This window comes from Camellia sinensis, chromosome 3, assembly GCF_055761805.1.
Source record: "Camellia sinensis isolate YWXY chromosome 3, ASM5576180v1, whole genome shotgun sequence".
In the NCBI taxonomy this organism is placed as follows: Eukaryota; Viridiplantae; Streptophyta; class Magnoliopsida; order Ericales; family Theaceae; genus Camellia; species Camellia sinensis.
The window spans coordinates 114,959,306-115,031,394 of NC_138963.1; the positions used below are offsets into that span (position 1 = coordinate 114,959,306).

The following is a 72,089-nucleotide window of genomic DNA, read 5'->3' on the forward strand; positions in this document are numbered from 1 at the left end:
ACTTGCAGACACCAGCGTAGGGATTACCAGTGTCGTATTTACCGTCCCTACTGATTAAAATTGGAAGTTTGAAATATGTTGAGATGGCAAGCTTTTATTGGAAAAATTGAGATTGCTAATTTTTATTGAAATGGGAATTTTATGAAGAGCATGAAATGAAATTTCTTTAAAAGAGCATAGCATGGCATTGACATTTGCATCTTTATTGAGAATTGCATAACTGTATGTACTTTGTTAGAATTCTTTACTGAGCTTTATGCTCACCCCTATAGGACTTTGTTGTAGGTAAGGACGTGGTGATCTCGCCAAGTTGAGGGCGCAGATAATTGTAAAGAGTACATTGCTCTTATTTTTGTTGTGATCTTTTTGTAAGCCAAGGGCTAATGTGTTTGGGTTCGAGAAACCATTTTGGGCAACCAGGCTATTGCCTTGGAAGATGTAAGCCTTTAAGGGCATTTTATTTTTGTTGAGACTAGATGCTTCACATGTTATAGATTCATGTATCCTTGAATGTAAAAAATCGCATGTGGAACTTTTGTATAAACATTGTTGGTATATGATGTAAAGGTTGGTGTTATGACATTAATTATTCGGTGAATGTTGATTAATGAGGGTGGTTCATGTGGTATTATTTCGGGCCGTTACAACATAGGTGCTAGTTTACAATTTCCTACGGACGAAATTTTCGTGAAAGGTTATATTTGTTTTGAAATCCCCAGAGTGTGATTTACGCCCTGTTTTTTATTGTAAAGGAAATGATTTATGAGTTGTGTTGTAACCTAGCATTGCATGGTTTTGAAAGAGATATAAAATGTTTTGGCACGTGCATTGCATATGCATTCACCGTATAACTTTGTTAAGATTCATATATTGTGTTGGATTATTTCTACTAGGCTTTGCCTGACCCTATATGGGAAAACCATTTTCAGGTGCTGGTGATATGCCTCTGCCAAGGCAGTAGCTTAGGAGGACTTTGAGTGAGAGCTTCTTTTGCTTATATGTTATATTTGTTTTGTACAAGCCTAGGGTTATATCTGTATTGAGCTCAGACTCACTGTTGTTGTAACCAAGCCTAGTCTTGGAAAATTGTAGCCTTTAGGGCATTTCTTATTTGCTTTAACTTTTATTTTATATATTTTTTTTTATTATGTCACATGTTATAGGTTTAGGGTTTGGACTTGTAAACGTGTAATTTCATGTGTTACCTTTTGAGAAACGGAACCATATGAAATGAAAGAGTATTTATCATCGGAGAATCATGTATATCCATTGTCGTTATTTATTAATATTGTGGGTGGTTTATTGTATTTATTTCGGAGCGTTACAAATGCCCTCCAGTCTTCTTGACTAATATAATTGTGAAGGGTTATTTTCATTCGATAAAGGGGTGCCCATTATACTACTTGCTAGTTTTTCAAGGTTCGCATACCTTCCTGAGCTCATACACGAGTATCTACTAATTATAGTGTGCCTAACAAATGCTAGATCTTTGAGAATGCCTAGTGAATACTACGACATTTCAATAATGACTAGTCGTACTCAATCTTATTCTGAAAAAATACCTTATCTTATTCCGAAGAGTGCCTAGTCGAGTTGGGACTTTTTAGCCGTAAGAAAAGATCAAACGTAGATTTTCCAAAAACAACACTTTAAAAAAAATTCTAAGTATCACTTACCTAACTCATCTTGCCCTCAAGATCTATCGATTGCTAAGGGAAGCGCAATTCTTCTTGCTCCCGTGATCCACAAAACGCGGACTCCATCTCAGTTCGATGGCACGTCTGATAAAAAAAATGGCCTCCAGTCAAGTTCGGTGGCATATCCAACCAAAGAATGGTCTCCAACCAGATCCGATGGCATATTTGACCAAAGTAATGATCTTCAACTGAGTCTGGTGGTATATCCCACCAAAGAACGGTCTCTAACCAGGTCTGGTGGCATATCTAACGAAAGTAACGATCTCCAGCCAAGTCTGGTGACATAGCCAACCAAAAGAGCGGTCTCCAACCAAGTGTGGTGGCATATTTGACCAAAGTAATGGTTTCCAGCTAAGTCTGGTTGCATATTCAACCAAGGAACGGTCTCTAACTAGGTCTGGTGGCATATCAGACCAAAGTAATGGTCTCCAACCAAGTCCGATAACTTGTCAATTTGTCATAAAAATTCATACTCTCGGCTATGTTGCCACAAAAATTACAAATTTATACTTTTGGTGTAATGCCCCAGGTCGTTGACCCGACTTGAAAATGCCTTTTCAAACTCGTCGACTTATTTCTTGACCTTGAGCGTTGTGTTTTGTGTTATTGTTTGAGTGGCAAACCATATCTAATAACTTCACCATTTTGGCTCTCGAGTTAGAATTTTCGTTTCAAGTGTACAGATGAAAAGCAAGAATTTAGAAACACTGCTATTGGAAACTTATTTAGAATTCAATCACACGAGCAGTGAAATTGGGCTGCACGATGACTAAGAATTAGCAGGGGTAGAAGGCACCACTACACGTGCAGCCATGGTGGGCGCACGTACGTTCACTGCTCGAATGACGATGAGCTTCACATGAGTGGCCATCCATGGGTCGTCTACTGCATAAGCTTCACACAAGCTGTTAAACTTTAGCTCAGCTTCATTTTCGTGCATTCCAGCTATATGTCTAGCCCTATCTCTCTTTTCCTTCATTTCTTTTCTATCTCTCTCTCTCTCTCTCTAAAATCTCTTTTCTCTCTTTGTCCCTCAACACGTACCAAAGCCATCACACTTTCTCTAATCTATACAAATCCATTGAGGGTTTTTTTTTTTTTTTCAAATAGTGATTCTTAAGACCAAATCGATGAGCATGTTGGTGTCTATGTTTTGACCCGTGGAGATCAAATTCTAGCGTTGTCTAATTTTGGAGTTTTTGCTTTGCTTCTAGCTTTTGAGGTATGGATTTTCTTTTATTTTTCTTAATATAATCTTTATACGTGAAATGTGGTATTTTATTATACAAATTTTAGAAACCTTGTAGAAATTTTCAAAGCATGTGTCATGTGGAATCTAAGGTTAGGCTGTGTTGAGTGTTTCCTTTTGAATTTTCTTATGAAATGAAGATTACTAAAATCAAAAGAATGTTGAGTATTCAAAATTGAAGAAAGCCCTAAATTCCAGGAAAAGCCCTGATCTACATGAACTTGTGAAATTGAGAGATTTAATGTACATGTATGAAATTAATGAGAGGAGTTATTAATTTAAACTCTTGAAAATTGTTGAACCTTAATCAAAATTTTATGAAATACAAGAAATGTTATGATTTGGGAAAATTAGAATTTGATAATCATTTTTGAGGAATTGGAACTGAAGTTTATGATTTAATGAATTGTCAAGAATTTGAGAAATGATTTGAATTGATAATAACTCAGAAATTGTCCACCTTATGCCTTTCATAATTTGTTGAGAATATCATATATACAATTTGTTTAGCTATGCCCTAATATGGTCAAATTGGATTACATAACTGAGAATAATTGTTATTGATATGATATAATGAGATTAGTGTTGACGTTATTGTCGGAAATAAAATTTAGATTATAAGTGATTTTGAAATGTTGCAAACAATGTATTGTTTATTGGATTACACGTTATATATTGTTTAGAGATATCTGTTGTGGCAATCGGTGGAAGATTGTATTGTTTATTGTAGAATTGGTATGGAATTAGGTAAATTCATTTTGTGATGCCCTAAATTGGTTTAGGTCTAGGAAACGTCATTGATCCTTTGGTCAATAACCAAGTAAGATCCTAGGAAAGATTGGAGAAATCAATAAAGCCTCCCATCTAAAGTCCATTCTCTTTAGATAGCAAAGGTACATTTTTGACAAATTAATAAGATACTAACACAAGGTTTGCATAAGTTGACGGAAGGATAATGATAGGTTCATACGAGATATAAATATATATAGGCAAAGTAATAAATACAAGTTGTAATTTAGTTACAAAACAAAAGTTCCATCAATATTACATTCCAAAGAGACAAAATATTACGGATGGACTTTAACAAAATACCTTCTACTTCTTCTTGAGACAACCAAAATTCTTCAAACGTCTCCGGGTCTCCATCATCTACGAAGGTCTCTTCGATACCTATCATGAAATGCCATGAGCTTAGAATGCTCACTAAACACACACATACCTTATCCCTTTTTTCCCAATCTAATACGCATTCATAATTACAATAGACAATTAAACATGATAATCAAGTAAACAAGTAGAGGGTTTACAAAATTAGGTATTAGTAATCTAGAAATTCCCCAAAGAGATTTTATCCTCCTAACTGCAAGAATTGGAGTCAAATTATTTGGTATGCCCCCTCTTTTGCTGCTTTGTGGACCTTACCCCGGATGCCTACAATGGTTACATACTGCGTAGAGCCAACAGAGGACCTCAAAAGAGATGGTAAAACAAAGGCCTTGCCTATAACTTCCTCCAACCTTATCATACCGAAACCATCTAGGGTTCGAATACAATCGATCCATTCAAATGTTCCAAAATACATTACAACAAAAGGAGTCTTTGGAGACGAAAACTAATGACCAAAATAAATTTTGTCATGAAAGACGTACTTTTTAGTGAGGAAAATAATAGTTCGTCTCTAAATGTACCATTTTTAGAGAAAAAAAATAAAATTTTGTCACCAATCTACATACATAATAAAAAATTAGGTGACGAAATTATTTTTCGTCACCAAAATTCTTTCCTGTCATTAAACAAATTGGGGGGAATTGTGCCACCCAGTTAGTGACAAAAAATTTCATCTCTATTAAAAATATTATTAGCGAGGATAAATATTTTGTCACCAAATATTTCAATATACAAAACTACATAGTTTTGTGTTTTGGAGAGAAAATCTATTCCTCACCAAATCTATTCTCTTGACCCAAATAATCTATTACTCTTTCATTTCACACACACATGCCGACTACTTTCATCAAAACCCTTCGTTTCTCTCTCTCGCACCACCGTCCAACTCGCACCATCGTCCGATCGCAAGCATCCGTAATCTCTCTCTCTCTCTCTCTCTCTCTCGCTCCTCTCTTGATGGGTTTGCTTGAAACATTTCATCAAACCTCTTGTGGGTTCACTTAGACTATGTTTTGCTTCACTTCCAAATGTCATATAGTGAAATGGGCCTCTTGAGATTCTTTGTATCCAAATTGATTTTTAGATTCTTCTTTAAATTTTGGTGCTTTTGCTATTATGTGCAAAAACTGAACTTTCTCTCTTTGCTTGCATTTTTTTTCAAAAACCAATTGGGAAGTAGTATTGTGAGTGTTGTTTTTCATGATTGATTGAAAGAAAGATCCTTAGTAGTAGTAGTCAATGCATTTTCCCTCTTTGACTACAATGCACTTTGTTGTTAGTGTATTTTTTCATTAGATGATTTGGGTCTCTATGATTTTATAATCTTTCAGCTATTGTGTTTATTTCTAATTTTAGAAGCTGCTTCTTGCATGTCTTTAATTTGTTTTGGAGATTTTCACACTAAATTTGGATGATGCTAGTTGGAATTTGTTTTTGTTGTCTCATATTTATTCTTTTATCAACTATTCGGAGATACAATTGAAATTGAAACTGAGAGTTGGTTTCTCCTCCGCATAGTTGTAGCTTATAAGACTATTTGGTTGCTGTGCAAATTAAAGGGAAAAAAAAAAGAAGAAAATTTTGGATCTTTTTGCTCAACTAGGAGACGTTCTAACTTGTCTTTTTATTGGGGAAGTTGTGGAGATGACCATCAAGAATAAGCCAAGTGACCATCTTATTGAATACTATATGGTATATATATACATGTGTATATATTATTAAAATTAGTAACAATTTATTTATAAGTATAAAGAGAATTATATCAATTTAAACAATCAATTGTGCAAGGAAATCTAATACTATATAATCTAATAATCATAACTTTTAATTTTATTGTGTTTTGTTTTAAAAAAAAAAGAATAGTCTATTTGAAAAATATACTTGTCATTTATTTTTTGGAGACAAACATGATAAAATAAAATTTTTATGATTATCGGATCAATCTATTTTTTTACATGAATGTTATATATTGATGACCCTACAAAATGAACAGCTCAAACTATCAAAATAAAATTTGTGGTAAGCGCCATATAGCGATCTCGGTTGTCCCTTTACTGTTCTGTTGTATTCCGGACTCGGTTCCGTGAAGTTGGTAGTGGTATCTATCTTGTTGTCGTCCTTTAATTCCACTTGATTGAGTTTTAGGATGTTTTGAGCAGGATTGTTACAGGCTAGTTAGGCCTTGGTTTCAATTCCTTGTTGTCCAGTTTTTAGGCTATCCGCTCAAGCGGGTCTTCTTGCGCTCGAGCGGGGATTGCACACCTCCAGTGTTTCGTGTTCCTACAAAACTTCTGCAGACGTGATTTTTACGCTCGAGCGGGTTTGTTTACGCTCGAGCGGTAGCGCTCGAGTGGGTTTGTTGGTGCTCGAGCGGGTAGTACTTTCTGGGTATAAGTTCTGGGAGGGGGAAATTTACGCTAGAGCGGACTAGTTTTCGCGCTCGAGCGGAAGTGCTTTATTCTTGTGTCTTAGAGCTTGAGCGGGCCTCATTGCGCTCGAGCGTGTCCAAATTTTTGTTCTTGGCGCTCGAGCGTTGTGTTGTCCGCTCGAGCGGGTCATGCGTATATGAGTTATCCGCTGGATGATTTTAAATCACTTTTTACTTTCCTTTCTCTCTCCTACTTTTTCTAAAACCCATTTTTGAGAGCCCCTCTCTCTAGAAACTCCCTTCTCTCTAGGGTTTGATCTAGCTAGGGTATTTTCCTCACCTTTGGTCTTCACAAAAGTCGTGTTGATCGTCGAGGGCATCGTTTTGATCCGAAAATCTTGGCTTTTGGAGCACTTTGGTTTTGGTCTCTTCTCCATCCGAGCTCTAACTTCGAGGTAGGGATATCCTACTCCTCTTTATGAGTTTTGTCTTTAAATTTTGGCATTTCGATATGTTGGGGGTTGTTGGGTAATTTTGAGAGAGTTTGGGCCTTTGTGTAATTTTACAAAAGTTAGGGTTTTAATTGTATAAAACCTAAATGCATGTTTGGCATGAAGGAATGAAGTAAATGTTGAAACATTGATGAAAATGAAACCGTGAAGGGTTGAAATGTTAATTATGGAAAATGCCCTAATTATATTGATTGATTAATTTGTACAATTAATTGTTGGAAATGAGGGATTGAATTGAGAATGTGGAAATTGGAAAGGGAAGGGATTAGAGGGTATAGTTGGATCGTTTATCGCTCACCTAATTGAAATGTTGATTTAATATCCATTTTGTGCATTTATTTTCTGTTTAGAAATAACTGCTTTGGGCTATCGGTGGAGGATAGTCTTGATTGTTGTAGACAATGCATGATGATTAGGTAAATTAAAACTAATCGATTGAATGCTTCATGGAGCATGGCGACGGATAGAATACATTAATTTTATGTATTGATTGATTGTGTATAGAACCTTTGTGTTTATATGCATTGCGTGTAGAGGAGGAGATGGGGGATGTACTCCGCGGTTTAGGGGAAGATGGGGGATGTACCTCTAAACCGAATAGTGTTGGGAGGAGATGGGGGATGAACTCCGTAGATACAGCTCATATGCTTGTCTAGAGAAGTGAAGATACAGCTCATAGGCTTATCTTTGAGAAGTGTAGATACAGCTCATATGCTTGTCTAGTGAAGTATGGATACAGCTAATATTCTTATCTGTTGATATGTAATATGCTTATCTGTTGATGTATTGGTATAGCTAATATGCTTATCTATTAAAGAAAGATGGAAAATGAAAAGTGACACAGACTCGTATGTTATGAAATTGTGACGTGATATATGTGGATGTATCAGTGTTGGCCATCTATCAATTGCTAATCTTTTAGTCATTGTTCATAGTTGGTTTAGTATATCTCTACTGGGCTGTGGCTCATCCTATATGGGAATATCATTTTCAGGTACAGGTAGCATGCCACCTCCAAGGACATAGCTTGGGAGGCTAGAGGCGGACACACTTTGTTGTCTTATTTCTTTTTGATGTATTACATGTAAATTCAAGCCAAGGGCTTAATATGTAATTGAGTTAGTATTCTCTTTTGTAACCAAGTGTTAACTTGGAAAGCTGTAAGCCCGTAGGGCATTTGCTTTTGTTGTTAACATGTAATACTTTTGTAATGACGTACTCTGATGAATTGGAGAATGTAGATCTTTTGTATATAAATGTATCTTTATATTGATGGGTTTAATGTTATTATTTTGAGGGCGTTACAACTTGGTATCAGAGCATATCGGGTTCGAATACCTTGGGTACGTGGGAAGTGATTAGGATCACAATGGGTTTGTCTCGCTTGATAGAGACTTAGATGTAGTGTCATATGCTATGTGCTTAATTGATAACATGCTTATGTGACTATGTGGGTATGGGATTTAGTTTCTAGGATGTTGATTGGATCCTTGGGTTTCTGTGAGTCTTGTTGGAAAGGCACTTGATCAATGCTGTTTCTAACCGGAACTCTAGTAACGCCTCGGGACTATCATTATCCGGAAATGAAATTCGTAAGTACTTATGTGTTTATGTGCTTACGTGGAATGAATTACAGTTGTCCATGCATTAGGACGTGAGTGTTATAGCTTCGGCACATTTGTGAATGTGCTAATAGTCTTGGTTACCTTTATTAGGATGTCAGGACGAGGACGTGGTAGGCGTGTTAGGCAGGAAGTACCTTTACCGGATCATATTCCGGCAGTGTAGGAGGGAGTTGGCCAGGCCAATGTGGCCGAGCCAGCGGGTCAGCAGGCTATGAGTGCCTTGGCCCGAGAGATAGCAGGAGCTTTGGGTATTCTTAGAGCAGGGAATCAGGCAGCTGAGGCAGGGCCTTCTTTCTTGAAGAGGGAGTTCTTCCGGTCTAATCCGGACGAGTTTGTTGGAGATCCGAAAGAGCCACTTAAGGCTGACGAGTGGTTGGAACAAATGGAGAAGACGTTCGAGATGCTTGGCATCGAGGACGGGGCTTTAAAGGTGACCTTGGCATCCTTCCAACTGAAGGGAGATGCGGGTCAATGGTGGAAGTACGAGAAGGGCAGTGTTGGTGGTGCATGGGAGGCGTTTGTGAATGCTTTCCAGGAGAAGTTTTTATCATCAGCTGCAAGGGAGAAGCTGAGGGAACAGTTTTGCCAGCTTAAACAGCAGGGCTTGTTAGTGGCCGAGTTTGAGGCTACTTTTACTAGTCTGTCCAGGTTTGCACCTGAACTGGTGGCATCCGAGGAATGCCGTTGCTTCGAGTTTGAGCGGAAGTTGAGGCGAGGCCTCAAGATGAGGGTTGGTGGATCTTTCATCTGAGAGTATAGACGGTTGGTGGATGCTGCAGCTCATATGGAGCTCATGATGTAGGAGGAGGATGAGGAGCAAAGAGGCTCCAAGAAGAGCCAAGATGGTCAGGGTGACGGCAGGAGACAGAGGGGTCCTAACCCTCAGCAGTCTCAGGGTGGTTTGGCTAGGTCGACCTTTCCAGTGCCGATTGCAGGCTCCGGGAGAGGTAGTCAGGGGGATTTCACCTGTTACAAGTGTGGCCAGTTGGGTCACAAGGTTTCGGTTTGCCTGCAGAAGGGAGGGGGTCAGCGAGCTGCTTCTTCATCAGCTAGACCTCAGGGCCAGAGTCAGGGCAGGGGCCAGTCCTTGTCTTGCTATCAGTGTGGTCAGCCCGGGCACCTGAAGAGGTTTTGCCCGCAGTTGAGTGCCACTTCGGGAGCTTCTGGTTCTAGGCAGACGCAAAGTTTTTAGCCAACTCAGTCTGCGCAGGCCTCGAGGGCCAACCCGGGAGCTTCGTCATCCTAGTCTGTGCAGCAGTCTTTTGCTCCTAGAGGTGAGAAGCTGGATCAGAGGCCTACAGGGCGCGTGTATGCTGTTACCGCGCAGGATCTAGTACTGGCTCCATCAGTAGTGAGAGGTACTTTTCTGTTTTGTAACTCGGTTGCTAGTGTGTTGATTGATACCGGTGCGTCTCATTCTTTTATATCTGCTGCATTTGCATCTGTGTTGGAGTTGGAGTTAGCACTATTGGCATCTCCTATATGTGTAGTATCGCCTGTTGGTGGTGAGTTGATCTTGAAACAAGGTGTTAGGGGTTGTGATATAGAGGTCACCGACCATAGGCTTCCTTTTCCTTTCGTTGTCATGCCTATGAAGGGTTTTGATGTTATTTTGGGTATGGACTGGCTATCGTCATACCGAGCTGTTATTGATTGCTACCGCCAGAGGGTTACCGTATGTACCTTGAGCGGGAAGTGTTTCCATTTCTTGGGGGACCGGGTTGGTAGTATTTTGCCACCGGGGTATGATTCGCGAGGGCGGAGTGAGCTTAGTGGTCTACTTGCTAGCTTTGAGAGTGGTGAGTGTGGTGAGACCCAGCTTGTGTTGCCAAGGGTGGTTTGTGAGTATTCGGATGTCTTTCCCGAGGACCTTGTTAGTTTGCCACCTCACCGAGAGATAGAGTTCTCTACTGATTTAGTGCCCGGCACAGCGCCGATTTCTATGGCACCTTATCGTTTTGCCCCAGCCGAGTTGAGTGAGTTGAAGATTCAGCTCCAGGAATTGCTAGATAAGGGTTTTGTTCGCCCTAGTGTTTCGCCGTGGGGAGCACCGGTCCTCTTTGCTAAAAAGAAAGATGGTGCCTTGAGATTGTGTATAGACTACCGGAAGTTGAATCGGGCTACGGTCAAGAATAAGTACCCTATGCCCCGTATAGATGATCTGTTTGACCAGTTGAAGGGTTCCTGTTATTTCTCTAAGATAGACTTGAGATCGGGTTACCACCAGTTGAGGGTCAGGGAGGAGGATATTCCTAAGATGGCATTCTATACGCGGTATGGCCATTATGAGTTTTTAGTGATGCCATTCGGGCTTACCAATGCACCGGCAGTCTTTATGGATCTGATGAACCGAATTTTTCGGGAATTCTTAGACCGATTTGTGATCGTTTTCGTGGACGACATTCTTATCTATTCGCCTTCAGAGGAGGAGCACGAGGAACACTTGCGAGTGGTGCTTGAGTTACTTAGAGCCCATAGACTGTATGCCAAATTTGGGAAGTGTGAGTTCTGGCTAAGGGAAGTCAAATTCTTAGGCCATGTGGTATCCGGGGAAGGGGTGTCTGTTGATACATCCAAGGCAGAGGCAGTGCAAGATTCGGCATAGCCTAAGAGTGTGTTTGAGATCTGCAGTTTTTTGGGATTAGCTGGGTATTACCGTCGGTTTGTGAAAGATTTCTCCAGGCTAGCTTCGCCGTTGACTAGATTGACGCGGAAAGGGGTTAAGTTTGTGTGGAGTGAGACTTGCGAAAAGTCGTTCCAAGAGTTGAAGGTTAGATTGACCACCGCTCCGGTTTTGATTATTCCGGAGAGGGGGTTGGGTTATGCAGTCTATTGTGATGCCTCACGAGAGGGTTTGGGTTGTGTGTTGATGCAAGAGGGGAAAGTAGTTGCCTATAGCTCACGTCAGTTGAAAATACACGAGAAGAACTACCCTACACACGACTTAGAGTTAGCAGCAGTGATCTTTGCCTTGAAGATTTGGAGGCACTACCTTTATGGTGAGAGGTTCGAGGTGTTCTCGGACCACAAGTGTTTGAAGTATCTGTTTACACAGAGAGACTTGAATTTGAGGCAAAGGAGATGGATGGAGTTCATAGAGGACTATGATTTTGAGTTGCACTATCACCCGGGAAAGGCCAATGTTGTGGCCGATGCCCTTAGTAGGAAATCCATTAGTGATGTAGCTTGTATAGCCATCCGGGAATGGGAGATGTTGGGTGCGCTTGGTGAGTTTGATTTGCTTCTGGGTGAATCTATTAAGACTGCGACCTTGTTTTCTGTTGTTGCGCAGCCTACACTTGTAACTAGAGTGTTAGAGGCACAAAGAGGTGACCTTGAGGTAGAGTCCTTCCGAGAGAAGATCTCCAATGGGGAGGTTGAGAAAGGTTTGACGGTGTATCTTGACCTGAGTGTGAGATACCGAGACCGTTTGTTTGTGCCGGAGTCTTGCCGAGAGGAAGTACTCCGAGAGTTTCATCATTCACGTCTTGCGGTGCATCCCGGAGGTACAAAGATGTATCGAGATTTGGGTCGCCAGTTTTGGTAGCGGGGTATGAAGAGAGATGTGGCAGCTTTCGTGTCTAAGTGCCTTACTTGTCACCAAGTGAAGGCCGAGCATCAGAGGCTAGCGGGTTTGTTGCAACCCTTGCCTATTGCCGAGTGGAAGTGGGAGCATGTCACTATGGACTTCGTTGTAGGTCTTCCGAGGACTCAGCGGGGTAGTGATGCCATTTGGGTGGTTGTAGACCGGTTGACTAATTCGGCGCACTTCATTCCTATGCGCGCGAGAGATTCGGTGGATCATCTCGCTGACTTGTATATTCGGGACATAGTGAGATTGCACAAGGTCCCAGTGACGATCGTCTCAGATAGAGATCCTCGTTTTACTGCTAGGTTGTGACAGAGTTTGCAGAGTGCCTTGGGCACTAAGTTGACCTTTAGTACGGCCTATCATCCTCAGACTGACGGGCAGTCCGAGCGTACTATTCAGATCCTTGAGGATATGCTTCGAGGATGTGTCCTAGACTTCAGTGGGACGTGGGAGAGGCACTTGCCATTGGTAGAGTTTGCCTACAACAACAGCTTTCAGTCTAGTATCGGTAAGGCACCGTTTGAGGCCTTGTACGGCCGACCGTGTAGGTCTCCAGTTTGTTGGGCCGAGGTGGGTGATGCACCTTTGTTGGGTCCGGAGTTGGTTAGGGAGACGACGGAGAAAGTTGAGATTATCCGTAGGAGGCTTGTTACAGCCCAAAGTCGCCAAAAGAGTTATGCCGACCGTAGGAGGAGGCCTTTGGCGTTTGAGGTAGGTAATCATGTTTTCTTGAAAATATCACCTAGGCGAGGTTTGATGAGGTTCAGGAAGAGTGGGAAGTTATCCCCTCGGTTTATTGGTCCCTTTGAGATCCTTGAGAGAATTGGGGAGGTTGCTTATCGTTTGGCCTTGCCACCGCAATTGTCCGGGGTTCATGACGTCTTTCATGTTAGTATGCTTCGGAAGTATGAGCCGGATCCGTCCCATGTGTTGGATTGGACCGACTTGGAGGTAGATAAGGGTGCCTCGTATGAGGAGAGACCGGTTCGGGTCTTAGATAGGCGGGATCAAGTCCTGCGAGGCAAGACCATCCCTTTAGTAAAGGTTTTGTGGAAACATCACGGAGTGGAGGAAGCCACTTGGGAACGTGAGGCGGATGTCCGTGAGAATTATCCGGACTTGTTTGTTGACGTGTAATTTTGTAATGAAATTCTGTAATATTGTTGAACTTTAAGAGCATTGTATATGGCTTAAGTTGTAAAACATTGTGAATGTTTTGGTTTAATGGAAGTATGTTGTAGAACTTACCTTGATATGGGAGTTGATTATGATATTGCATATGTTGGCTATATTGTAGAATTGGAGTTATATCATGTATATTGATTATGATATGAACTGTGAACCATGTATGTTGGAAATTGTTGGAAATGGAAGAAAATTGCATGTTGATAATGCACTTGTAATATATGTTGTGAAATGCCTCTTGAAAAAAGATGGAATTAACCGGTAATAGGTCGAAATGTTTAATATTATGTTGTAATATTACTGAGAATGGAGAAAACCTGTTTTTGAAAAACTTGTGTTTAATTTCGGGGACGAAATTCTTTAAGGGGGGGAGGTTATAGCGATCCCGATTGTCCCTTTACTGTTCTGTTGTATTCCAGACTCGGTTCCGTGAAATTGGTAGTGGTATCTATCTTGTTGTCGTCCTTTAATTCCACTTGATTGAGTTTTAGGATGTTTTGAGCAGGGTTGTTACAAGCTGGTTAGGCCTTGGTTTCAATTCCTTGTTGTCCAGTTTTTAGGCGATCTTCTCGAGCGGGTCTTCTTGCGCTCGAGCGGGGATTGCACACGTCCAGTGTTTCGTGTTCCTGCAAAACTTCTGCAGACGTGATTTTTACGCTCGAGCGGGTTTGTTGGCGCTTGAGCGGGTAGTACTTTCTGGGTATAAGTTCTGGGAGGGGGAAATTTACGCTCGAACGGACTAGTTTTCGCGCTTGAGCGGAAGTCCTTTATTCTTGTGTCTTAGAGCTCGAGCGGGCCTTATTGCGCTCGAGCGTGTCCAGATTTTTGTTCTTGGCGCTCGAGCGTTGTGTTGTCCGCTCGAGCGGGTCATGCGTATATGAGTTATCCGCTGGGTGATTTTAAATCACTTTTTACTTTCCTTTCTCTCTCCTACTTTTTCTAAAACCCATTTTTGAGAGCCCCTCTCTCTAGAAACTCCCTTCTCTCTAGGGTTTGATCTAGCTAGGGTATTTTCCTCACCTTTGGTCTTCACAAAAGTTGTGTTGATCGTCGAGGGCGTCGTTTTGATCCAAAAATATTGGCTTTTGGAACACTTTGGTTTTGGTCTCTTCTCCATCCGAGCTCTAACTTCGAGGTAGGGATATCCTACTCCTCTTTATGAGTTTTGTCTTTAAATTTTGGCATTTCGATACATTGGGGGTTGTTGGGTAATTTTGAGAGAGTTTGGGCCTTTGTGTAATTTTACAAAAGTTAGGGTTTTAATTGTATAAAACCTAAATGCATGTTTGGCATGAAGGAATGAAGTAAATGTTGAAACATTGATGAAAATGAAACCGTGAAGGGTTGAAATGTTAATTATGGAAAATGTCCTAATTATATTGATTGATTAATTTGTACAATTAATTGTTGGAAATGAGGGATTGAATTGAGAATGTGGAAATTGGAAAGGGAAGGGATTAGATGGTGTAGTTGGATCGTTTATCGCTCACCTAATTGAAATGTTGATTTAATATCCATTTTGTGCATTTATTTTCTGTTTAGAAATAACTACTTTGGGCTATCGGTGGAGGATAGTCTTGATTGTTGTAGACAATGCATGATGATTAGGTAAATTAAAACTAATCGATTGAATGCGTCATGGAGCCTGACGGCAGATAGAATACATTAATTTTATGTATTGATTGATTGTGTATAGAACCTTTGTGTTTATATGCATTGCGTGTAGAGGAGGAGATGGGGGATGTATTCCGCGGTTTAGGGGAAGATGGGGGATGTACCTCTAAACCGGATAGTGTTGGGAGGAGATGGGGGATGAACTCCATAGATACAGCTCATATGCTTGTCTAGAGAAGTGAAGATACAGCTCATAGGCTTATCTTTGAGAAGTGTAGATACAGCTCATATGCTTGTCTAGTGAAGTGTGGATACAGCTAATATGCTTATCTGTTGATGTGTTATATGCTTATCTGTTGATGTGTTGGTATAGCTAATATGCTTATCTATTAAATAAAGATGGAAAATGAAAAGTGACACAAACTCGTATGTTATGAAATTGTGACGTGATATATGTGGATGTATCAGTGTTGGCCATCTATCAATTGCTAATCTTTTAGTCATTGTTCATAGTTGGTTTAGTATATCTCTGCTGGGCTGTGGCTCCCCCCTATATGGGAACATCATTTTCAGGTACAGGTAGCATGCCACCTCCAAGGACATAGCTTGGGAGGCTAGAGGCGGACACACTTTGTTGTCTTATTTCTTTTTGATGTATTACATGTAAATTCAAGCCAAGGGCTTAATATGTAATTGAGTTAGTACTCTCTTTTGTAATCAAGTGTTAACTTGGAAAGCTATAAGCCCGTAGGGCATTTGCTTTTGTTGTTAACATGTAATACTTTTGTAATGAAGTACTCTGATGAATTGGAGAATGTAGATCTTTTGTATATAAATGTATCTTTATATTGATGGGTTTAATGGTATTATTTTGAGGGCGTTACACGCCACGGGTTTCTTAAGTTCTCTCAAGTCTAGATGTGAACTTGATAGAAACCATACCGAAAAATAAAAATGTTTTAATTGAATCATTCTAATCATTAAATATATCATAAAAAAATTATAATGACGTAAAATATGATTTTTTCAATATGTTATAAAACAAATATAATGATGGGTCAAGTGGTTAGTAATCAATAGGAGAGTTGGTGTTTAATTTTGATCCATCTAATATTTTTGTTTTTGTTTTGTTTGTTTGTTTTTTATTTTTTATTTTATTTATTTTTTTATGTGGTTGGTCTTGTCGAAATATTGGTACTTACGTTGTGTACATATCAGTTTGTATGGACACTATGTCCAATCTTTACAAATTGAATTAAATTTTACTATTTGTTGATTTCTTTAAAAAAAAAAAAAAAATTGACGATGTGTAGACATGTGCTGATTTTTGTTGATATGTAATGATCTTTTTTGTTAAAGATGTGTTAAAATTATTAATGACCATTTTTGTTAGTTTTTGTTCCTTGCTTGCATATAACCTTAGAACTTGTATAAAAATCTTTATTAACAATCTGTAGATATATTTGGTGAAGCTCTTATCGAATTTTTCAATTTAACCAGTTCATAAATACACCAGTCTATATTATACTATATTATTCCTAATATTTCATCTGTGATCAGACACGGATAAAAGTTGGATTGCCTTAGGTAGGACGATTGATGGAAGGATGAGTAGACTATATAATTATGACAACCCCTTTCTGTGTTATGCCATTAATCTTTAATTACACTTGTAATTATGTGCTTAATATGAATTTAGATGTGAAGTATGTGATTATATGCATTTTTGAATTTATATCTGTCCATCGTAGAGAAATCTGTTCAGTATTTTGTAATAAATTAAAATTAAGGGTCGTAGAGGCGATAGAAACAAAAATTGACTGTACCATTGTGATTAGCGTAATTTTTAGAGCCTATGGTGAAATTTGATTAAAAATTGATTCGGATCAAATTAATTAGATTAATTCAATTTAAGTGAGCCTAATTAATTAGCATTAAACCTTGATTAGCCATTTTGATTAGTCAAGCATATATATATATATGTGTTCTAATTGTGATTAAGCTCATTCTTGAGCTCAAAATTCTGAAGTCATACACCTTAGAGAGAGATGGAAATGAGAATTCAAGAGAAAGGGGAGGAGAACTTAAAGATTGGCTCAAGGGATGGAAAGATTGTGAAGATTAACTCAAGTTCTAACTAGAATTGGGAGAATAGAAAGCTCCAAGTAAGTGATTGAACTCTAAATTGATGAACTTAAGTCATCTAAATGTGACTTCAAGAAGAATGTGTAATTAAGTATGTGAATTGAGTAAAGATTGTAGGAATTATGATCAATTTGGGCATGCAAGCAAGAATTTGTTTTGATTCTTCAGTTTTGAGCATAAACCTTGTAAATTATGATGAATTGGACATTTTATCTTACATGCATGTATGAATTACCATGTTTTAGAGTCCAATTCTAAGTTTAAAAGTCTATGGATGCAAGAATTGAAAAATAGTTCACATACATGAAGTTTAAAAGAAGTTCACATACATGAAGAATTGAATAATAGTTCACATACATGAAGAATTGAAAAAGTAGTTTACATACATGAAGTTCTGTGGGGGCCGAATATTAGGAGTCGTAAAGAGGTCGAATAATTGGATCCGAAGAGTCGAAATATATATATCGCATTTGGCCCCATGTTGCACATTTAAATCCCCAGTTGAGTAAGGGCCTGAGTGAGAAGCGGTTTTGCAACAAAAGGAGCAGAGTAAATAGTTATACGACGAATTGAGAGTGGGTCCAGCCCCGAGGCCCAAGAAAGAAAAGATATAAATAGAAGAACATTAGCTAGAAAGAGGTATATGAGAATTAGCACGCTTAACTTAAAATACAAGTAACTAAGAGAGTATACACTGACTTGTCTGTCAGAGTGCTAATTCCGGAACCCCCGACCGGAGTGTTAGTTTCTTTTCAGGTCGTCCAGGTCATCAGCTGAGGATCTTGAGCGTCCTAGTGGATCAAAAGAGTATTTCTAAACCACTTCCCCACAACTGGCGCCGTCTGTGGAAATACTCAAATACATCCATGGCGGGCATAACGGAAGACCCTCCGATAGTCACTGACGAGACCACACAGAAAGACGACCTCACTCCAACAAACATGCTTGGACCAAAGACTATCACCACAAGACGCGCCTTGAACTTCGACTCACCCTCGACTTCAGCGCATGAGACAATGCAAGTGATCACGAAACAAGCGATGCAAAACGAGCAGAGGTTGGAGAACATGATCGCTGAGAACGAACGTCTCCGTCAGGATTTGGCCTTGGAAGTGGCGAAGTCTAAACAAGCTGTACGCCAAGATCTAGAACGACCTCTGAGGGCAGGTGGTCGACGACCTCAAGCCCGACAACAAGACACTGATAGCAACTTCGACTCATTATCCTCGGAGCCCAAGAAGAAGGAACGACCCGAAACTACCAGTTCCTCTGAAGAGAGTCCACGTATAAGGCGTAAGCGAAGACGAAATGGTTCAGACGAAGAGGACCAACACGATCCCTTTGTGCGACGGATTGAAAAGGCAGTACTACCTAAGAAGTTCAAAACCCCGTCGTTCACCTTGTACAACGGGAAATCGGACCCCACTGACCATATCCATCATTATAAACAAGCCATGACGCTGCATGCAGACGACGAGGCTCTCATGTGCAAAATACTTCCGAGCAGTTTGGGGCCATTGGCCGTCAGATGGAATTATAAATTGGAGCCGGCGTCGATTAAGAGTTTCCATCAATTACAGAAATCCTTCAAGGCAAGATTTATCACCAACGAGGTCTAGCCGAAGCAAGCCGACTCTCTTTAGGCAATGCAGATCTAGCCGGGAGAAACTTTACGAGCTTATTCGGCGCACTATTGAGAGTGCTTTAATCTTGTCGATGATGCTTGCAATGACTCTATGGCCATTACCGCCTTTAAAATGGGTTTGCATTGTGATAGTGCTCTCCGCAGTTCCTTGACTAGAAAACCCCCCAAAACAGTATGGTCGTTGATGAAGAAAGTTGAGGAATACTGCAAACTGCAAGATGACGCCTTGCGGGTTAAAGCCGGAAATATGGCCAACAAGACGGCCCCTCCTGAAATTGCTCAGCTGATAAATTATGTACCACCTCAGAGCCCTGAACCACGGCATCAGGCTAAACGAGACAAGAGATGGGATTCTCACCGATCAAGCGACCAGTGCTCCACTGAGCAAATGAACAACTGCAAGTCGATAGCAGGCGCACAAGGCGTGCCGACAAGAAATATACAGAGTTGCCAGAGCCGATCAGCGCGGTTATGTCCAAAGTCCAACACCTTATGTTCTTCAAATGGCTGTCCAAAATGGTGGGACCTCCCGGCATGAGAAGACGGGATAGACGGTGCGAGTATCACAAGGATCATGGCCATGATACTGAAAGTTGTTATGCATTGAAGGATCACCTGGAGGAATTGGTACAAGATGGTCGGCTACAACAGTACGTCCAAAAAGGCAACTCAACCAAAGCAATAGCCTTAAGGTAGGATTCATCTCCACTCGGCGTGATCCACATGATATACAGCCTGCCAATGTCATCTGCGGTGCATACGATCAGTCAAATCCCGACCTTCAAAATCAACTCACTCTAGCTAAACGGCCCCATGAAGCTGCGAGCATTGCTTTTGATGATTCAGATTTGGCCAGAGTGACACTTCCCAACATCGATCCCTTGGTAATCGAGTTACGTGTAAACTGATTCACCGTTGAGCGCGTACTCATTGATCTGGGGAGCACATCGGAAGTTATGTATTACAAGACATTCACCAAACTCTGCTTCTCTGAATCGGACCTTTCTTCGGCTCCTTATCCATTGTTCGGCTTCAACGCTAATCCAGAATACCCGTTGGGGAAAATCACACTACCTGTTCGAGCGGGCTCCCGAACAGTGGATATGGAATTCTTGGTCGTTAGGCTACCATCGCCGTATAATCTCATCATTGGGCGAACTTGGTTGCATACTATGCAGGCCGTGCCAAGCACCTATCATTAGCTGTTACGCTTCCCAACAGAACGTGGCATTGAGCAAATCTGTGGCTCCCAGAAATCGGCACAAGTATGTTATCTCCTTGCTGGAAAGACGCCAAAGGAGTTGCAAGTGAATTCTATTAAGGTGCCGGATCGAGAGAGCCTCGACGATGTTGGGCGGCTCCCAAGTGAAAAGGCCTCGAAAGCCCTAGATCGAGTTGATAGCGACGGAAACCCAGATAGGTTCTTCATGATCGACGCCTCTCTAAATCAAGCCGACAGACATCAACTTATTTCCTTCCTGCTCGGCAACCTTGATGTATTTGCGTGGACTCCATATGAGATGCCAGGTGTAGATCCGTCTATTTTGCAGCACCGTTTAAATGTTGACCCTAAGTGCAAGCCAATTATTCAGAAAAGCCGGCGGTCAGCCACAGAGCATACTGCCGCCGTTGTTGAAGAGGTTGACCGGTTGCTTGACGCCGGGGCAATCAAGGAAGTGACCTACCCTACATGGCTCTCGAATACTGTGGTTGTGAAGAAGAAAAATAGGACTTGGTGAGTCTGCGTTGATTTCACAGACCTAAACAAAGCTTACCCCAAGAAGAACCTATTGCTATAAGGTTATGCCTTTTGGGCTGAAGAATGCAAGGACAACTTACCAAAGACTGGTCACTGCCATGTTCAAGGAGCAACTCGGCCATACTATGGAAGTGTACATTGACAATATGGTGGTCAAGGCCAAAGAAGAGCAAACTCATCTAGCCGATCTGGAAGAGACATTCGGCATTTTACGCAAATACAAAATGAAGCTGAATGCTTACAAGTGTGCGTTTGGGATCGGCTCTGGAAAATTCTTGGGTTACATTATCAACCACCGAGGAATCGAAGCCAACCCGAGACAAATCACAGCAATCTTGGACCTCGGTTCCCCTCGTTCAGTGAAAGAGGTTCAAAAGTTGATAGAAATGGCCGCCGCACTCAACAGGTTCATCAGTCAGTCCACAAATCGCTGCCGACAATTCTTTCATACACTACGGCAGGGCAAGGCTTTTGAATGGTCCACCGAGTGTAAGCCGCTTTCAACGGCCTCAAGACCTACCTCCGATCAGTTCCACTTTTGACAACACTTTCGGCACGTGACCCGCTCATTTTGTATCTGGCAGTTTCTGACCGGGCCGTCAGCACCGCACTGATAAAGGAAGAGCTGGGGGAGCAGTAGCCAGTGTATTATGTGAGCAAGGCAATGGTTGACGCCGAAACACGCTACCTTCCGTTGGAAAAACTCATTCTGGCCCTCGTCATGGCAGCGAGGAAGTTGATGCATTACTTTCAGGGGCATACCATCGGGGTACTAACGGACCACACCCTTCGGTCGGTACTCCATAGTGCAGAAGCATCAGGGCGCGTTTCAAAGTGGGCTCTCAAACTCCGCCAGTACGATATTCAGTTTCTGCCTAGAACCTCAATCAAGGGATAGGTGCTTGCCGATTTTGTGGTCGAATTCACTAGGGGTCTTACCGACTTCAAGTCTGATGAAATTCAACCTAAGCTGAACTGGAGAATTTATGTTGGGGACATTTGGCAGTTGTACTGTAATGGATCATCCAACCAACGGGACAGTGGAGCCGGAGTAGTAATCATGGCTCCTGACGGCGCAATAATTGAGCAGGCTGTCAAACTCGGCTTTGAAGCATCAAATAACGAAGCCGAATACGAAGCCCTTCTAACCGGTTTGCGGAATGCACATCTTCTAGGTGCTCGGCTTTTGCTTGTATTTTTCAATTCAAAACTGGTGATCAATCAGCTAAAGGGGGAGTACGCGGCCAAAAACGACCGTATAACGGCTTACATGAAAATGGCTAACTCCTTGCTGGAAAAATTTAACCATCATGAATTGAATCAAATAATGCAAGATCAGAACACACATGCAGATGCCCTGGCTTGCCTAACCTCCGCCATTAACTCAAAGATTAAACGGACCATCAAAGTAGGTTTCATCCCAGAGTCGAGCATTGGCCCTTCGGAGGAAGTCCAAGTCAATGTCATAGAGTTAGGACTGAGTTGAATGGACCCCATTGCTGCTTTCCTGTCTTCCGAACAGCTCCCAGCGGACAAGAAAGAAGCGCACAAGCTGCGAAACAAAGCCCTGCAATACTACTTGGATCTGCAAGGAAAGCTTTATAAAAAATCCCTTTCTGGTCCATACCTAGAATGCGTGCATCCGGACAAAGTCGAAGAGCTTCTGACCGAAATATATGAAGGCGGTTGTGGCGCACATTCTGGTGGGCGCTCTTTGGCTCATCGAGTTGTAACACAGGGGTATTATTGGCTGACAATGAGAGCAGATGCCGAATGTTATGTGAAAAAATGTGAACAGTGCCAGAAGTTCTCCCCCTTAACCCATCTGTCTGCTGAAGAGTTAAGCTCTATCACCAGTCCCTGGCCGTTCGCCTAGTGGGGACTTGATATCGTCAGACCATTGACAAGGGCCCCGGGGAACAAGCGATACTTGATTGTCGCGACAGATTACTTCACAAAATGGGTCGAAGCGGAGGAATTAATGCATATTCGAGATGCTGATGTTAAGCGCTTTGTATGGAGAAATATCATAACACGATTAGGTATTCCAAGAGTACTTATCTTAGACAATGACACCTAGTTTGATTGTGGCGTCTACCGAGAGCTGTGTAGCAAGTATGGTATCCGGACTTACTTTTCCACGCCGGCTTACCCACAAAGCAATGGTCAAGCTGAAGCCTCTAATAAATCCATCTTGGACGGCATCAAGAAGAGGCTGGAGAAAGCTAAAGGCAAATGGGTCGAAAAATTGCCGAGTGTGTTGTGGGCTCATCGGATTACGCTGAGGCGATCCACTGGGGGAACGCTGTTTGCTTTATGCTTTGGAACCCAGGCAATCATACCCCTGGAGATCGGTCTCCCAACCTTGAAATCGAAAGTTTTTGATATGGGCTAAAACGACATGATGCTGGCCTTGGATTTGATTCTGATTGAAGAACGAAGAGACTGTGCCCTTGTATCCATGGCACGGTATCAGTAGCAGCTTGCTAAGTCATATAATCAACGTGTTCAGCCTCGCCGCTACACACCAGGAGAGTTGGTCCTGAAGAAAGTACTTCCAGCTGCCAGGAAACCGGCTGATAGAAAATTGGGTCCTAATTGGGATGGCCCCTATCAGGTCAATTCGATCGCCGGAGTAGGGGCATATTAGCTCAAAGGCATGTCTGGAAGGAGTCTACCACGGCCTTGGAACTCAACGCACTTGCGTAAATTCTATCATTAAACCCGACCTGTGGGGAATGATACTAGTTTTGAATAGTTCACCGTGTACATATTTCACTTTTGCAATGTAAAGTTTCCCATGTCCTCATCGTGCAATTCAGTTCATTAAGCCTCCAGATTCGGAGCGCTCTTCGTGGATATCACGATTGGCCAAGTCAAGTCTCTGGATTCGGAGCCCCATTGGTGCATGACACCTTTGGACAGATTAAGCCTCCAGATTCGAAGTGCCCTTCGTGGATATCACGATTGGCCAAGTCTCCAGATTCGGAGCCCCATTGGTGCATGACACCTTTGGGTAGATTAAGCCTCCGGATTCGGAGCGCCCTTCATGGATATCACGATTGGCCAAGTCTCCGGATTTGGAGCCCCATTGGTGCATGACACCTTTAGGCCGATTAAGTCTCCGGATTCGGAGCCCCATTGGTGCATGGCACCTTTGGGCCGATTAAGCCTCTGGATTCAGAGCCCCATTGGTGCATGACACCTTTGGGCCGATTAAGTCTCCGGATTCGGAGCCCCATTAGTGCATGACACCTTTGGGCAGATTAAGCCTCCGGATTTAGAGCGCCCTTCGTGGATATCATGATTGGCCAAGTCAAGTCTCCGGATTCGGAGCCCCATTAGTGCATGACACATTTGGGCCGATTAAGCCCCCCGGATTCGGAGCCCCATTGGTGCATGACACCTTTGGGCAGATTAAGCCTCCGAATTTGGAGCCCCATTCGTGCATTACACTTATGGGCCAAATAAGACTCTAGATCCGGAGTGCCCTTCGTAGATATGACAATTGGCTAACAAAAAGCCTCTGAATTCAGAGCCCCAACCGTGCATAACACGTTTGGGCCGAATAAGACTCTGGATTTGGAGCATCCTTCACGACGAAGGTTAAAGCATACAAATATTCAAAGTGGAATGCTTCATTAAGTTGAGCCGGAAAAAGCTATTTACACATTAAAGCATACAAACATTCAAAATGAAATACTTAATTAAGTTGGGCTGGCGCAACCGCATAAACAAATTAAAACATGCAAACATTCGAAATGAGATGCCTAATTAAGCATGTAAACATTCAAAACGAAACATAGACATTTAACATAAAATATTTTATTAAATTAGCCAATAGATACATAACTGACGCCCAATCTATGTTGGAGTGTTTACAATATATATTCAATCCTATTCGGCATCGCCCTCATCATCGCTCTTCTCAATCTCGAAAGTGCCAAAAGCAAAGTGATGGCGTTGATATAATGGCAACGCCGATTCGACTCCTGCTCCTTGGAGTGCCTCTGAGGCTTAGAGAGCCTTGATCCACCCATGCCTAAAGCCCCGATTCTCGCATCGGCATACCTCCTCTGCGAGTTTCTCCTTGGTCTTCTCTATCCCGACTTTCCAGCCTTCGTGGAAGCCTCGTTCATAGGCCGCGGCCTTTGCATTCTCTAGTGTGAACATATTTGCCGTATCTCGATCGGCAATCGCATGGCTTAACAGCCGTTGGGTCACTCTTTCATCAACGACCGGGTTGGATTGTCCGGCCGCACGCGGCTCGACAGTTTGGGCCTTCCTCAGCTCGTGCTCGGCCTTCTCCGCATGAGCCTCCAAATTTCGAATTCGTACGTCTTTATTCTCTATCTCCCGCCGTGCGGCGTGCAGATGCATGCCGACTTCATAGGCGGTGTACAGCCCTTTCACTACGCCGTGGATGCTCTCTCAAAATACTTCGAAATCCTGTCGACCAACCATCGACTGCTGGACTTCCGGTGGAAAAATCTGTCGAGCGAACTCGACTGCTACACCTGGGTCGTTGACAATAGAATCCGCCTTCCTTATCGGTTTATTCCCCACAAAAACCACAAAACCCAACGGTCGCGACGTCGCGTCGGCCTCATTTCTCGGTCTCGGTCTCGGTCTCGGTCGCGGGGAACTTCCCTGCTGTTGTTTTTCCTTTCGGGGTGATCTGCTTCGACAACTTGGGGGTTGACGTTTTTCCTGTTCCTTGGACGTCCTACCTCCCGTACGTGTGTGCTCGTTGCTGCGATTCATTTCAGTGTCAAGCTCAACCAATGTTCGCCCTTCTCCTCTGTTGTTGAAGAACAGTCTATTTGACATTCGCAACAAACTAGTTTAAATTGAGTTTGAGCACAATAAGTGGAATCACTGGCGCGAAGAGCCCACCCCATTTATTCCTAATGCATGCAGCGCCCCCGAGGCGATTTCATTAACGCTAAACTCCAAAAGCCCGATGCCGATCGACGTGTACCGCAATTAGTCCATGAACTAATAATATTCGGCTTTTTGGAGTTCATGCATTGGCTGGGGCAAGAGCAGATTTATTAATCTAAACGGCCAAATATCTAAGCCTGATGCCGATCGATCTGTGCCGTAGCCACTCCATAAACTAATAATATTCATCTTTTTGGAGTTCATGCATTGGCTGGGGCAATGACAGATTTATTAATCTAATCGGCCAAATATCTTAGCTTGATGCCGATCGATCTGTGCTGCAACCACTCCATGAACTAATAATATTTGGCCTTTGGAGTTCATGCATTGGCTGGTGCAAGGGCAGATTTATTAATCTAATCGGCCAAATATCTAAGCCTAATGTCGATCGATCTGTGCCGCAACCACTCCATGAACTAATAATATTCGGCCTTTGGAGTTCATGCATTAGCTGGGGCAAGGGCAGATTTATTAATCTAATCGGCCAAATATCTAAGCCTGATGCCGATTGATCTGTGCCGCAACCACTCCATGAACTAATAATATTCGGCCTTTAGAGTTCATGCATTAGTTGGGGCAGGGGCAGATTTATTAATCTGATCTGCTATTCGACGAGAATAAATTGTTAAATTGCCTAGTTATCTAATTGGCAAGTGTACATGACCGTTTTATCCAAAGTAGCAAAAAACAATACCATTCATCAATAGCAAAATTAAGCACAAATAATAGCAAAGTATAAAGGAGATTTTCATTAATAAATTGGGCAGTCTGTAGCTAGTTTACATATGAAAACTACCAAACAAAAAGCTACGAATTTGCATGAAGGCGCCTAGCAAAAACCTAAAAACTGTAGTCATTTTACACGTAAATAAAAACTACTAAACGAAAACTTCCAAATCCGTAAACAAAAACAACGGCTCAACAAAAAACAAAAACCTAAAAGTGTCGCCCTAATTAATCCTCGGAGTCAGACTCTAGTGGCTCAACATCCACTTGCTCGTATAGAATTGGCATAGCCAATGTCACATTTGAGTCAGCCGTGTTTGAATCCCCAGTTTTCAAATTTGGGGACTTCTTCCACATAATTTGCAAGAGCAGCGCTTTGCCTGGCCTCGTACGCTTTGGAAGCCTCGGAGTCGGCTGCTTCCTTCGCCTTTTTCGATTCTTCCAATTCAGTCTCCAGTTTGGCAATCGCCTCTTAGGCTAACTTGAGCGCATCTTCGCTCACATCTACCCTCTTCTCGGAGGCCAATTTCAGCTGGTCCGTATTTCTCGCCCTCTCCATCTCGGCCTCGGCCCTCGCGCCTTCCATCTTCGCCCTCACTGCTTCGAAATCGACCCTGCTCCTCTGGCCCTCTACTTCCGATTGTAAATGGCCAAGTCGTTCGATGGCATCATGCTGGCGACAACCTATCTCGGCTATTCTCCTAATCGTCTGCAAAACAGGAAATTAAAACCAACACAATATTTGCATAAAGGGGAAAGACAAGGTCAAGGTATATACTAGAAGAGCCGATTGAGCGGCTAATGCTATTGCCAGCAGATCCGACTCTGCCCGGAAAGCCGTTTTGTCAGCCGGCAATGAGACGGATATAGCCATGCTCAACGCGACGGCTGGGTCTTTAATTGCCGACGTGTCAAAGGAGATCGGCCTGTTTTTTATCTTTGGTTGAATGACAAAAGGCACAATCACATCTGACTTCTCTAAACGCGGCCGTCTGTTAGCACGGTTTTCTTCTGAGCTGGCCTCGACTTCGGCAGGACGCTTCTCTGCCCTTTGTTCAGCCTCTTGATCGGCCTGCACAACTGTCTCGGACTCGACACTTCGGGATTGAGCCGTTTCCTCCTCGATAACAGGCAGGGAGGGCTGAGCTTCGGCGGCAGGTGGCACTTTAGATCGAATGGCCTCTGCTCTTCCCCGCGCGGCCATTCTTTCCACGTTTTTCTTTTTGGCGAGTTGTGTGAGGTTTAACCCAGCTATCTCTTCGGGGTATGTGCTGGGAAGGTCTTCTAAATCGATAAAAATGTCATCAAACGGAAGGTCCCCTCGGCCCGAAGTGAACGGAGGGTTGTCTGAATTGAGGCCGGCTTCCTCAAAGGCCAACTTCAAAGCCTTGTCTACTTCGGCTTCGGCTTCGTCTACCTCAGCTACTTCTGCCCGCTCTAAATCGGACCCATTGAAACCAACTTGCCGCAAGTTTTTGAAGTTGGTCAAAATAAGAGCCGTAAGAAACTCTTCACCCCTCAAAATTGGGATGTTTTCTACCGCTGAGAACGTCATATATGTCGGCTCGTATCGAAGGAGAATGTGGGGCCGCCCTCCCTTGCTTCTGAAGACTCGGACGGAAGAAATATTTGAGCGCGACTTTAATTTTTGAAAGAACGGCATCGTCGATTGAAGTCAAGACTTTCTTCAAATCGTTTCCTGCACAAGCAAAACCATGAGATCTAAAAAATGAAGCTTTATAACTATAAGAAAAATAAACGCAAAAAGCTATATGGCCACCGGGTTCGCCCCTCCGTCTAGGAATAGGGTCAAGGCGATTCTCGCTTTCGCCGAATTCCCAATTACCTCAGACAACGACCATAACATCATCGACTCGCTTGCCAGAACTGGAAAGCGTAGTCACTAGTTGATGGTCGGTGTCCTTAGCCCTAAGGAAATAGCGTCCATGCCGACCAGAAGACTTGGCCAAGGCGTAACAATGTCGAATAGCAGGTATGCCGAGGTTAATCCTAAGGTAACGGTTTAGCTCTATAATCCCCATTACGATTCTAAAAAAGTTGACATTGGGTTGGGAGGGGATTAGACCCCAATGACGAAGGACAGCCCTAAGAAATGGATGAAGCAGGAAACAGATTCCGCCCTCTGCAATTGATAAGAGAGGGAAGACGATTGTGCTTTCATCATCCCTCTCCATATCGAGGGTGCTGTTTGTCACAAGCGATAGACGGACGTCATCAGGGATAGAAAAATGGCGTTGAAAGCTAGAGATTCGATCCGCAGAGAGGAGGTCTTTCAGATGTTTTGCCATTTCGGTCAGCCTATAGGAGCGTACTAAACTAAAGGCAAACCAGGAAAAGGGATTCAAAACAGAGAGGAAGAGAACTTACAAGAGACGGAGAGGACAATGAAGAATGAATGGAAGTTGCAGAGGTGAGTCGGAAGGCAGTCCAAAAACTCTTAAGTATCCAAAAATGTGTATTTGAAAAGACGACAAGATTTTAAATCATAATAAATGGAAGCGTACGAAGGGGCGAAAAGTTGAAATGATAACTGAGAGGCGTGTGCTCTGACATCAGCGTTGGAATGAGGTTAGCCGCCGAATTTCGGCTCTGACTTTTCAAGATCGAAACCAAACACTCCAGCTAATTGTCGTTAATGGGGTGCTTGGGGGGCAATTATGGGGGTCGAATATTAAGAGTTGTAAAGAGGCCGAATAATTGGATCCGGAGAGTCGAAATATATATATATATCGCATTCGGCCCCGTCTTGCACATTTAAATCCCGGGTTGAGTAAGGTGCCAAGTGAGAAATGGTTTTGCAACATAAGGAGTCGAGTAAATAGTTATACGGCGAATTGAGAGTGGGCCCAGCCCCGAGGCCCAAGAAAGAAAAGATATAAATAGAAGAACATCAGCTAGAAAGAGGTATGTGAGAATTAGTACGCATAACTTAAAATACAAATAACTAAGAGAGTATACACTGACTTGTCCGTCGGAACGCTAATTCCGGAACCCCTGACCGGAGTGTTAGTTTCTTTTCAGGTTGTCCAGGTCATCAGCTGAGGATCTCGAGCGTCCCAGTGGATCAAAAGAGTATTTCCAAACCACTTCCCCACAAGTTCACATACAAGAATTAAAAAATAATTCTAAGTTTAAAAGTCTATGGATGCAAGAATTGAAAAATAGCCAATGAAATAAATAGGTTAAAATAGTTAGGCATAGTTTGGGAAGTTGGTTTTGGTGGGTTAGGGGCTAAAATAGCCACAAAAAATAAAATAGGCTATTTTAGCCACAAAAAACAAAACATCAAATCCAAAAAAAGTTAACCATCATTCCAAACACAATTTTTTTAGCCATGTTAAAATAGCCAAATAACCAAAAAGCTAATTAAAATAACCAAGTTTCCAAGCAGAGTCATCAATCAATCACTTTTTTACTCTACTCTTTCATTTTCTCAAATCTTACATATCAATTAATCATTTTTTTTTCTCACACTCATCTATTTAATTATAAAAAAAAAAAAACTACAAATTGTCCCAAAATACAAAACCACAAAACTAGAAAACTATTTTTAAGATATACAACTAAATAAATTTTCAAATTTTGAAAACTCTTTTCAAATTTTCAAAACTCTTTTCAAAAACTTATCTTTCTAAATTAATTTTAAAATCATACCAAACGGAACTAAACTTTGGCCATGTCAAGTTGAATAAATTTAGGAATAATATTGTAAGAATGGTTAGCATTATTGATTTCAATTTTACCTCTTCTCATTAAAATATGAATTACATATTTGTACATAAAATTATTAAAATTTTGAGTTTTGTAGAAATTTTAGAAATAACGGTTGAGGTAGTAGAGGGCGGGGAGACATTACGGTTAGGAAAGGAGAATTATGGGCTTTGTTTGAGACTCCCAGTTTCCAACCACCCCCACCACCCCATACACACGTGGAGGTTGGTTATTGAATAATATATATAAAAAAAAATAAAAATAAAATTGACCAATCACAGTCCACTAGGGGCCTACGGGTCACCCCCAGTAGGGGTCCGAACCATTTTCTGGGGAATTATGGTTAAAATTTGGACTCTAAATGGAGGGCTGATTTGATTTTTTTTTTTTGAAATAAATTTTTTTGGTACATACAAAAATGCTTGGGAGCTCTAATTAGAATCATCACTAATGATATGGCAATAGGTCCCACCCACTGTCACAGTGTATGTTGTATTTTTTTTTTTTTTTTTCAATTTTCACCTCACTAGTGGTGAATTTAGAGCTCCTTATTTAGAGCTCTAAATCATTGCTGTATATTACTACAAGTTTATAATAAGTGTGTTGTTGTCAGTATTATTTTTTGAGAAAATTGGTCTAGGGTCCCTCTCCCACTTTTCATAATGGAAGAGATCCACGAAATTATTTTTTGATGTCTAAGGTCCCTAAACATATATCAGAGAAATTTGACTTTTGTCTCTACTCTACTCTCTCTCTTTCTCTCTTCTCCTCTCACCCACTGTCTTCCAGATCCAAGGCAACAAGTTCTGCTCCTCCACCCTCCTCTACGACCTCTTCCTCAACACCTTCTCCTCCGACTCCTCCCTCCGCTCCTCTACCCTCCTCTACGACCTCTTCCTCAACACCTTCTCCTCTGACTCCTCCCTCTGCTCCGCCACCATCGCAGACCTTCGCGCCGCCCAGATCCACGACCCGATCTCATAACAAGTCGCTACTATTCTCTAAACCTGAGATTCATACATATATATATATATATATATACTCATGTAGTTGAGTCTTGAGGTTGTAAAATTCTTTGGGTTGAGAGAATTTTTGGGATTCTTCTTGGCTTCCAAGTTCTTGAAGACAATTCCTCAGGTAGTGTTTATTAATCACTCGCTCAAATTTTTGATGATATTCACTTAATTTATATATCTTATTGTAAGTATTTATAGTAGGTGCAAGTGTGTTAATGAATTTGAATTTTTGTTTAGGCCGCTGCGACGACTTGCTACGTTGCTACGCATCTGAGGCTTGAAAACGTTTCTGGAAAGTACTTGGTAGACTGCAACGAAGCTTCAATATGCAAATTAGGATCCAACTCTACCGAAGCTGGAAGGTTGTGATCTGTCTTGGAGCTTATGCCCCCAAGAAGTTCTCAAATTTCTCTGGATTCAACCCAGAGAAATTTGAATTTTCTCTGGATTCAACCCAGAGAAAATTTAAAGGATCAGACCAACATTCATGTTTATCCTGATTGGGCAGCCATGCAAGTTTTTCTTATGATGCATGCTCTTATGGAACACAAAAAAATCAAGTTATCATGTTCCAATGAATTTTATGTTTAAGTATTGATTCAAGATAGTTTGTTGCATCTTCAGGCATACTTTGGCAGCAGAGTGACTGTATCACTGCATTTCAACTCAACTATTGCATCTAGTCATGCCCAGAGAAATTCTTTGGGTTGAGAGAATTTCTCTGGCTGGGAATTTTCTCTGGGTTGTGGAGTCCAGAGAAATTCTCTGGGTGGGAGAATCTCTGGAAATGTTTATCTGAGAATTTCTTTGGGTTTGGGGAGTCCAGAGAAATTTTGAAATTTCTCATGTGTCCAGGGAAATTTTGAAATTTCTCTGGTTCAATCTTTGGACAGCAAAAGATGGCTCTGTTTCTCCCAAGCCAAGTTTTTTCCATGAGAATTATTGCAAAAAGCACAAAATCTGACTTGCTTGGAGGAGAAACTCCAAATATCAAGGATGGAGTGAGAATATGGTTGATCCAATCTGAGAATGATAGGTGAGAGAAATCATCTGTCCTAATACCCAACTTGGCAAACCAAATCATCTTGATGGGTTTGCATAAGAAGAACAGATGGACTGCAGATTCAGGTTTCGCTCCGCAGAAGGGACATTCAGAGGAGTCTATTTGGATTTTTGCTGAGACTAACCTCCACAAGAAGATTTTCTGTCTCTCATGAATTGTGGTTTCTAGAACTGTACACCTCATTTTGGCTAGAATGAGAGGTAAATTTTAGACAGAATTGAATTTCTCTGAATTGAATTTTCTCTGGTTTGGACCAGAGAATTTCTCTGGATTAAATTTTCTCTGTTTGAATTTTCTCTGGATCGAATTTTCTCTGGACTGAAATTTCTCTGGAATTATGTTGAGGGACCTTAGACATCATAAAAATAGTTGATGTCCTTTATATTATAAAATCATAATATCAGGGATCTTAAAAAAAATACCCCTTATTTTTTAGGCAACACGGTGTTACACACCCTTTAAAGGAATGTATTTATTACGTATTTTTATTATAAATATCATATATATATTTTTTATAAGAGTTACGATAATTATAGTTTAGAAATAAAAATATACATTTTGTGATAATATTTTATATTTTTGTGATAATATTATATATTTTTATCTAAATATTTTCTATCTAAATATTTTTTAACTACAAAATGTGTAACAATAACATAAAATATGTAACATTATTATAAAAATGCATAATTTTATTTCTTAACCACAAATTATTATAACTTCTACTAAGAGAATATGTAACATTATCACAAAAATATGTAATATATACTATAAAAACACATAATAAAATGCATATGATACACTCATAGAATTTTCCTATTTTTTATTTCCACGGTTCCAAATTATTTGTCCGATATAAAAAGTAAGAACTTCGAAATAATCTATTTTTTTTGTCTTAAAAAGTTTTATTTTATTTTTTTTACAAATTATAAGTATTAAAAGAGGTTTTTTAGTAATAAAAAAAATTAAAAAATTCAATTCCAGAAGTACAAGAGAAAGACCAAAAAAAAAAAAAAAAAAAAAAAAAAGGGCTTAATTAAGCTCTTCACTTTTATAGTTTGATTGGAATTTTACTTTGATCGCTATAATTTCAAATTAAATAGTTTAACTTTACATTTTGAATTTAATTTTAGTTTGGTCCTTTCATTCAAGTTAAATGTTAAAGGTTTTGGGATACTTGTTAATTTTCTAAGATGTACCCACAGAAAAAGTCAACAAAATTTTGGATAAAAAGATCAAATTGAAACTGAATTTAAAATGTGGAAATTAAACTGTTCAATTTAAAATTAGAAGATCAAAATGAAATTTATTTCACAAAATTAAAAGTACAATTAACCCAAAATATATACAATCAAGACATTTTTTTTTAATTAGGAAATTCTAATATACACTTTTTAAAAAGGGTATATCATATGCATTTCTAGTTTTGATATGTTTTTTTTTTTAGTTATGATTAGTTTTCTTATTTTATTATGACATTATTTTAGTTATAACTCATAATTTTTTTAATTATACTTCATGTTGTGTTTAGTTATGACTCAAAAACTTAAAATTATGTCATTTTTCTTTTTAGTTATAGTAGTGTTTCCCTTTTTAATTATTAATTTTGTGAGAAATTCTATGGTACAAACTCCATTTGAGATGTACATTATATGTACTTTTAGTTATAACTTTTATAATATTTAGTTATGACCTATTAAATTATTTGATTATAATTTTTTTTTTTTTAGTTAGGACTATGATAGGAAATTCTATGGTATTTGAGGTGTGCACCATATGCACATTTAGTTGCAACATTTATAGTATTTGGTTATGATTTATTTGGTTATAATTCATATATATATTTTTAGTTAGGACTCTTATAAGATTGAGTTATGATATTTGTAGTAATCAACTTGACAAATATAGGCCATGTTTGGTTTGAATTTGTAGAATTATTTTGGGAAAAATTTTCTAAAAAATTTGTTTGATTTGTAAATTTTTCAAAACAATTTCCAAAATTACTTTCTCTCTCTTACCTATCAATCAATCACTTTTTCTTTCTCTTCTCTCATTCTTAATCACTTTTTCTTTCATACGCATCTATTCAATTATAACAAAATATCAAATCATTCCAAACTTCAAAACTCCAAAACTACTTTCAAAATACACAACCAAACAAACTAACAAAATTTCTAAACTCTCTCCCCAAAATAATTTTTAAAAATTACTCTCCCAAAACCAAACCAAACATACCCAATAATTTACATAATAACATTGAGCAATGTTACAGTATATACCCTCTTCAAAAGTTGTATATCACATGCACCATTTATTAAACAATTTTGTAGCATATGTTATCCATTTTTATGATATATGTTATCCATTTTTATGATAAACATTATATATATATATATATATCGGCAGAATTATAATAATTTATGCTTTAGAAAATTTATGCTTTAGAATTATATTATACATTTTTTAGGATCCAAAATAGTACTGCATACAGTGAAACATTTCTCCTACAAAACCCTATTAATAAAAACCTCGAACAGTTCACCGTCTACCCCTCACTCTTCTTCTCTCGAAACCCTAGTTCCCCTTTCACTCTAAACCTCTCTCTCTCTCTCTCTCTCTCTCTCAAGCGAAGCAGCGTAAGACCTTTGTTTTGTTCTCATATATCTTTTTGTCGCTATACGTGTCTGTACATGTATGTATTTATGTGCCTAGTGGTTCATATGTTTTGTAGTTATGTGAGTTAAACTTTGTAAGATCTTGTTCATTGCTAGTAGATCTAATGTATATTTTAGTGTTTTATCTGAATATGATATCTTTCCCAAGGCTTTCTCATGGAATAATTATTAAAATGATTTGGGGATCCGGATCATCAATACTATTTTCTCATTTTAGAACCTTTTAAAGATGGGTTTACCATAAATAATTTTTATAGTCTCAGTTGTTTAGGTTTTTTTTGGATAATGAATTTGGGTATAGATTTGGATGAATTTACCATAACTAAGTTTGACCCACATTTTCTATTTTCGAATCCCTATCTAAATAAGCATTCGTGAATGTTGGTCATATTTGGTGACTTGGTGGGAGGGACCACATGTACCTAATAATTGCTTGGGCGATCCTCTTTCTGATTTCTGTTGTCACTTTACAGAAAAGAAGTTTTTGTACCCATTAGGTATTTATGCCTTTTTGTTTAATAAAATATAGCTGAGTAGATATTTGAGAATGTGTCTGAAGGGGTTTCAATGTTTTGAAAGTTAGATCTCTGGCCCAACTGGAAAAGGGATTGGGTCAAGTTCAATGTTTTAAGATCATATATTTTTATTTATTGTTTGTAAGGAAATTAATTATACTTTGTATTTTAAAGAAAATACAATGAATTTAATAAATAGTATATATTCATTTTGACAACTTTGGCTTCTTTTTGTTTTTTTAATAGCTTTTTGGTTTTTTTGGGTTACATTACCTCTCTATTTTTTTATATATTTTTCCAAAAAAAAAAAAAAGCGTCAAAAAGCCAGCTTTTAACGTACTTTCCAAGTTGAGACCACCATTTTGTGTGGTTCAAGTTCAATCCCCTTAAATGCTTTGTACATTTTTTAATAGAAAACATTTTCTACAAAAGCTTTTTTTTTTTTTACAATGTTTTCTATGGACGGTGATGTTATTGGTAAAACGTTAAATTTGAAAACATTTTTTGTGCAGAAAATATTTTTCGGCAAAACTAACATAGCGAAAATATGCCCATTTGAAAACGGTCATTGATGGGGTGTGCAACATGGTTCTCTTTAGGCTTTATCCAACTCCTCGCTAATAAACTTTATGTTTCAATTCCTAGTCTCTATAAAGGGTTGGTCCTACAATATTGATGTAGTTGGTTTGTGGAGTCAATTGCAGGGTTATAAGTTTCAGAATTGGATTTTTTTCAACTGTGATGAAACAAATAAATGGATTAAAAATGAAAGGTAGATGTGGGTTGTTCTTGAGTCTCAGATGGTATTTGTTGATGAATTTCCTTGTAACAACTCTATTCAAATTTTCTTTACCAATTTCAAGGTCTACCATTTTGTAGATTGATCCCAAGTTGAAATTTTTTTTGCTCAAGATTTGTTTGAACAGAACAACATGTTGCTGTTCTATTTTATGTGGAATATCCCAATCATCATTATTGACCAAAGGCTTACCTGTGCATTTAATTGCAAATTGTATCATATTCTCAACACTTATAATACTATAATTCATGAATTTTTCGTGTTTGAATAGAAGATTGTGTTCTTAGAAGCCAAGAGGATTAGCATTACTTGCTAACTTGTTACTATTGAAATGTATGCTGCCTGTAAATCAAAACTTGTCTACATATGCTTATCGTTTTGCCCTGTTGATAACATTAGCATCTTATTAATCATTATTGTTGCACCAATTGTGGTAAATGAGTCACTTTAAGTAGATGTGTTCCAAATTTATCTTATATATGTTCATGGATATCTGATGGATTGAAAATCTTCTTTATTTCCTTAAAATATCTGATTCACCAAAACATGAAAACCAATCGGTCTTGAATATTTTTTCATCTTTCATTCACTTGCCGTTTGGTAACACTTACGTTTTCAGTTTTCTGTTTATATTTACAAAAATTTAAAAAACTCAAATAAAAATTTGTTTGTTAAATTTTTTGATTTATAAATCAGTGGTCTCAGTTTATAAATTTGGCTAAAAAATGAAAACACAAAAAATGTGTTTCCATTTTGAGTTTTTAGTTTTTTTTTTTTACCACCCAACACTAGTCACCACCCGCCACTATTTTCCACCACCGTCTTCCGCCACCACCACCCACTCCCACCACCACCCACCATCCACTCCCACCACCACTACCCACCATCCACCTGCCACCACTCACCACTCGCCACTACCATCCACTGCCCGCCACCACCACCTACTTGCCACCACCACTCACCACCCACCTCCCACCACCACCATCTACCACCTGTCACCACCAACCACCTGCCACTCACCAGCCACCACCACCCACCACTCACCACCACCACCACCACCACCATCACCCACCACCACCCGCCACCCGCCACCCGCTACCACCACCACCACCACCACTACCCACTCGTTACCACCTACCACCCGCCACCGTCACCCACCCACCCACCCACCCTCCCGCCACTACCACCATTCGCCACCTACACGCCACCACCCGCCACCCACCGGCCACCACCACCCACCACCCGCCACCGTCACCCACCCACCCACTATCACCACCCGCCATCCGCCACCTACCTGCTACCACCATCACCATCACCATCACCACCCACTCGTTACCACCCACCACCCGCCACCGTCACCCACCCACCCACTATCATCACCCACCACCACCTACCACCACCCGCCATCCGCCACCCATCTGCCATCACCGTCCATTCGCTATCACCCACCACCCGCCACCGTCACCCATCCACTCACCACCACCACCTTCCCGCCACCACCACCCACCTGCCACCATAACTCACCACCCGCCACCAACACCACCACCACTACCATCCACTTGCTACCACCCGCCACCATCACCCACCCACCCACCCACCACCACCACCACCACCACCACCAGCAGCTACCCACCACCCACCGTCAACACTTTCCACCACTGTCTTCCGCCGCTACTTGCCACCACTCGCCATTTCTTAATCTTTTTTATATTTTAAATTTTTTTTAAACATTTTGTCAATTACCAAACGCGTTTATAGTTTATGTTTTTCTAAAAATAAACAAGAAATAAACAAAAACCAGTTTATAAAATTTTTGTAAATATAAACTGAAAACGTAAACGTTACCAAACATCCAGCGGAAGCAACATTTCAACTTGGTACTGTTAATTGTCTAGTTTAAAACTGAAGTAGCTTATAAAGTTGTGTGTTTACGGGACAGTAAGACACAGTAATTCTGAAATATGGTAACAACATTTGATCCTTTGATTACTTGTCCTAGTGCCTAAGCTCGACAATATTTAAATGTTGTGCCACATGAATTAGTAGTTAAAGGCATAGCATAATATCTTTGCAGTCATTAAATGCTGTTATTAGGCAAGGAGTGAAGAAATTCCAACTTTGTGATAAAAATCTTCGATGGACTAGGTTTTTAGCATTATTTCAGATTTATGTCAATATGTGATGGAATGTTTTTACTGGTAGCTATCCTGTTTCATTAACTACTTAGATGACCATGCCATATCACCATGATTTGGGAGTAATTTGATTGTGCAGTTTGTAAAGTTGGAACAAAAACCTTGTACTGAATTTATGGAAGGACAAAACATACACTACTTACCTTCTTTCATGATGTGTTTTGGCTTCATCAATCATTCTTCGCATGCCACTATAAATTAGTGGTCTCTACATGATTCCATCAACCATATAGAGATATCTGGGAGACATGCTGGAAAACCTCTTCTATCCTAATTCAGAAGTTCTGAATTAGAGTTAAGCATGTTCAGGCAAAGATATGTTACTTGCATGCTTCCGTATTTTATTTATATTTGATCTGTTCGTCTTCTGTTTCTTTATTTATTTATTTTTTCTGGATTGACTGATGTACTTCTTCACTTGTCCATGTTGTGGCTTGCATCTAAGGGGATAGATTGCTTGTTATATGAACACTGATATTCTCACTGTTTCGATGCCTAGAGTGGACAATGGTTGATATGGTTGAATTATATACCTGCCCTAATTTATTTGTTGAGACCTCTGTTCCTTTTGTTTATCATACTATTGTCCTGTCACATCACTTGAGCATACTGTAAAGTGTTTTGGTTGAAAGTAAAAGTCATTATCCTAATCGAATTACTTCTTGTCTTTGTGATTTTGGTTGCACACTTAAATCTTCTCTTTGCTATTTTAGTTCCACACTTCAACTTGAATTTATCTACTTTTTCTTTTGACTCTCCTGGATGAGCTTAATATGTTACTTTATGTGATGAAGTTCTTAAATGTGATTGGTTTCGTGACAGTGCATTTCCAATGGCAAAAGGGTCGGACAAAGGGTCACGACAGGTAATCTCCCATGTCTATTCTGGAAAAGCATCTGAAGTTTCGAGGACTAGTTGCAAGGCTACCACAGCCTTCAGAAGGCCATCTGAGCAATCGCAGGCCTATGAGAGAACTACTAGGGTCAAGCACGAGGATAAGCAGAGCGGCAATTATGAACGCTATACCAGAAAGGAGAAAGCCTCAAGCGGTGAGCGACATGTGGAGAAAGGAAGTGGACGAGTTGGTGTGAAGGATGAGTTCACAAAGCAATCAACCATCAAAATTGGTAACAAAAGTGGTTACACTGAATACCACACTGAAGAGAGGGTTCGAAATGTCAACTTTGGCACTGGCAGTGGTGGCAGCGACGGAAATGGTCCAAACAATTGCTTGACATACCATGACAATAGCAGTTATGGTAACAATAATAGCAGTGGTGGTTACGGCAAGAATGGTGGTTACTATGGCTACAACTATGATGATGATAACTCTGGCCCTGGCTATGATGACTACAGTGATGACGATTACTAGGATCAGTCCCTTCATCACGAGATGATGCAGTCGTCATTCTGATGAGTAATATGGAGTTTCCTAAGTTCTTTATGCTTTCTTATCTTGCTTTTAGTATGGTAGTTCCTAGTACATATTTTGCTTTTTTCTTTTTAGTTGTAAGTTGACTGACTGCCCTGCTTGATCTGATTAGCGGAAATGTGCAGTTCTATGCACTTGGTAAGAATTTGGTGGCTGTTTATAATATTAACCTCTTGGACGTTGTTTATATGCCTTTCAATCATGGTTAGATCATATATTTAGATTTGGGAAGTGGAAAGTAAAACTAAATAGAAAAGATTAAGCGAAAGAAAAAAATTTATTTCTTTTATTTCCATATCATTTGTTGTTTTTTTTCCCCCTCTTAATAAATCTAACACCCAAACATACATATGACTAGAAGTTTTTTTTCCTCCTAGGGTAAAATGTGGTAATGGAAAACTTGCAATGTGGCTTGATTGATTTTTTATTTCTTTGGTTATTTGGTTATTAGTTCTTATTGATGACTTGGTGCATTTGCATGTGTTGCGAATAAAAGAACGCTATAAATATATAAAGTTCATGCAAAAAATTATACAAAAATGTAGTAATGTCATTACCGTAAATAAATTTATTTGAAATGATACTTTGATTTGAAATGAAATATGCATAATGATTAATTCATTATGTATGAATTTTTTATTTGTATAATATTACTAGGAATAAAATTTTCTAGTTGTTAAAACATGCCATTCTTTCTTTTCTTTTTTTTTGAATTGTTTTATTTATATATTTATTTACTTTCAGGGTGAGTTTAATAATGTCCTTTATTTTATTTTATTTTTTTAAAGTCAATGGAATTCAAATCTTGAGAGCTTTAATTTACCTTGCAGAGGGTCGGAGGGGAGTTCAATATGTTCCTTATTTTATATTTTTGAAATTGGATAGAATTCAAAAGCCCTGTTTGATGTAACTTATGGTATTGCTTCCTCCCCCCCCCCCCAAAAAAAAAAAAAAAAAAAATTTGTGGTATTGCTGCTTATATATATGAAATTTTAAAAATTTAATAATGTGTCCAGCAGTTTTTTTGTTATGATTTATGAGATATAAATAATTTTAAAAAATTGATTATTAAAAAGTAAGAAAAGGGATATTTCTAGCTTATGTTTTTTGATTTTTAATTTTTAATTTGTAAAAAAGTGCACCCGAGTCAAGCTGCCGTTTGGTAACTAGCTAGTAATGCAAGAGAAGAGAAGTAAATATGGAAAATTGGGTTACTTGGAAAGTTAGGAGTTTTTATTTTTATTATTGTTTTGCATTCTGAGAAAACAAAGGTGGATTTTCTCAGTCTAATATCTGGATTGAAGGGGTTGTTTGACCCGTGGTGTCCATTATATGTCCTGTTTTAATGATTCGAACTATTCATTTTATTAGATACTTCATATATTTCGTCTACAAAAAAATTAGGTTGAGATTCGATAACTATAACATATTCAATTTATCGTATTTTTCACTAAACAAATAGACAATAATTATATTTTTTAAAACTATAAATACATGTTTTCATGATAAAAATAATAAATTGAATAAATTGCAGTTATCTGATCGATTTAATTTTTTATATGAATGAAATATGTAAAATATTTAACAAAATGAACAGTTCGGATCATTAAACCGACACCTGTGATGGGCCTCATGAGCCCAAATAATCCCCTCCAATTCAAATTTTCAACCGGAAGAAATACTTTTCAACAAAAAAAAGTTCATCAACCTTTCGACTTAAATAATGTAACTATTTTTGGATAGTTTATGCTTTGGAATGAACAATTATTTATTAAATATAATAATGGCACAAAATCTCCAGTAGACAATACAAAGCTTGTAATAGGAAAAGAGGTAGGTTCATTTCTCTTTCATATCAAATTCATATTTCAAACAAAACATGATGAGCTTCCCTCAACGCATTAATTGGATTGGAGGATCCAAGAATTGGCGCCGATAGCCCTCTATAATTGAATTGGAGGGGGAATTCTATTCTAGTTGTACTTCAAAAATTATTAAGTATGCCTAATTTTTTAGTAGACCTTATTAAATTATTTAGGATTATAATATATTTTCAATACATTTTATATATATATATATATATATATTTTCCAATTTATCCTTCAAAATACATCCGAACAATAAACAAATCAAAATTCTAATTTTACACAAACTCAAATTGTGAGATCAAAATCAAGATTCTTGTAATCAGTTGTTGCTCATATATGTAGGAGTAGAATTTTTCTATCAATTAGGTCTTGCAACAGATAATTGCCATGGTGTGAAGGATTATATCAATGAGATTATATGTGGACTTTGTTATGACTCTACTTATGATTACAAGGTAATAATAGCAACTCACTTTACGATAATTTTGTCATAAATGTCATGATTGAAAATTTGAGAAACAAAACGAGTTGAGATTGAAAAGTGAAGTCAAGCCTGTAGTGAATGAAGCCATTGCTTCCATTGATTTATTTTATTTTATCTTATTTTATTTATATATACAAATCAAACCCACCAAAACGGTGGTATTTTGCTGTCAGTATCCACCACAAAATCATTGATATTAATGATAATTATGAGGGTTGGTGGAGTGAATTAAAGTTTTAATAGTAAGTTTTGGTAAGGTAGATTGGAGTTTTGAAATGAGAAAAAAGATTAAGAGAAAATAATTGAAACTTGAGAAGAAGATAAAGAGAGTTGAAGATGAAAATTATGTAGAAGTGGTTTGAGTGTGCCATGAGAAAAAAAAAATTAAAATTTAATATCTATTATCCTTATTAGTAAATTTACATTAAGATATAATAAAAATTAAAATTTTAAAATTTTAACTAGGTGTACTAAATTATTATTTCAACAATGTTAGAGGGCCACAATTTTTGTGGCCACAATGGCTCAAAACTGTCAAAATGACGTCGTTTTGTCATGTTTTGCAGTCGTTTTAGCAGTTTTGAGCCATTGTGGCCACAAAAATTGTGACCTTCAAACATTTTTGTTATTATTTAGGTGCAAATGGAATCACCTGAATTGGAGGATCCAAGCAATGGCTATCGGCCTACTCAATAGCCCACTCTAAGCTGATTTTGCCAATCTCAGTCGTTTATAACCATAAGATTGTGCAAAACAAATTTTGTGAAAAAAAAAAATGGAAACAAAATCAAAATCTCAGTAGTTTGATTTTGCAAAACAAATCTGAATCGTTTAAAGTCCCTCCACCCAACTTGGGTGGATCGTCTGCATAGAAAGTTTATTTGAATTTCAAGTTGAAAATTTTAATTAAGATCCTCTACAATTTTTGTTTTTCTTTTTAATTATACATTTTTTTAGAAAAGTTTTAGATTTTAAATTCTACTTGACTACATAAATTAGAAAAGTAGAGAATTTAAATTTTAAAAAATCATTTAAGACAAAAAATTAAACTAAAAATAAAAAATAGTTGATTTTTTTTGACTTTTTCGTCTTCAGTAAATTTTTTAAGATTAAAAAAAAAAATTAATTTACATAGATTCTTCTATACTAGACGAATTGAAAAAATAAATTTTTTTGACACAAATTTGGAAAAAAAAAATCATTAAAGTTTAAATTTATTATTATTTTTTTTAAGTGGATACGAAAGGTGTAGTTTTTGAGAATATAATGTAGAAAAAAAAAAAAAAAAAAAAAAACACCTTTTGTATTTAGTAGAGGTTATTTTGTTTGTATTTATTTATTTGATCTAAATAATGCATGACTGAAAAAGTGATATTTTGATTTGATAATTTAAAGTTTGACCATTTTTTTATTTATTTGCAAAAATATTGTAAACTACTGTTTCAATTTTGAGAATTGTTTTGATTGGTGGTTTCTTATATATAAATATATACACTGTATATTAAAAATATAATAAGTGGGCCTTTCCCCCTACTTGTAGCGTATAAATTACTTATTCTATATAGGTCTCATTTGAGAATTGACCATTTTAGTTATTTTAAATTTTTTTATAAAAATATGTAAAAAAATAAAAAGAGTGATATGATAATGTGAAATAAATTGAAAGAGAGTTGAGAGAGTGATATTGACAGAGAATTATCTGTTATTCATTCTGTAATGAGAAACCAATTCGATGCACCACAATATAGGAGCTGGATTGCAAACACCATAATGATGTGTTTCATTAAAATAAAGAAAAGGAGCCGAAAGAAGGGATCGGCCGAAAGCAGCCGAAAGTTATATACTTATTATATACATATTATACTATACATATTAATATATTATATCTATTAGATACAGACTATACTATTTAATAATGATATTACTATACTATTCTATTTAATAATATATTAATATGTTTAACAGCCCCCCACAAACTCAAGGAGGGCAAACATCAACCAACTGGAGTTTGGAGACAAGTTCAAAGAAGCGGCCAGGAGAATGAGCTTTGGTGAAGAGATCAGCAGGTTGATCAGTAGAGGAGATTGGATGGAGATGGACAGTACCATGAGTGACGTGTTGACGAATAAAATGACAGTCAATCTCAATGTGCTTGGTGCGATCATGAAAAACATCATTGTGAGCTATTTGAAGAGCACTGTGATTGTCACAAAAGAGGGCAGTAGCGCCAGAAGGAGAAACACCCATGTCAGCAAGAAGCCAACGAAGCCAGAGAAGCTCCTGAGTAGTATCAGCAAGAGCACGATATTCAGCTTCGGTACTGGAGCGAGCAGTAAGAGTTTGTTTCTTGCTGCGCCAAGAAATAAGAGAATCACCCAAGAAAAAGTAGAACCCGGTAGTAGAGCGCCGGTCAGTAGGATCCCCAGCCCAATCAGCATCGAAAAAAGCTCGAAGCTGGAGAGAGGAGCGGGCGGAATAATGAAGTCCATGAAACAACGTACCTTTGAGATAACGAAGGATACGGACTAATGCAGCATAGTGAGAGGTACGAGGAGCTGACATAAACTGGCTGACAATATGAACGGCATAGGCAATATCAGGACGAGTAACAGTGAGATAGACAAGGCTGCCAACCAACTGACGATATAGGGTAGCATCAGAGAGAAGAGTGCCATCAAGAGGTGTAAGACGACTTTGAGGCTCCAGGGGAGTGGAGGCAGTCTTGCAATCCGTAAGACCAGCACGGGTGAGAAGATCAGAGGTATACTTAGCCTGAGAGAGAAAAGACCCCGTGGAATCATGGAAGATTTCAAGACCCAAGAAATAGCTGAGAGGACCAAGATCTTTCATCTCGAAATGATGACTAAGAAACTGTTTAAGGCATAGAATACCATCAAGATCGTCACCGGTGATAATCATATCATCCACATAAAGAAGAAGCAAGGTGGTCCCTTGAGCAGTGTTCCGGATAAAAAGAGCAGTATCATAAGAACTGGAGGTGAAACCACAGTCATGAATAGTAGAGCTGAACTTAGCAAACCAAGCGCGCGGAGCTTGTTTGAGACCATATAAGGCACGCTGAAGTTTGCAGACTTTATGAGGGGGATAAGTAGACCCAGGGGGAGGTTGCATGTAGACCTCCTCAAGAAGAACACCATTAAGGAAAGCATTTTTCACGTCCATTTGATAAAGATCCCAGTGTCGAGTGGTAGCAACTGCAATCAGGCTGCGAATAGAGGTGAGACGAGCAACAGGAGCAAAGGTCTCCTCATAGTCAATACCATATTCTTGGTTGAAGCCTTTGGCAACAAGGCGGGCTTTGTAGCGCTCAATAGATCCATCAGAACAAGTTTTGATTTTGTAGACCCATTTGCAACCAATGGCAGTCTTGCCAGGAGGAAGATCAACAATATCCCAAGTGTGAGTTTTGTCTAAAGCCTGTAATTCATCAGTCATAGCTTGCTGCCAAAGAGGATTAGAGCGAGCCTCACGATAGGAGGTCGGTTCATAAGTAGAAAAAGCAGTAGAACCAACAATAAAGTCACGAAGACGAGTAGAAGGTTGGGTTACCCGGTGTGGTCGAGTAGAGGCAGGAGGAGCCAGAGGGAGAGACTCACCAGGAGGGGAGGATCCCGAGGGAGCAAGATCAGGACCATCAGAAGGAGCAAGTGCATGGGACAGACCAGTAGGCAAGGTAGGCTCGAGAGAGGCTGGTAGGGGCGGTGGAGTAAGCTCATCGGAGATCTCGAGGGAGGCTGGCAAGGGCGGTGGGGTAGGTTCATTAGAGGTAGGCAAGGCAGGCTCGAGAGAGGCTGGTGGAGTTAGCTCATCAGAGAACAGATCCGTGAAAGGGTCAGTAAAAAACAGAGAGGATGAGGGAATGGACAAACGGAAGAGAGAGAGAGAGGAAAACATTTTGTGTTCCCAAAAGACTACATGACGAGAGATACGAAGTCGCTGGGAGAGAGGATCCCAACAACGATACCCCTTGTGTTCAATACCATACCCTAAGAAGCAACAAAGGCGAGAACGTGGTTCAAGTTTGGTACGTTCATGAGGTTGGAGAAGAACAAAACAGGCAGATCCAAAAACCCTAAGGTTGGTGTAAGGGGGACGGGTGCCATGCAGACGCTCATAAGGAGTGTGATTATGAATGACAAGTGTAGGGATACAATTTATAGTGTAAGCAGCAGTGAGAGCTGCCTCGCCCCAAAAATGTTCCGGACAAGAGGAAGACAGAAGGAGAGCTCGAGTAGTGTCAAGGATATGTCGATGTTTCCGTTCAGCACGGCCATTTTGTTGAGACGTACCGGGACAGGAACGATGAGGTTGAGTACCATGACGCTGAAGAAAGGAAAGAAAGTCAAAATCTTTATATTCCATGGCATTGTCGGAGCGAAAAAGCTTAATATTTTTAGAAAATTGTGTTTTAACCATTGCAGCAAAATTGTAATAAAGTTGTTTGAGCTCAGAGCGATTTTTCATAAGAAACAACCATGTAAAACGGGAAAAATCATCTATAAAAACAACAAAATAGCGTGCACCTCCCATAGTAGGAGAGGGTCCCCAAATATCAGAATGAATGAGATCAAATGGTGCAAGAGAAACAGAGGCACTTTTATTAAATGACAAGGCAGGTTGTTTGGCAAGTTGACAGGACACACAATCTAAAACATCAGAACTTACATGACCTAAATGACCACTGGAAATTAAAGATTTTAAACGACCAACAGAAAGATGGCCTAAACGATAATGCCAAAGCTGAAAAGGAGATAAAAGAGGAGCAGTGGTAGCAGTGGTAGGAGCTGTGATCTGAGAGGAATCGGGAACATGAAGATGGATGAGTTCGTAGAGACGTCCATGCTTACGGCCTATCCCAAGAGTTTGCCCCGTCTGAGGGTCCTGCATCAAACAACTAGTACGGGAAAAGGTAACAGTTAGACCATGCTCACATAATTGACTAATGGAGATAAGATTTAAAGTAAGAGCAGGCATAAGATAGACATGGGATAAAGATAAGTGAGAGGTTGAAACAGAACTAACATGACTTACAGACAGAAGAGACCCATCAGCAGTATGGATAGAAGGAACATGAGGAGTAGAAGAAAGAGGAGTAAAAATAGTAGGATCAAAAGTCATGTGATTACAACAAGCGGAGTCAAAGTACCAAGAAGAGTTACCTGCGGTGGCAGATAAAGCAGTAGATGGAGGAGTACCGGAATTCTGCCAAGAATGTTGAAACATGGCTTCGACATCAGTTTGAGAGAAGACTGGAGTGGAAGGGTCTATAGGAACAGAGGAAGGTAAATCCTCTGAGGCAGCAGCAGCAGTGCGTTGAGCAGGCATTGGTTTAAACTGAGTCCCAGAGCGGTGAGAGTGGCTGCGAGAAAAATTCCCGGTGGAAGGACCATTGCGAGAGGCACGGGCGGGATTGCGGAAGTAGTCTTGCTGGAGATGACCAGGGCCAGTCTTGTTGCAAAACCGACAAAGACGAACTGGACAATGAACCAGAAGATGAGTTGACGGAAGATTGCGGTTGTGACAGTAATTGCAGGTATTGGACTTCTGTGGTGAAGGTGGGGAAGGAGAACTTCGAATCTGAGGAGTGGCAAGAACAGTGTCCACAGGGTGCGGATGGAGAGTACCAAATCTGGTTTCCTCTGACAGGAGTTCAGAAATTGCTTGCTCAAGAGTGGGTAAAGGAGTGCGATGAAGGAGAGATGCTCGGACTGGCTCAAATCGGGGAGTGAGAGCCATGAGAAACTGAACCAAGCGTTGTTGGTCACGGTAAGTAGTAAACAAGGCAGCATCCGTAGTACAATCCCATGGAGGTTCAGAAAGCGAGCTGATCCCAAACATAATACATTTGGGAGAGGAAATCATTAATGTTCTGAGTTGTTTCTTGGCGCATACGGTGAAGATGACTCAGAAGCTGATATTGGTGAGCAAGGCCAGTAGTCTGATAGCGTTCTTGTAAAAAATCCCAGATGGCTTTGGCAGGAGAGGAAGCAGAGTCAAGTTGGAACCGACCAAACTGAAGGCTGATAGAATTAATGGAAGTATTGCGAAACCAAGTGATGATCTGATAGTTTTACTATCCCAATCTTCCAATCGATCAACATATTTGGTGGCGGAGTCCGTGGCAGCGGAATCCGTGGTCTCTTGAACGGGTTTGTGTACATCCCCAGTGATGATGCGCCAAAGTTTCTTTCCTCTGAGGAAGCCAGACATAGCTTGTGCCCATAGGACATAATTAGTCCCGTCAAGAATAACGGAAATAGGGTGATTAGAGGAGTCCAGGCGATCCATGAGAGAAAAATAGCACAATTGAGGTAGAATCTGAAAAAAATGAGGTTACCAGTGAATTCAGATGGTCAAAATTAGTCAGAAAAGGAGTGAACGGACCAAAAATATGACCAGAAAGGCAGAAAATGAAAAAGTCAACGGCTGGTCAAACTGGCGCGGCGCAAGTTAGCATAGATTGGCGCGGCGCACGTTAGCAGGCGAAGACACACGGCGCACGGAAGCAGCAAGGGCTGACGTCGGCTGACGTCAGAAACGTGCGGCTCACGTTAGTAGATGAGGCGGTGGCGCACAATAGCACCGGACAGTGTAGGAGGCGCGTAGAGCGCGTCTGAAGCGAGGCAGCACATTGGCTAATTTTCTGGCGGCGTGTGGAGGCGCGTGGGACCTCAGATGATGATGAATCTGGTGGCGTTGGCTTCGTCGTGAAGAGACGAAGGTGTTGGTGTTGTCCAATCTGTGTATTAGGTAAGGACGAGGTATGCAGCAATCTGCCAAGAGAAGAAAGTGTGATGCAGAGGCTTAGGAGAAACACCTGTGCTCTGATACCATGTGAAATAAATTGAAAGAGAGTTGAGAGAGTGATATTGACAGAAAATTATCTGTTATTCATTCTGTAATGAGAAGCCAATTCGATGCTCCATAATATAGGAGCTGGATTACAAACATCATAATGATGTGTTTCATTAAAATAAAGAAAAGGAGCCGAAAGAAGGGATCGGCTGAAAGCAGCCGAAAGTTATATACTTATTATATACATATTATACTATACATGTTAATATATTATATCTATTAGATACAGACTATACTATTTAATAATGATATTACTATACTATTCTATTTAATAATATATTAATATGTTTAACAGATAATTTATAATTACTTTTTGATTTTTTTTTATTATATTAGCCACCCCTCAAAGAAGGACTTAGTATAATTTCTTATAAAATCATTCCATCCAAAACAGAGTCTTGGCCCTGAATGCGGAAAATGACTTTGTCTTATGTTTGCTTTATAAATTATCTAAGAAATGGTGAGAAAGAAAAGTCTTTAATTTTGCCTGTTTTATTTAGTACCAAAAATTGTAAAATTTTAGTAACAAGTTGATTTAGTTATAAATTTTTTTTTGATACCGAGATTATTTATTAAAATAGAAAAGAAGGAAAGGTAATCATACTCATCATCAATTTCTCACATGAGCTCAACCATGTGCTCAGCATGATTATGATTGAAGAAATCATAATATATATATATATATATATGTATATATATTTTTTCACCTGTCCACAATCCAAAAGGAGTGTAAAATAAACTCATGGTTTGTGAAGGAAATTGTTTGCACCATAAATTATTTTACTTTGTTTTTCGGCAAAATAAATTTCATTGTTTAAGAATCAAGGTATAATCTTATGCAATACATCAATAAAGCAAAATCCCTATAAATACTATAAAACTACACACTTTATCCGAACTAGGTTGGCACAACGCATGAAGCCCAATCATTTGCAGCACAAACCCAAACAATAAGCAATGACTAAAGAGGACTCAACCAGCAAGAATACATCCATAGAGGCAAACCATACATCAGACACACCACCAGGCACACCAACACCACCACCAAGATAGGCCTTATGCCATGGAAGCTAACTCATCTTTCTCTAATGGAACTCAACCTATAGACCATCTCAGACGCAGAATATTTCACCTCTGTGTTGAAGTACTTGACCCAAAGGGCTAATCTCATTTTAATGGATTCGGACAAAGGTTCCCAACCACCTGAAACATTATTAATTTTTTTTTTATCATTTCTGGCCTTCCCAACCTATGATGGCACCATGTTTAGAAGACATGTGTCACACAAAGACTTCTTGCTAGAAATGTGGAGTTGCAAAAGTCATGCTTACACCCGTTTTTGAAGAATGGAACAGTTTTGTGGCAGTTGTGAAACCAGGCCTGTAAATGCTGGAAATAAGAGTAGTTGTAGTTAATTTTCTTAGGAGTAGTTGCTCTGTAATTAGGAACTTAGTCTGTAATTTGTTCTTTGTTATTGTATTTAGTGACAATTTTAATACAAGTTTTAGTATGTTGCTTTTCATCATTGTACTCCAGAGAAGTCTATGAATCAGTCAAGGCATAAGCCTCAACCATATTGCTTGATTTTTATTTGTGTTTTTGTGAGGTTTTGGTTCCGAGTCTGTCGATTGACTTCTGTCGATCACATCCAAACTAGAATTTTACTAACAGAAACTCATCAAATGCAAACAAGCAAGTCTACATTAAAATTTGACAACTGAAAAAATGAAATTAATCAAACCATTGCAATCTTCTGAATCTTAGTAGTCAGTAGTAATAACAACAGCATTATATTAGATATAGACCAAGCAGTCAAATAATCTTACAAAGAGGCATTTTAAAACTAGCACAACATTTAACCATCTACAAATGGTAGCTGCTTAAAATTTCAAGTACATCAATGAGGAAACTTGAAGGATCACAGTGGAAACAGACAGAGTACTTAGAAATACCATAAGGAAAAGAAAGTTATTTACTAGGAAGGAACTACCATAATAATAAAATAAAAGCACACATAACAACCCAGAAAGAACTTAGCAAACACTCCACAATAGTATGGGTCATAAGGAATGCATACAATAGAATTTTCAGACCCTAATAGTAGTAATCATCATCATCACTGTCATCGTAGCCACAACCATAGTCAGAGTCCGAATCATATTTGGTGCTGGTGCTCTTGCCATAGTTGACATCTCGAACCCTGTGCTCAGTGTGGTACTCAGTGTAACCAGTTTTGTCACCAACCCTGATGGTTGAGCTCTTCTTGAACTCGTCCTTGACGCCAACTTGTCCGGTTCCTTTCTCCACATAAAGATCACCCTTGGAGGCCTTTTCCTTTGTGGTACATCGCTCGTAACTGCCACTCTTCTTGTCCTCGTGCTTCACCCTTGAAGTCCACTCATAGGTCTGTGATCGATCTACGAGTGGATTTTCTGTCTTCCTCATAACAACATCATTACTTGCAGCAGGTGTAGGTACATTTGTTTCTTTTCCGGAAAAGACGGATGGAATTAGCTGCTGTGAACCTATGTGCTTTCCCTTCTCCATTCTGAAAAATTAACCAATTTTAGGAAACACCAAAATTATTTTGACATTCTAGGAAACTATTTTCGCGTGTAAATGAGAAGGATATGAAAATTAACTGATGTTTCAAACTATTCAACATTGTTTCTGTAAGCAGCAAAAATGAAAACAAAAACTGGAAAAAACCAAACCACAATCAAACAGGCCTAACCACCTAATCCTCAAGTTACAACTCCAGCTTTGCATTGAATTAGCTCATTCTTTTATGGGTTTATTTGAAAAAGACAAAAGGAGAAAAATAATGCACCCTCCTTTGGTAACGTTTTTTTTTTTTTAAATTTATTTATGGAAAAATGTTATATATAATCATATTTCTTTCCTCATTTTTTTTTACTATATGACATAAGTGAGTCTCATGCATTTTCCTATTTAGTTGTGTTTATTTTCATTTTTAGGAAATGCATAAAACTTGTTTAGCAAAATATTTTCGAAACAATTTGTCGTAACTATCTAAAAACAAACCAAACCACTAAATTTTTTCTTTTCTCAATTCAAAAACTGTTCTCACAATATAAAAATGATGGGTGTTTTAAAATTTTAATTATTTATTTATTTTTTCAACCTGAAAACACAAAAAACGAAAGCAAAAAATAACCAAATAGGCCCATGTTTTGATTCATTCTTCCCTTTCTCACCCTCCAGCCACTCCCTTCCTTCGACTGTACCTTCCGTCAAACCCCCTCGGACAACAATTCACTAAACATGTTTTCTTATTTTTGAAAACATGTGTCCCCTTATATTGTTTTCTTTGTTTTTGCAAAACACATTGACTTCAAGGCTTTGGAATTAGTCGAGGTGTGCAAGCTGATCCGAACAACCAGTGATTAAAAAAAAAAAAAAAACCAGAAAGAGGCTAATATAAGTTTGCACTTTGCAGTAGTGTAGTGTGATTAACAAAAAGGAGGGATGCTTCAACAAAGAAACAGAGAAAATCCATGAATATTATAAACTATAAATGTAGTACCACTTAATAACCCAAAAATCTCAACATTAATGCCAATAACAAGCTCACTCTCTTAGATAAATCATAAAAAGCAGCAAAGATTGATCAGATCTATCGATTTCAAAGAACTTCACATGACCAAAAGAATATCATATAGAACATTTTTTTCTAACCACAAAAAAAAAAAAAAAAATAAATAAATAAATAAAATTTAATGTAATAAAACTAGAGTACATATAGATCAAATTGAACATTTGGTTGCAAACACACAATAATTGTATAACAAAAATAAGATAATCTTTACGCACCTTTGTTTTAGAGAGAGAGAGAGAGAGAGAGAGAGAGAGAGAGTGTGTGTGCGTTTTAGTGTGATTCAGAGGTGTTTCACTGGAAGCTAGCAAGAGTAGAAGCTTTAAATTCTTTTTTTGGAATAATTTTTTTTTATTGGTTTATTTTTGTTTTTAGTGATTTTTCTTATAAATTATGTCAAATTTATTTACTTTCTAGATCTGTCATGACAAAACGATCCTATAAATTAAAAAGCTTATCTTTTTATAAACATTTTAGAAAAGACAAATATTAGCTTAATTTTGTAAGATTTAAATTTTTTTTTTTGGGATAAAATTTGAATGTCTTCTATATATATATTTTTAAAATTGATTATTTTTTATTTATTTATTTATTGGTAGAATCAAGTTGAGACGAAGTTAAAAGTAAAAAAATTTGACTCAAAATTAATAACATTACTGTTTAAGCCTCAAAGTTATACTCACTTTTCAAATTCAATGATATGACAATTAATTAAAATATCTAAACTAACTTTCTATCTCATATCTTTTCTAATTATTAGTCAATTATCTCTATTACACATCATTGAATTTAGAAAGTAAGTCTAAAAAGTGAGATTGTATATAATGTTTGATGTCATGAAATCATTGTTAATATAAATATACCTCTATCATAGTAAGCATAGTGATATGCCATGCAAACCACCCAAGCCTTCCAAAGAGGTTGTATCTTATAGTTTCGATACCGCGTCAATATAATTGTATGAAGAGATAAGCAAGAGGTAAGAGAAAATCTGTTTATTATTGATTATAATGAAATATAAGCACAACGAACCTTTATATAGTGTAAAACAAGTCTTAAATAAGCAAAAAATCCTCAACAAAGAAGAAATATAATATAAATAATAATTATAATCATAATAAGGTTGATGCCATGAATTACTTCATTATATACTTTAACATATATCATCTTCCACTTAACAAAAGTTCAAAAAAGACAAATAAGTGAAACTCAACTATTATATACCACATTGTTTTCAATTTTTATAAAGTAGAACTTTTGAATGCATAATAGTTACAATCTTAATATAATTTTCATATATTTCAAAATGTATGTACTTATTTCTACACGTTTATATACTTTTGCACATATATTGAGGTTAATGACAAAATGAGCTATCAATTGGCATTATCCTTTTAAAATAGTACAAAATATGTGATTGAATAAAATATTTTTCCTTATATTATTGTGAACGTATCTTAAATAAAGGGAAATACTAATAAATCTCATTTTCATATCATAATAAGCAATAAGTAGTCCAAATAATTTAATAAATCCAATAGTTCTATTTGTGTAGAAATGATAGTATAACTCCACAGTTTACACGTAGATGGTAGTTAATACCCATAAATGACTAAGGTAGCGTTTGGTTGTGTTTTGTAAATGTGATTTGAGATTATGAGTTGTATTTTGAGTTTGTGTGTTGTAGAATTATGATTTGAGTGTAGAAAATTTGTTTGGTAAAGAGTTTTGAAAATAGTTTTGGAAAAGAGGTTTGATTTGAGTGGGGAATTATTGATGTGACATTTGATATGTGATACAAAAATTTATAACTCATAACTAAACATACAACTCAAAATTATTTTAAAGCACATAAAAAATTTAAAAATTTTTAGAAAATATTTGTCCCGATTATGTAAATCAATTGCAAAAAAAAAAAAAAAAAAAAAAATCTGGAAATCAGTCGAACATCCGGGTGGACATCCGGGTGGTCTACCGGGTGGACAAAAAAGGCACCTGTGTATCAGAGTTCTCTCTGCAGAGTGTAGAAAATTGATTTGAAAACGAAACCAAACATCATGCTCCAACACACGGGTAGAAAATTGATTACAGAGCACAACCAAACAGAGCCTAAAATGTTCATAGTTTAAAATTACACATTTGTCCAAAACTTACTAAGGATTTTTTATGCTCACTTTGAAATATTTGAATAATCTCACATTTGAAGTCATTCCAAATCAAAAAAAATTTCATATCAGAATCCACCACAAATTTGAATACACCCACCCCACCCCAAAAAGATTTTCATATTAGAAGATTTTATACTTGTAGCTCAGTTTTTTTGCGCCCTCTTTTGGAAGCTCGAAAGAAACCGTACAGTTCGAACTCCCACGGTTCTGAATCTAATCTTACAAGTGCAATGAGAAATTGATAAACACCAAAGAGTCCAAATCCGAAAAATCTTTTGAAAAATTGATTTTGAATCAAATTGCCAAAAAATGGACTGCTTTGCCAGATAGAGAGTCGTCACCTAAATATTTTATTTTGAAAAAATTTAAAAAACCCATGACTCATGCCAAAGGCCACGTGTCCATTATCACCAGAGTTGCCTCGGCTTGGGAACTTAGGAATGAGAAGGGAATGTCATGCATTGAACACCCTCGCTCGCCCAATCAAATATCGGCCTTTACTAATTATGATATGATTTTTTTATAAACATTATGTGCTCTTGTTCCGGTTATTAGGCTAGCTTTATTATGTGATGTGCACAAGTAAGTACAAACTAGTTTGCTTGAGTTGGAATAGTTCAATTTCATGTGTGTTTTGGGAAAAAGGTTTGATTTTGCCACCTTAAGTGGGCTTAAAGTTTGCAAATTTGCCACTCAACAAAGTGGGCTTAAAAAAACGTACATTCGCTGAATTATTCCAATTCAAGCAACAAGTCTTCATCCACAGGCATTCAAGTAGTTTAGCAAGTAAGTATTTAGCCTCATGGCAAGCATGTTAATCATGGTAATCACTCACACTCATTTAAGTATGCTAAAGCACTAAAAACTCACATAGTACTCCGAGCTAAGATAAAACAAAAGAGTTAGAAAAATATGCATGATTCCTAACTATGCCAAATGTCTAATGCAATACATTCAATAATGCAATTACTAGGCTCGGCTACTAATATGACATATGAAGCAATTCGATAACATGCAGTCTAAACACGTATTCAAAGAAGGTATTGAAATGACAATGTAGTTTGAATAATGGCCGAGAATCGATGCATGCAATACGAATGAATGGATGCAAGCATGAGGTATGCTAATTGAAACATGTCCCTAATCTAACCATCAAAAGCGGATAAATAAAAGGGAGAAAGACGTGGGATTGTAAGACATACACATTATTACATTACGCTCTCACGAAGGAGAGTCCGAATGAATAAAAGCTAATTAGCAAGCTAAACTAAGCTAATTAAGCTAATTATTACAAAACCGAATAAATAGCTAAACTAATTTAACTAATTATTACAACACTTGAACTAATTAGTTCACTAACTAATTGAATAATTACAACACAAATTAATTAGCTACAACTAACTAATTAAAGAGTACAACACAAACTAATTAAATTACAAAATAGGCTAATTAAATTAAACTAATTAACTAGATAACTCGTCTCGAGAAGCGAGGGAGGCCCATGCATGCTCGGTTTTCACTCGAAGAACATCCGCTGTTTGCCCTTGAAAGCCTCTGTTTGCACAACCTTTGCACTATTTCCTTCTCTAGATCAACTCTGCCATGCCTCATAAGCACACTGCTCAACACTGATGGCTTGCCGGCCAGGCCACTGATGACACACATTTCCTTACTGCAACAGAGAGCAAATAAGGCAAAGAGAGGGTATTCGCACAGGTTGTTTGTACTATGTATCCCTTCTTATCATCAAAACAATCTCAAAGGAGTGATACACTTGGTTCCAAAACCACCAATCAAGCAATTTCATTGCATGATGGCCAAAGAACCAAGATGTACAAATTAATGAATGCACGAACAAGACTCAACAACCATCACCCTATCATGCAAGATCAAGGGCAATGGAGACCTTGAAAAGTTGGCACATTTCATCACTTTGAGTATGAAATGCCCCAATGTTTCTTGTATTCAATTAACGTCCAATTGAACACATGCCACACAAACAAATGCTACACAAACAAATGCTTACCTTATACAATTTTACGTGCCACTTTTATTTACTCATTTTAATTACTAACCATTACTTAGTTAATTAAGTCCATTGGTGAAAGTTTTCTAAAGTGAAAGAAGTGTCAACCAAGGGGTGGTTTAAGGCATGAGAGAAGTTTCATGCCGTTGGTAATGAACCCTTAAAAGAGGATTAAACCATTAAGCATGGATCGTAATCTCAAGCTTAAAGAATCCCAAGTTTGAAACAACCTTTAAAGCAAATAAAGAGTGAAGAAATGAGGGAGATTGCAGAGCTTTAGGTGCTGATATGAAATGCACAACAACACCAAAACATGCAATTAACTCAAACAAGGGATGTCTAATAGTCTAAAACACCAAGCTTGTGAGGACCTTTACACTACAACCATGCAAAAGAAGACTTAACTGACCCAAATAGCCCAAAAAAGAGCTAAAGTAGTCTGAAACAAAGGCAAAAACATGCTAGAATATAGCTACAAAAAGCTAGAAAATCATGCTAACATATGGAGTTAACTAGGCTAGCAAACAAGACACAAGGAGAGGAGGCTAACCCCTCCAATTTTGAACTTCAAAACATGTTTTTTACCACTGAAAATACTCTGAAATTCATTGGTTAAAGGCCCAAAAAAGGTTGGTTTGAAAGTGGGAAACAAAGGTGCAAAAGCCTTAGAAGCAAGGAATGAAGAAGGGTGAGACACCCCCTAACCTTAAATGGCTTAAAACACCAATTTCAGCCCATTAAAATAGAGATTTTTATAGCTCAAAAATGGCCCAAAAATATTGGGAAAAGATAGAGAAACAAGTGCATTAAAATAAGTTTAAAAGACAAGTGTTATACCTCTTGAAGCCAAGCACAACTTTAGGCACAAATACAAGTCCAAACCACCTTCAAGAGCTCCAACAAGACCTTAAGGGACCTCAGCTCAAAGGTGATCAATTTTGATTTTACTTCTATTGCCAATGAGAAAAACATTTTGAAAAACAATGTTGAGGATTTAAACAAAGCTCTTGAAAATTTTGTAAAAGGAAAAGAAAACCTCAACAAGCTTCTTGGAAATAAAAAAATGTATTTTTGACAAAGTAGGCATTGGTTTTGATCCTCCTAAACCTTTTATGAGATTAAATGTTCTTGAGACTAATCCCTATGGACCCAAGAAAGTATGGGTACCAAGAAAGAAATCAAGATATTTTGTAGGTGGAATCTCAAAGAACACCAAGGACTTCGAGAGGAAATGCACAACAAGAGTGTTCAATCTAAAGAGCAAAATCAGCTCCTACAAGAAGAAGAATGATAAAATGAAAATCACCAAGATAAACAATAGAGGTAATGTATGGGTGAAGATTCCAAAGAGGTAAATGAAGGTATAACTCCTAACACACCTTTAAGCTTAAAGTTCTATATTCTTTAAGGTGTGATTTGTGTACAATAGGTTGTGCCTAATCATTGCTTCCATGTAACCTAATTGTACTAAATTTGCTAAGTCATGCTCTGCTAGTTTCTTTCAAACATTCATTGAACTAAAAAATGATAATTATATTATTTTGATGAATGCCTATTAGAATATGAATGATTCATGTATTTATTAACATTGTATATCATGTCACCCATTGCTATGAAAAAGAGATAAAAAGTGATAAATATGTTTTGTGAGTATACTTTTCACATCTTATATATGACTTCATGCTAATATGTTAATTCCTTTTTGAGGCATATCTTTGTAGAATCAATTTTGATATCATAACATGTTTTTGAGATGTGTACTATCTATATTTTGAATGAGTTATGAAATTCATTAATTATGATCCATTAACAATGTCTAAATGAAAAGAAGTATCATACGTTTGTAGAGACATTGCATCTATCCTATTGAATATCTTTTGAATATGGATTATATTGGCATACATCTCATGAAATGCTTTTGATTGATAAATTGTTGAATTAATTGTTTATAGCATTCATGATGTGTTCCACATTGAGTTAAATGTTTTATCACACTTGAGTATGTGGATTGAATTGATAAAAATGCCTCTTGATAATGTTATGTGATTAAATGAGATTGTTGCATCATTTTTAAAACAAAGAGCATAACACTATTTTCTTATGCATATTCTATTATGTACTACAACTTGAAAATTCTGAAAAATAGCATTCCAAACTCTTGTTTAATCATTAAATTATTTTTCACTTTTTGAGTTTGTGATAAGAAGTGATTTGTGCTGTATTTTTATTGAGTAATAGTGATTGTTTTATGAATGCTATGTTTACACAAATCACATTAGAAAATGGTAGCACTAACTTAGGAGGAGAAATCATTTTGCTAACATACTTGTTAAACCCTTTTGAGATGAACTTCTCATGAAAGAAAATTGAAGATTGAAAAGCTTCCATCTCTTGAACCTAACGTATGCCTCATATACTCTCTTAAGCTTTTGAGGTAAAAATTCTATTTTATACCATTTGAGCTAATACTGTTATTACTTTGATATGAAAAAGATTGATTATGCTTCATATAATTTGCAATGTATACTCTTTAATGATGTTCTTGCCTAAAAATCATGCATATGCTTAAAATGTGTGCTATATATTGAAACTCATGATTTTTCTTGGCATATGGATTGTTATACCTTGAACATGCTTCATTTTTTGGATTTACATTAGCTCCTTGAGACTATATTGAGTTTAACCTATTATGAGCAATATTTGGTATTCTGCATAATGCTTGAGTTATGATGGTTAAATCTTCTAAATTGCATATTGGTATCCTTGGTAGATTGCATGTTGGTATCATTTTGGCATCCTTATTGGTCACATTTGGCATCCTATTTGATATTATTAAGGAGAATATTTCAGTTATGAGCTTTCATTTATCATATCTCCTATTGATTTTGCCAAATGAAACAAGGGGAAGAATTTTAACTTGATTATTTTTTAAAATCTCCTCAATTTCTATTTCATTTTTGATATCAAACTTATGGGCTTGCACCTTCACATGTTCCTATTTTTTTTTACCATTATTGTCAAATGGTATGAGCTTCAATTGTATGATCATTATGTGCTATCATTTTTTTTGGTATCATAGAGTTACCTTGATATGGATGATTATTTGTGCTATAATGAGACTTACATTCTTTCACCCTATATGTTGTACCATACTCCTTTATTGTGCTTGATTTTGTTGAAAATGTCATCGGGGGAGAAAAAGAGACTTGATTGTTTTAGTATCTTTGATTATTTTGGTATCTCTATGCTTTTGGTATCTTAATTCTTACAACATGACATTTGAGCTGATTAGTTGTTGATAATGTAAGAGGAAGATCGTTTTCCTCAAGGAAGAGTGACTTGAACTTTAGCTCCATATTTATGCTCTTGCTTGACAACCTTGTTTGATCTATGCACTGTTATGTCTATTATAGTTTAGAGATTGGTATGCTCTTGCTAAGAAATTGAGAATTAAATCATGCTCAATTGCTTCTCATATACTCATTAACAATTTGGTCTCTCATTATTATTTTTTGTTTAGGCTTAATTTTCTTATTTTTTTCTTTGCTTTTTAATTTCATTTTTCAGTACTTAAACATAAACACAGCAACAAATCAAAATACAAATATTTACATAAAAAAAACCAAAAAAAAAAAAACACCTTTTATTTGTTTTTTACGACCACACGCCGATTCAAATAAACATAAAAAAAAACCCCTTCATTTTTTTTTTCGGCCATACGTCAATCTTACTTACTCGCCTCTTCCATCGTTTTCTTCTTTTTTTATCACCTTTGGCAACCCTTGACACCCCTGCCCCCATGCTTTCGTCAAGAGCGACGACTCCCCGCTGATTATCAAAGGTTAAGAACAATGTTGCTTCAAATCGGGCCATGGAGGTGGTCTTCCGTTTAAACTCTTTATTTTCGGCCTTCAGTGCGCCTATTTCTGCTCGCGCATCCTTGTACATGTGCTGGAGTAGAGAGAGTTCAGTGTTGATCTATTGGAGCTCACTCGTCCTGTTCTGCAATCGGTGAGCCAATTTTGTGACTGCAGTCACCGTCTCCATACAGGATGTCAGTGTGAAATGATTGGCTTCTATGTCAGATTGAGCTGCCATGATTTGCTTAATCAACATCATAAGAAGGTTAGGAAGAGGAATGATAGGAAAAGTAGAAGTAGGGGCACTCAGTCCAACAGAGCTTATGGGATCGTTCAGGTCCGGAAATAGAGTGAGGGGACATGATGAGGAAGCCATGGTTTAGAAGAGAGAGATGTAATCGAAAGGAGGGTCATTTTTGGCAGCCTTTCTGCTCTGCTCAGTCTCTCTGTTCTGTCTCTTGAGGAAGAAGAGGATCGAAGAGAATGATAAAGAAGAGATAGAAGAGAGTGAGGTGAAGAAGAAAAAGCAGATGATTGTGATTAAGAAGAAGACTGAAGAGAAGAGGTTGAAGAGAAGAAGACAAGGAGGGAGAGATAGCCGAGGCGAGCGGCAATCGAGGCGAGCTGCTTTTGTTGGCCAATGACACAAAAGTCAGGCCGCGTGGCAACCGCGTTTTGCAAAAAAAGAGAGAGACGTGAGAGAGTTGTATGTGCATGCATATATGTATATATAAGTTTTGATTATCTATTTTTTTGATGCCATTTATTCCTATCATTTTCCTCCTCCTCCTCCTCCTCCTCCTCCTCCAGATTCTGACCCATGATTTCTTTTTGATAATGTCACAGGGGGGGAATTATATGATGTTATGTATTATGGTATTATTTTCAAACTAATATGATGTTATGTATTTATAGTTTGATATCTTAATCTTATATCATGTTGTTGATTAAAGCTTATTTATTACACATGTGCTAACCTATGTATTTAGAAATGAATTCAGAGAGCATGACTTGAGGGGGAGCCTTTCTTACTCCAAAATCAAATCAAAACATCATTGTGTGCCATCATAAAAAAGGGGGAGATTGTTAGACTTATTTATTTTGATGATTTATTTAATTATGTTTTAATTTATTTGAAAGAGAAAAATAGAATCCAAAATTTTTTTTGATCATTTATTTAATTATATTTTAATTTATTTGAAAAAGAAAAATAGAATCCAAAATTTATTTTGATGATTTATTTAATTATATTTAATTTATTTGAAAAAGAAAAATAGAATCAAAATTTATTTTGATAATTTATTTAAAAGAAAAAATAGAATCAAAATTTATTTTGTCCCATTATTTCTCACATAAACCTTTATCCTAAATGTTGTTAGAATGTATTTAATAGTTGATTAAATCAGAAGTTCAAACAGCCCAAAACAAAGGTTCAAACAGGCCAGCACAGCAGCAGGCTAAAAGGTTCAAAAGGTTCAAAAGGTTCAAGTAGAAGATATTCAAATTAGTAATGATGGAGTAGAATATATTCAAATTAGTAATGATAGAAGTACAACGGCTATAAACAACTATAAATTCAAATGAATACAACGGCTATAAACGGATATAAATTCAAATGAATACAACGGCTATAAACGGCTATAAGTTTTATTATATATACCAAAATCACTAATGTAAACAAGTTACTAAAAACAAAAAACTAGAAAATATTCTTTGAATTATAATCACTCACATCTATTTTTTGAAAAATTCTCTGAGAAGTGTTCTTCAATTTTTGTTTACATCCTCTCTCAGAAATTATACACTGAGCCTTATAGCATTAAGCTTATCTTTCCTGTGTGAGATTTACAGAAAAATCAAAGTTTCATTTTATATATCTATCTTTGAGAGATATTTATTGTAAGCTTTCTTTGAAAGCAAAAATACCATTTCATCTTATAAAAGTGTTGCAAACTCTGTGTTCTTGAAATCTTGAGAGTGATTGTGAATCATCTAAGATTTGCAAGGGTTCGGGCTTGTGAAGTCTGTGTAAAATCCGTGGAGGATTGCTCCATTTGTAAAGATGTTGTTAGTACTCCTGTGAAGCTAGAAGATCATGGAAAATCTCAAGTGAAACTTGGGGAGTGGATGTAGGTTTGGTTGAAACCGAACCACTATAAATCTGTTTGTTTCCTTTTCCCTAATCTCTTTACTTTCTTACTACTGCTATAGCTATGTAATACTCATGTGTTAATTATTTGATTCACCATATATGTTAGTTTACTTCATTGTTATTTTGTTCGATCATTTACTGCTAAATTCATCATTGTGCTTGTTAATAATTTGTTATACTAGTAGTTAATTTTATTGGGGTATTATTAATTTTAATTTGTAAAAACCTAATTCACCTCCTCTCATAAGTTGCTTTTTGAGTAACAGTTTATGACAAAGATATCAGTGAAAATGTGAGTTTGAATATTAAAATCGTCTATTCATTTATTTATTTTTTTCTAGCATCATTTGGTAAATCAAAGTCGAAAATTACCAAGTTTTTTAGCAATTAAGTTCTGAACTAAATTTTCTTTTTCAGAAACCAAGTTTTGAAAGAATTTTCTCTGTTAGCAACCAAGTTACCAGCGAACCTTTTTTTTTTTTGTCTAAAAAAAATATTTTTTGGCTATCAAGCTTGAAACAAAATTTTTTTCCCCATACTTTAGTTCTGAACTCTTTTTATAATTTTGATTCTAAATTTCTGAACACATCTATTATTATTGTTTTGGGCATTGTCAGTTTATTTTATTTATTTATTTTCTTTCTATTGTTAGGTTTTCTATTGTTTGTGTCTTATGTATTGAAATTGGCAGTACAATTTTCTTCAATGGAAGTTTAAGTTTAGATGTGTGTACACAGATTTGGCAATTATTTATTTATATCTAAGCTAAGGAAAAAATTAAATAAAAAAATTGGTAAAAAGTTCTTCACTGTCACATATTGATCCTCACAGCTAGGTGAAATAAAATATCATCGTCATAACTGATATAGTTAGCTACTATAATTTTTTATTTTTCACTAGGTAGTACTATTTGTATGTTAGATTGAACTACTATTTTCTTCATTTGAAAATGGTGGTTCAATTTTCTTCGATGGATGTTTTAAGTTTAGGTGTGTGTGTATAAATTGGGTGTGTTTTGAATAGCATGTGTGCACTTTTTACTTGATAGGGTATATTAGGAATAAAAATGTATGGAGTGAGTATATATCACATATTTCTAATTTTTTAAGTGTGTGATTTGAAAATAATATGCACAGGGTAAAAATGGTATATAGAAATAAAAGCTCCCATCGTTTTGCTTATTCAGAGTCAATTTAAGTATGTTTTCAAGGTTTTTAACTTCAAATAAAACTCTAATTACAGAAAAGTCTGTTTCAATTCTTACCTGTGCAAGTTACGAAGTGGAGTTGGATTCCTTGGTCCTGTGATAGGCTGGTTGAGTATAACGCTTTTACTAAAATATCCTAACGCTTTTACTAAAATATCCTTACAGTTCTAAACATTCTAACATAACACTTCATTACAAACTTAACCAAAAAAATTATCAATACAAAATATTTTGTAACAGTGCGTATTATATAATTTTCAAATACATATACTAAGCAAAAGGGTCTACACACCTTCAAAATGATGGGTACCACATGTTGATTACTACCAATATCATGACTAAATTGTTTGTAGCCATAACTAAAAAAAATAAGGATAAATTATATTGACACTCCCTGAGATTTATGTTTATTACAGTTCTTTTTTACATTTTGGAAATTATATCTCATTCACAGAGGTTTAAAGTTTCATTATAGATTGTTCCTTCCAGCAATTTAATTTTTTTAAATACTAATTTTGCCCTCACTGGGTAAATTACATTGACACCCGTCACATTTTAGAATATACAATCCCCTCCCCAAGGTTTAAAGTAGCATTATCAATTGTTCCCTCGGTTAGTATTAGTTGAAAAAAAAAATTTATTGGAAAAAAAATTAATTGAAAAAAAAAATTATTGAAAAAAAAATTAATTGATAATTTTTTTGTTAGTCAAATTTTTAAATTTCTGTTTAAAATCTAACGTAAGATAAAAATTATGCTGACACTCCTTGAGGTTTATATGTATTACACTTGAAAGATAAAAATTATAATTATTTTTTGTTTTTTATTTCTTAACCAAATTAATTTTTAATTTTAAAATTTTTTTTTCTAAAAATCAAACTATACATAGCCTAAGAATCTTTTGATAAGTCATTTCTTACATTGGTAACTTATTTAATTATTTGTTAATTTTACGACATTTTTACCATCTGAGTCCTACTTGGTAACCATTTTGTTTTCAGTTTATATTTACAAAAATTTTAAAAATTATCATAAAAACTTGTTTGATAATTTTTTTGGTTTATAAATGGTTGAGGGGATGTAATTTTCAAAAGGTGAGGGAGAGAACTGTAATAAACATAAATCTCAGAGGGTGTCAATGTAATTTATCCAAAAAATAAAATAATAATAATCAAACACTATGCATAATTAAAATCTTTTTGACTCATAACTAGAATAATATTATAAATAATATCGCAATAAATCTTAACTAAGTCACACATATCTTAATTAAAACATAAAGGTACACATCCAAAACTGAAATGTTTATTGAATAATCCTTGGTAGCTCGAAATTCGGTCACTTGAATTCGGCTCGAAATCCAAAACCACGTCGTTTTGGATTTCTTTTTTTTTTCTTCTTCTTGTTCTTGCTTTTTGAATCAGAATACAGAGAAACAGAAGACAGAAAAGAGAGAGAGAGAAGGAGAAAAGAGGAAGAGAGGAGGAGAAGAAAAGAAGAGGAAGAGAGACTCGCCATCACCGGCGCCATCATCGCCATTAGAGGCGCTCGCCATCACCAGCGCCATCACTGCCATCACCGGCATATTTGTTTTCTCTATTTTTTTTTTTTTCTGGATCTGAACATGAAATTTTTTTTTTAAAAAAAAAAATGGTGGCTGATGATGATGATGTTGATGAAGATGTTGTTGTTGTTGTTGTTGTTGATGATGAAGATATGTTGACGAAGATGTTGTTCTTGATTTTTTTATTTTTTTATTTTTTATTCTTGTAGATCCAGATTTGAAGGTGAAGGGGAAAAAAAAAATTATTGACTGATCTCTGTTTTGTTTGTTGTTGTTGTTGATGATGATGATATGTTGTTGATGATGAGATTCTCTTCCTCCTCTTCCTTTTTTTTCTCTTCTTTTTCTGTTACAGAGAGAAAAGGTTAAAAAAAATAAATAAATAAAAAATGCCTAAAATGATGCCATTTTGGGCAGTCGGGTCACTCGAGTCAAATGAAATTCGAGTTACAAAACGGAACTGATATTTATTATAGTTTTTCTACGAAAAAACTACGAATAAATATTTACCTTGAAAGCTTTGTTAATAAAAAAGATAGTATAGGGTTCGTGGAACAGGATAAGCTTTATAAAAGAGGACAAGGGCTGCAACGAACTTACGCATTTTGGTGGAGGTATTTTTCGATTTTTTTTTTGTTAATTCGAAAACAATTAATATTATAACATTCGTTGAATAAATTATTCATATAAAAAATCAAATTAATTAAAAATTTATAATTTTATAATAAGCACACATATATTTTTAAAAAAATGAACGGTTAACATTATTTTAATAATTTTTGTAAAACAATTTTGAGTCTAATTATGGAATTATGAATTTCTGATTAAATTAATTTTTTTATATAAATAATATATTCAATGGATTTTATAATACAAACGATTTAAATTATTAAAAAAAAAAATTAAAAAAAAGCCATTTGAAAAGGAAGTTTTTTGGTTTTTTTTCACTAAAAGACAAATTAATTACAAAAAAAAAAAACAAATCCAAATAAAATATCACATCAAACTCCATAATTATTTAATTTTTTCTTTCACAAACAACACATCAAACTACAAAAAACTCAACTATCTTCTTAAGTATAAATTTTTTTTTTCCAATAATATTTTATAACTAAAAAAATCTAAAAAAAAAAAAAAATACGCTTCCTAAACATCTACAGAGTCACAACAGGATCCCCACTCCCGTAAAAAGAGAGGTCACTCACTCCACTTTTGTCCCATCGTGCTTTATAAAAGAGAATGGTACCGGACTACTATTATTGTCACAACCTTTGTGTTTCATTTGGCTGGTTTTCTAAGAAAAGGGTCCAACTAGCTTTAAAAAAAATGATTTTCGTGTACCATATATAGAAGTGAAATGTCTAGTCACCGAAGATCACCAGTTTTGTAGGTGGTGATTTTTTTTTATATATTTTTTTAAGCAGGTGGTCACTTATTAGGTCATTTTTAACGGTGAATTAAATTTGACATCAAATTTAAATTTTAATGAAAAAGTACTTTTTAATATTCTAACCGTTTCACCAAATTGATATCAAAATGAGAATTCAACAAAAAAATCATCAAACTGAGAATGGGGGTGTTTGGTGAAGCTTTTTTAAGCCAACTTATGACTTCTGGCTTTTAAAAAATTATTTTGAACTGTTTGATTAAACTTATTTCAAACAGCTTCTGATTCTAACAACTTATTTTAAGTCAAAAAAGCTGATTCTGAGAAGCTGCTCACTCTTTGCTTCTGATTATCAGCTTCTGCTGTGGACATGTTAATTCACGATTATACTCTTAGATTTTTTTTAAAAAAAATAGAAAAAGACCCAAATGGACTATAAAATATTATTATTATTTTTTTATGAAAAATGTAGACAAATAGTGAATAATAAAAAATAAAACTTAATTGAAAAAGTTATTTCACAGCTTATTTAAGAAACACTACTCACCAACTTAAATCTATAATTCAACTGCTATACCAAACATCAACAGCTTCTGATTAAAGTTATAGGCCCTGTTTGGTAGAGCTGTGGGAAAGTACTTATAACTTATGCCTCAACAGCTTATAGCTTATAACTTTCAGCTTAAGCTGATTTCCAACTTGTTCTTAAAGCATCTTCTGCCACACTCAAAGAATAAACTGATTTCTGACTTCCGAAAAGCTATAAGCTATAAGTTATAAGCTAAACTAAACACATCAAAATAGCTTAAATTAAGCTGAAAGTTAAAATAAGCTGTAATTAAGCTCTACCAAACAGGCACATAATCTATATCTATAATCTGTTTTAATAGCTACACCAAACAGCACCAATAAGCTGCAGATTTCAGCAAATTACTGTTTGTGACCGTTGGAGGAGAGGAACCGGTCAACCTGTCGGTTGCCCGGCCAGTTGACCAACTGGTTGACCACTAAAAGGTTCAAACAGTTCAAATGGGTTGGTTCAAACAATTCAAAAAAAAAAAATTTTTTTTTTTGCCTTACCGGTCGACCACTAAAAGGTTCAAAGAGTTTAAATAGGTAGGTTCAAACAATTCAAAAAAAAAAAATTTTTTTTTGCCTAACCGGTCGACCAACCGGTTGTCCCTGGAGCTGATTTGATGAAAATCAATCATTGGGGCATTCTGTATCAAATTGAGAAAATGGTCATTTTTTTACTCAAATTTGATGAAAAATTAGGTGAACCGTTGGAGATACTCTTATGCAATGGGTTTTATACCAAATTATTTTAAACTAGAGAGAAAAAAAAGTCACACTAAGATTTTTAGGATTTAAAAAATAGATTGAGTTTCATAAAATTTGACATAATTATATTAAATTTCTTTCAAAATTTAATTTATATAATATTTAGTTTATTTATTAACAATATTTTGTTAGTTGTATGAATAACAAAAATAATGATATTTCTTTAATATTGAAATATTATTTTATCTTTTTTTTATTATTTATTATTGTGTTTACGTACAATCTTCATTAATTATAATTGTTTTAAATTTATTAAATGAGAGATCCGTGTAATTATATTAAATTTATGAGATTTATTATATTTAGTAGTAAATAGACTCAACAAATGGTAAGTAGAATCACATTAAGCTTTAAGTTGTCCTATTAGGGGTACACATGGTTCGATTTGGTTCATTTAAGAATAAACTAATAACCCAATGATCAAATGACCAAACTACCTACGGATTCATGATATTTGGAATCAAATCATAAAATTTTTATAACTAACTTAGACTAAACCAGTAAATCGAAGTTTGATTTGGTTTTAAATCATACTTTGCACAACATAATCACAAAGTATCACTCATAACTTATTTGAATATATATGTCATCATTTTGCAAACAAAAGTATTTTAGATGACTGTTTAGAACTAATTTAACTACTATACAAAATCACACGTGTAAACATATGGGATTAACAATTTATATACAAAAATGTGATAATAATCAGGTGAATGTCTATAGTAAATAATAAATTATATATATATATATACATACATGTATAAATGGATCAATTCGGTTCTAAAACATAATCATAACTGTAAATTTATGAATCAAATCATGAAGTATGGTTCGCCAATTTTAAAAATTAAGACCAAATCATGTATTAAAAACACCAAATCAAACCATGCGGTTTAGTTTACGAATGAACTTTACTTACCATTCACCAATCGAACTTTAAAGTTGTGTAATCAAATCTTAAATTAATTTTGAGTCATACAATACTAAGTTTTTTTTTACTGATAAGTCGTGTCTTGTTACAAGAAGTGACAAGTAGATTAGTAACAAATAGTAAATATACAAAAATTGTAGATATAGTGAAATATTTAGTAAGTCACAATGCGTGGTAAGTATAATCAAAACGAATGGTAAGTATTGTACTTATAAATAGTAAGTACTTAATGATATTTTACTTATTACTCAATTAGACATCATTTACTCCTCAATCAGACTCCATTTATTACTTCATTAGAGACATATTACTCAATCAAATTCACTTATTACTCAATGAATAGTAAATAAAACCAAAATAAATTATAAGTAGAATCACAATAAAAAGTAAATATTATGTTTATCAATGATAAGTATGATCTCAACATCAACTTTTACAATTTATCTCAGTAACGATGATGATTTCTAAGTGCACCCAACAACGGGTACAAATCCATTAAGAAAGACATCATATGAAATCTAGCGTCACTTCTATATTTCAATTCTGATAGTGCTATCATAGAACCTATAGAAGATTCATTATTGATATTTTATTTTAGATTTTCAGATTTCTTTTATGATTGTGATGATGTCTTTGTAAATTATTTGCCAAATAACTCATGTGTTCATAGCAAAGAACTATGCTGTCATAAACATAGTGAGTATAGTTACAATGAATGATAAGTATTTTCTAAATGAGTGGTAAGTAGAATCACAATCAATGGTAAGTATTGTCTGAAAAAGTGACTTACTACCCAATTAAATTACACTTACTACTCAATTAAATCTGTTAAGGCCCGAACTCACCTCTAGATGTTTATCTCCGGTCTTAGACAGAATTCAAATCATATTTAGTTATATGGGACTAGAAGCAAAATCAGAATATAAAATTTGTCCAATGAGCTGTGCGTATATGGTATAAACAAAAACTCCTTATATGCTAATAACTCATATCCATACATGTACATAGACAATACATGTCCAAGATCATCCATAAATCATTATCATACAAAACTCATACACTTATGTACAAATACAGTCCAACATGACCAACAAAAGAAAACAAAAGATCAAAAGACAAAAATCTCGCTCGTGAGGCGCTCTTTGGTTAACATCACAAAGCTCGGGTAATCTTCACAGGTTCACTAGGGCTGGACATCTTATTGCTCACCTACATACATACATATAATAGAGTGAGCTAAAACCCAGTAAATAACATTAGAGTAAAGAGGCTACATGAATAAGTTATAATATTTAACGTAATTAATCTCATACTCAAATTCTTGACATAACGGAATGACCTTAATCCAAAACATGATGGAATGACCTCTAGTCCAACGTATACAAAAATACATAACAGAACATATTATACTTAGTGGAACGACCTCTGGTCCAATCAATTACAGCTGTATAATGACCATTTGGTTAACACATAACAGATATTCAAGCTTACCAGATATTTGGAACGACCTTGGGCCCAACTTATCAAATACACAGAATGACCTTAGGTCCATTATATATATTCATATCTTGTCAATCACAATCAAAGATATCATGTTAATCAGACAGATAGAAGTCTCATTCATATCACAAAGTCATAAGTTTAGAAAACTTACCACATTGGAAACATTTAGAAAATAATGTACATGAAAAATCTTTACTAAGATCTTACTCACGATGATTTGGTTGCTAACACAGCTTTGTGGATGAACCTACGCAATAAATAAACATATACACATTGGATCATTCTTTAACTCATTAATTCATTGGAAGGCTTAATTCATGCCTAAGAATACTTAGAAAGGAATGAGAATGCAAACGTGATCAGAATATGACTTTTCAAAATATGCTGAAACAGTATACTTCTCTCGAGTGCAACATTGTTTGCTCGAGTGGACCAATTGGTCTACACAAGTACTGGATGGTCCGAATCTAGGCTCGATGTTTTCTCGAGACAAAGTGCAAAACAAATTGAGGTCGCTTGAGCGGTCACTTGGTCGCTCGAGCTGACTGCAAAACTCTACAAAACTACTGGATACATGATATGTGCACTCAAGGGACAACTTGTTCACTCAAGCGGTGAGGTTGAATTCTGGGTTTTCCAGAATAGAATTTAAACTTCAAAACACATGTTCAAAGCATAGATTCATGTGATGCAACTCAAACCATGGAAACTCTTCTAAAACATGACTACAAAGTTAATTCTACACTCTCAGCTCAAAAACTTCATGATTTTGCAAAATTGAATCTTAAAACTTCATGCATATATGATCTTGGCTTAAATTCTTTTCATACAACTTTCAAAACATGGAATTAAGTTTCAAAACAACATGATTTGTAGCACCCCACTTTTTATTACTCGGTTAACATTACCATATCCTTTATTACGATTCAATTTCGGAGATAACGTATGGAACTTCAATACATCAATAAAGACAATTAAATAAAGGTTCTCTCATTCAAATACATAATGAATGCACATGAGACATAATTACAGCAACTTGCCCGCAAGCTCACATCAACACATGAAAAAGAAAGGGTTCAACCTTTTGTACAACAATGGCATTCGACCAGTAATTACAAGGCCCTGTGGCCAACAGATAATGAATATCCTCAATCTTGAAACACTTCTCGATGTTTACCTGAAAAAGGGATTAACAACGTGGGATGAACATAAAGTCTAGTAGGGATTCCATTATGATCTTAAACAATAATAACATATAGATAACTATGGTCATGAATGCTTTAAGTCATACCATATACATAAGTGCTAGTTTATACTTGAAGATGTACTTACATAGATACTTTTCTCAAAATCATTTGATTTACTCAACAACACGAGCCATTCGCTTATCTTTCTTCTTGTTACCTCATTGTTTTAAACTTGCCAGGCACTAATAGGTATTTGAAAACAAAT

The 72,089-nt window shown here is 36.9% G+C and overlaps 2 protein-coding genes across 3 annotated transcripts; one reads left to right on the plus strand and one right to left on the minus strand.

Annotated features, from left to right (window-relative positions):
- Positions 1–34,593: 34,593 nt before the first annotated feature.
- On the plus strand, positions 34,594–39,821 carry LOC114300606 (uncharacterized). Its single transcript, XM_082917690.1, has 2 exons — positions 34,594–34,675; positions 39,046–39,821. The coding sequence occupies exon 2, from the start codon at positions 39,056–39,058 to the stop codon at positions 39,593–39,595; it is 540 nt and encodes a 179-aa protein (XP_082773816.1). The 5' UTR covers positions 34,594–34,675; positions 39,046–39,055; the 3' UTR covers positions 39,596–39,821.
- A 10,836-nt stretch (positions 39,822–50,657) lies between these two features.
- LOC114300605 (uncharacterized) lies at positions 50,658–52,933 on the minus strand. 2 transcript variants are annotated; one of them, XM_028245466.2, is made up of 2 exons: positions 52,718–52,933; positions 50,658–51,431 (listed from the first exon to the last, which is right to left on the minus strand). In XM_028245466.2, exon 2 carries the CDS (start codon positions 51,428–51,430, stop codon positions 50,978–50,980), a length of 453 nt encoding a protein of 150 aa, XP_028101267.2. In that variant the 5' UTR covers position 51,431; positions 52,718–52,933; the 3' UTR covers positions 50,658–50,977. The 2 variants fall into 2 exon arrangements, with proteins under 2 accessions (XP_028101267.2, XP_082776680.1); XM_082920554.1 differs by lacking the exon at positions 52,718–52,933 and adding an exon at positions 52,431–52,526.
- Positions 52,934–72,089: the final 19,156 nt, after the last annotated feature.

What these genes read in the sequence shown, in the direction of transcription:
- LOC114300606 (XM_082917690.1), top strand. Translation starts at nt 39,056, where the DNA reads ATGGCAAAAGGGTCGGACAAAGGGTCACGACAGGTAATCTCCCATGTC.
- LOC114300605 (XM_028245466.2), bottom strand. Translation starts at nt 51,430, where the DNA reads ATGGAGAAGGGAAAGCACATAGGTTCACAGCAGCTAATTCCATCCGTC.